Genomic DNA, 72,089 nt, shown 5'->3' on the forward strand with positions numbered 1-72,089 from the left:
AAGGCAATGCTTAATGAAAAGAATTTGCCAAATGCTTATTGGGTTGAAGCAGTGGTTACTGCAGTTTATGTGCTAAACCGAACACCTACAGCTGGGGTTCATGATTTGACTTCGTATGAGAAACTGTATGGATACAAGCCCGACATTAGTCACCTAAAAGTATTTGGTTGCATTGCCAATGTACATGTGCTTGATGAAAAGAAGAAAAAGTTATACCCAAAGGCTGTCAAAAGTGTTTTTCTTGGCTATGCACAAGAGAGAAAGGCTTACAAATGCTATGATCCAAACACTTGGGAAACCCTAATCAGTAGGGATGTAGTTTTTGATGAGTTGGCCTTATGGTATGGTAATATGAATGTAGTGGTCTTGGATGGACAGGTCAGCCCTAATTATGCTGAAAATTATCCTTCAACTAATACATCTATGAGTGGACCAACAGGTGATGGTTCATCTACTGTTAGGGACGGCTTCGTAGTCGTACTACTGCATCCACTGACACGGATATGTCAGTGAGGGGGAGATTGGATAAAGGCAAAGAAAAGATGGTTGACAAGGTGACTAGCCCACTTATATTTGGATATGAGTCACCTGGCAATGATAGTCTTGACAGTGAATTGAGCATACCATCAGTTATGATGCCTAGTGCAAGGCAAAGCAAGTATGTGATGCCTCATGAGAGGCAAGCCCAAAGTGCACGGTACTTGAGGAGGTTTGAAAGGGTCAAAAAACTAGTTTTGATAGGCTGACATACTGTGGGTATTTAGCCAGACATTATACATATATGACTAAAGTGTCAGGCTACAGAGAATCTACAAAGTTCAGTGAGGCAATTACATATGAAAATTGGTGTGCTGCCATGGATGAAGAATACACAGCATTTGCTGAAAATGAGACATGGGAATTGGTATGTTTGCCTGAAGGAAAAGTACCCATTGGATGCAAGTGGGTTTATAGAATGACATGAAATTTAGATGGTTCATTGAAAAGGTATAAAGCCCGACTAGTTGCAAAGGGATATGCATAGTAGTACGGCCTAGATTATGAGGAGACTTTCAGCCCGGTTGCCAAGATGGCAATGGTGAGAACAGTTATTGCATTAGCAGCTTCTAAGGGCTAGAAATTATGGGAGATGGATGTCAAAAATGCATTCTTGAATGATGACTTTCTTAAAGAGGTGTGTATGGAGTAGCCTAAGGGTTATGTACACCCTGACTATCCGACATATGTGTGTAGGTTGAAAAAGGCCTTGTATGGGTTGAAATAGGCACCACGAGCATGGAATGCTCACATAAGCACTTATTTGTAGTAGCTTGGTTTTCAAATAGGTCATGCAAATCACAGCCTATTTACAAAGAAGACAAAGCATGGTTATGTTTTTTTGGTGATTTATGTCGATGATTTGATCATCACTGGAGATGATGATCATGGGATTGTTGAAATTAAAGCAATGTTACATGCTGAATTCAAAGTCAAGGATCTTGGTGAGCTGAAGTACTTTCTCGGGATTGAGGTTTTGTCTAAATCTCAAGGTATATGGCTATCACAAAAATAGTATGCTGGTGATATGTTGCTGAAATATGGCATGATGGAGTGTAAATCCATGGAAACACCATTGAATCAGAATGTCCAGTTGATGTTGGGACTAAGATCGAGAATGTCACTATGTACAGACAAATGGTGGGTAACCTAAATTACCTTACTATTACGTGTCTTGACTTGAGTTATGCAGTGGGGATAATTAGCCAGTTTATGTAGAAACCTTGTAAGCCACACTTAGATGCAGTTAGGAGGATTATGCGGTACGTGAAGGGTCCTATTGATTATGGCCTCTTTTATGAGCATGGGAAATCATTCGACTTGACAAGTTATACAGATGCTGATTGGGTTGGTTGACTTAACTAGTGGTTATGCTTTCAGTTTGGGAAATAGTATGATTAGTTGGAGTAGTAAGAAGCAACCAACCGTTGATTTATCTAGTACAGAGGTAGAATACAGGGGTGCAGCCTTAGTGGCATGCAATGCAGTTTGCCTTGTGAAACTGCTACATGACTTGGGTATACAGTTAGACATGAAAGTCATATTGCATTGTGACAATCTCAGTAGTGTGATGCTGGCTAGCAACCCCGTATATCATGCTAGATATAAACACATAAAGGTTCATAACCATTTTATTAGGGGGATGGTACTTGCTGGAAAGATTGATCTACTCCATGTGAAGACAGAAGACCAAGTAGCAGATATCTTTACCAAAACACTTGGTAAAGAGAAGTTTGTGCATTTTAGGGAGCTACTTGGAGTACAACAGTTAGCTTGAGCTTGAGGGAGAGTGTTGAGAATCAAGCTCATGATCAGTATCACCGACATGACCGACCTTATCTAGATAGCTATTGTCTTAGCTGTCACTCTACATGTGTGTTGTAATAACTGAGTTGGTCAGACTCAACTATAGTTAGTAGTATAATCAGTTAGTGACCTAGTGTGTTTATCAGTCATGTGTGATTAGACTTTAGTAAGCATTATGAATAATGAGAAGAAGAGAACAATGAGAGTTCACTACTCTTTGTTATAGCTCTATGCTTTGTCTCTCTCTCTCTCTCTCCCTTTGAATCTTCAATAGCTCGATGTGGTGGTATCTTCCAGTTATTGGTGAAACGTGACTCCTAATTAGTGATCAACCAGTTGAATGGGACCTATAGTGTGTGAGATCCCATCCTATGGATGTACCATTGTGTAGCCTTAGATATGTTGCATATTTTTGAGACCGTGACTTGTCAACTAATTCATGGATAGTCGAATTGCTTTGCAGATTCCTTGGCCAATTATACTTTTGTTGAAGATGTATTTTTCAATTGAAGCCAAAAGGAGCTCTTACAATTACCTTTTAACGTTAGCTCAAGACTATTTGGGGTCTTCTTGCTAACACCTCCAATTTTTGCTGTCGATGGTTGGCTAGTTTGGGTTATGAGTTAAGTAGCAATTGAGTACCTTCATGTTCTGTCATGGACACATAGGATTTTTTATCGTCATATTCATCAAACACCCCTTGCTATTTATGCAAGGGATTAGCCAATAATTTGATGCACTTAGTGTAAGGCCTAAGGAGCCCTTATCCTTGGTCAGTCTTGTGCTTCAGTGGAGTTACATCAGAACTAAGGGTTTGTTTTAGCAATACGCTGCTGAATGGTTGTTTCATGGATTATCTGGTTAGGCCAAGAGGGCCAGTCATTCTATAGTTAAATGTCACATTTCATTAGGCCAAGAGGGCCATGTGTCTATTTAGTGTGGGTGCACTTAATGGGTTTTGTTTTAGTGTTGTGCTAGACGAATTTAGCAGAACCTGGAGAGAGCCTCTTGCTATGTAGAAGCTTCTTATGGCCCACTCCAAGCGATGTTCTTCCTTAATGAGTACTTTCCTTTTATGCTATATGTGTTTATATACTTGGGGAGAATGATTCTTTTGTTAAAGACCAGCAATCAAGGCATGAAGTCCCACGTCTAGGTTAGGTATATCTGGGGAGGTTTGAGTAGTTGTCTACCTCCTATAAAGACATTGTCAAGCATTGAAAGTCTTGTTTTTAAAAGGCAGTCCTAGTGACCCTATTTTGCTAGCCTGCTAGGCAGTTATTCTAGGAGTCCCTGCTTCTAGCGTGAGGCAGTTTGGAGAAGCCTGCTGAAATAAAAAGAAGAGACAAGTATGAATATACATGAAATATACAAATATAGAGGTGTGTAAAAAGGGATTCTATCCCCTAAAATAGAAAAAGGAAAATCGTTAGAGTAGTTGTTCATTGCCTTGCAAAGGCTTGCTAGGTTCCTGGGGATGAGTCGCAACCCAAGGCCGATGACTCATCTTCCTAGGGGTGGCATCTAGCTAGAAAAATACTAAGGAAGGTTGGGGTAAACATAAAAGTGAGTGCAAAGAAAAGATTTAAATGTCACCTTGCGAGAGCATGGTAGGTTCTTGGGTACCGAGTAAGGACTTGAGGCAGATGTCCTGTTCTCCTTAGGTCACTATGCTCAACTCCCTCCTTTTTACATGCCTGAGTATGAAAAACTTGAAAGAAAAGTGTGTTAAAAGAAAATACATATTGACATGACTATAGGAGTCCTCGCCTAGCAGGAGTTCCTAGTCTAGTTGACCTAAGTTGGGGTAGGTAGTTCACGCCACCACCTAGGATGACTCCTTTGATGGTTCTTTTTAGCCAATTTGTGTTGGAATAGTTGGTTAGCAATCGAGTTCCTCACACCCATTGATATAATTCTCACTGCCACTTGTGCACAAGCTATATGCCTTGTGCACAATTGATGGTGCAACAATGCATCCTGTGCCCTATGCTAGCATACGATGCAAGAAGGAAGACCAAGGAGCCTTATAGTACCATGCACAGGAAAAAATCATCCATTGTGCATTGAGAAGCCCAACCTATGCATGCAACACTCCATTCACACATCTCACCTCTCTTTTGAAATTAAAGGATAAAGACTAGTCACTCACCTAACTTTCTATCTCACACTTGCATGATAAATACAGAGAGCAACCCATACTCACATTTCCATCATGTTAAAATGAAAGCTCACGTCACTTGAGGGATTGTTGATGAAGATTAGCTTCATCTAGTTGATGATGTCCAATAGATTCAACCAATGAAGAGGTGTACCCAAGGAGGTTGCCAACAAATTTGGAACTTCAATTGTAGTAGGTGAGAGATGTCTGTTGTAGGAGTCAAATGCAATGATGGAGTTGCAAGATATAGTGCACCAAGGGAGGCAGCTTCAGAGAACTTTAGAGAACTACCTAATCATGAATCATAGGCTAGGACTAAGTCACCTTCCTTAAACTCCCTGTGCTTGATTAAGTTGTCATGATAGGCCTTTCGTCGAGCCTGGATAGCTTCCATACACTATACAGCCATCTTGTGAGTCTTGTCCAGACATTCCAAGTGTAGGAGATGGCACTGCTTGTAGTAATCTTCCCTGTTAGGATTGAACAAAGGATGCAATTGATAACTTCGACAGTCGTTGGCTCTAGGGTAGTAGAGTGTGGACTTGCGATGCCATATCTTGTAAAGCTCTGTCAGTTCTTCCATAATCTTGTTGAGAAAGTGAGTATCTCTATCACACTTAGTAGCTCTAGGGGACTGCTAAAACGTGAGATAATGTTCTTATACAGAAACAGGGCCACATTGTTGCCATCATCCCACTTCAAAGCTTTGGCTTCACACCACTTTGTGACATAATCGGTATGGACCAAGATATATCTATTCTGCTTCCTTCTTGTTAGCAGATCGATTGTCCCTATGAAGTCAATGCCCCACTTCTCAAATGATTTTAGGGGAAGGATGGGCTTTAGTAGCATATAGTGTTGGTTTTGGTGGGTTTTCCCATCTGTTGACAAGCATCACAATGTTTGCAATAGTCATAGGTATCCTTGTGGAGGGTCCGCCACTAGTACCCTGTGAGCAGAGCCTTTTTGGATATTGCTTCGCTTGTAAAGTGTTCTCCACAAGGCTCATCATGGCATGCTTTCATAACTATCCCAAATCTAATCTCCTACAACACATCTTCTCAGTACTTTATCTTTGCCCTTCTTGTAGAGTGAATCGCTGTTTAATAAGATGTAAGGAGTTGACTCCAATAGAAGCTTCTTCTTCTCACGGTCAGAGACACTAGGAGGATACTGTTGTATTGCCAAAAGGTTGGCTATATCTGCATACCATGGGGTTGCAATCTCAATTAGAAAGAGAGTAGCATTAGGAAGGTCTAGATCATCTTGCTCCTCTTTTTCAATCTGAGGGATACATGAGAAATGATCTAATGCTTCCATTGGCTCCAAAATGGGGGGTAAAGTACCATAGCACTTGGCTAGAATTTTGCCAAATCACTCCTTGATCTCCCAGTTTGGAGTGTTGTTCACTGCCTGAAAACTACAATCGTGTGTCGCGCGATTTTGGCAATCCTTCTCCTTACATAAAATCCTCCCAAAATGGTTGAAAGCGACCTGCTTTCTTTTACATGTCATCCTATTCTAGAAGCTATTTACAGTTTTTGAATTTTCTACAAGAGACAATATCTAAAATATCAACAACTGGCTAAACTTGTCCAAAAAATATGTTTTTTTGAACCATCCATACTACGGCCACTAACATTAATGACTACTATGGCATTGGCTCTCTAGATCAATAAGAAAGTCGAATGATGATGCACTCTAGAGTTTTTCACATTGTGTGTGCATAGCAGCACGACAACGCATATGCCAAGAAGACCCTAGGTCTTTGACTATGGGAGTAATAAGAGTAGTAATGAATGGATAGATGTATATGATGTTAGAGAGGTTCTTAAGCAAGGATTAATAGGAGTAAGAGATTAGGCAATTTCTTGTATGAGAGCAAAGATGATAATAGAGATTACATAGAGTAGAGACCAAGGAGAGATAAAACAACACCCATGTAAGAGATCAGAGGTTCAAAGTATGCCAAAACCAATCCTTGATTAAGAAAACTTGTTTATAATGAGTCTCCCCTTCACCATGTCCGGTTTCACCCTATTATATCCAAAAACTTACACCAAACACTAGCTTCTACTCTACTACTCAAATAGCAAATTTTATGGTTCTATTGACTCCAAAAGGGGTGTAAAACCCTAGGAAGAACATTAAAAACCAGACTCCCTCAGCAGTGCTGCTCTGATACCATATCAAGAATCTCATGGTAGGGAGACTTGCTTGAGCTACTACACCAAACACGCATCATATACACAAGAGGAAGCTCACTCAAGAATATAAGAAGAGAGATGGAGACCAAAATCATTTTCTTGTTGGTTTCTTCTTCTTCTTCCACACACAATACAATGTACGCAAAGTATAGATAAGATACAACATAAAGAAAAGTGGCTTAGTAAGTCAAACTGTGCATAACTGACTATACTAATTGATTAGTGTGATAACTATGTCAGTTATAGATAGGTACAACAAACTAAATATAATAAGTGATAAGTCAATAGTCATATGAGGATCATAATAACCACCAATGTGTTAAGTGTGGACATGCAGACCCATCTAGCCAAATGGTCCATCATCAATATCCGCACATGTTGAGCTTGCTATCTCAACAAATCTAAGCTAATGCAATAGGAGAATACCCAAGAAAACTAAGGTTGGTAAAAGCTCAAAGGTGAATGGATAAGTTTATTCTTATGGTGTGCAATCTTGTAACCTCTCTTCTTACTTCTTGCATGCATCTTGCTTGTGTGAGAGAGGGAGAGATTGAGAGAGAAAGAGAGAGAGAGGGAGGGTAGAGGGAGGGAGATAAAGTGAAGGACTAGTGTGGAAAGCTTTTTCTTCTTCTTCTTCCTCCTCCTCCTCTTCTTATTCTTCTTCTTCTTGTTTTTGTTCTTCTTCTTCTTCTATGTGGAGCTTGCATAGTGATCAAAGCTATGGAGTTGGAGCTCACTTGAGATGTATCGCTTGGATTATGGAGACATAGACAACCCTTTTTGTGTATAGACTATAATGATAAGCTAAATCAATGAGTTCATTACATTTGTTTGAAGAGTTTACAATGGTTATGTAAGAGATAGCCATAGCTACATTGCTCAAAGTTCTTGAAATAATAAGCATCGATCTGACATGTGTGGCTTGTGAAAGCAATACATCTGCACATTCCTATGGATACTTTCCATGGTTTTAAAAAACCCATTATTTGGAAAAAATTTGATAAAATGTCAAAATTCCATGACTTTTGCAATAGTTCTACATTTTCTTGATTGTTAATAATATATAGAATATCTTTTATGGATGTGATCTACATGTTATTGGGTTTTGGAGGCTACATATGCATAGCCACCTATATTTACATTGTACTCAATGTCCCCTACTACAAGCAATGGTCACCCATCACTGCTATCTTCATTATTTATTCTTATTATGATGAAATAATAAAGGGAAGGTAAGTCACACATTGTGACTGTTGGAGTTCTCACACACTAGTCTTGCTCTCCCAAGAGGGAAATTCATCATTGCCAAGTGACCCATGTTAATCCACAACAATACACAAACCCCCAAGAATCAACCCATATTTTTTAATGCAAATTTGGGGGGTGTCTTGCCTATTTTTCCTTAGTCATTTGCCTTGAATACTTCTCCTGATTCTTGTTTAGACATTGAGAACTATTCTTAGATATTCTTCATATTGCCCACTCTTCAAGGTAGAAATGATCAACCATTGACTGTCATTTGTGAACAAACCTACTATTCATAGTTTAGGGTAGCAATAATTTGAATGTTTATGCTTCTTTGATGTTTATTCACTAGGATGATGTAATGATACATGGAGATGTTCTACAAATCAATTAGAGCTCATTTTGCTCAACCACCATTGGAAGGATCTTTGCTGTCATAAATAGTGGATAGCAAGCATAAGTCTTGAATATCAGTGAAATCTATGATTTTATGCCACTTGAGAATGCTTGTGGATCATGTATACACTTGCTACTATTGATTATGTTGGATATGCTCTTCTTTGAACTTTGAGCTTTGAGCTTTGACTTTAAACTCTTTTACATTCACATTTGGTAGAGGTTGCACTGGTTGGTGATTTACTAATTATGGGGTTGAATGCTTATGTTATCTATATGCTTCTAGTTGTGTTATTTGTATCTTTGGGCTTTCGAATGTTATGACCTACATGCATTGAGCTTGCTTTGATCTTGGATACTGTGATTTGCTTCCAACAATGGGAGTGCTTTCAGACTTTTTATTGTGGAGCTTGGTCTTTCAAAGACCACAGAATCTGCTTATATACTCATTAGTTTATGCAAACATTGTCCTTGTAGTTATTGATCATTATGGGCTGACCTTCATTTGATTTTTAGATACTTGGTACTTTCTCCTATTAGACAGGTTGTTAGTCACATGGATATATGCTTTGTTATGTGCTAAGCTTCATTGTTCATGAGCAGTGAGTTTATTGTAGCTTGGTAGATCTCTTATGCATAATTAGCTTATGTACATGGTTACCCCTTGGTTCAAGATACATTTATATACGTAACACTTTTGGTTCTATGACAGTATTTGGTACTTGGAGTTACATGCTCTTCATTGGACACCACTAATTGCTCTTCATTTGGCATTGCGAGCATTTTGTTTTGGATATTTACCCATAGTTGACCTCTCATTTACCGCAATTGTATGGACAACACTGTTGTAATTCAACTTTGAGCTATTTTCTTGAGGACAAACACTTGTCTTGGGCACTTTAGTGCTTTTATTTTGTTGACAACATTACATTGCCTTGTACTCCTTCTATTGATATACTTTTGGCTCAGCTTTGGGGCTATTTTACTAAAATTATAGCATCCCCTATCCTCTTTATTTTGCAATCATAATGGTTGGTGCTTCTAGTGTTGTTGGGGATAGTGCTACCTTCAACACTAACAAGTTGGACGGGAACAACTTTAACTAGTGAAAGACACCAATTTGACAAGTCTTGGTCCAAAAGAAGTAAATTAAGACATTGAAATGCAAAGGTATAAAGCTAGAAGACATGGATATTGATATTTGTTGGCTTGATGAGACGTGCAAGTCCACAATCATTTTGTGTTTATCTAAGCATGTATAGTTTAATGTCATTGAGGCTATTGGTGGTGCATGGCAGTTATGGGAAAAGATATGTGACCTTTATGATAAGCAAAGCCTGACTTCATAATTCTACTAGCTCAAGAAGCCTATGGACCTTTGTATGCAAGAAGACCCTCATATGTCTACTCATTTGAATGAGCTTCCCTCTATTTGTAGTTAACTTACATCACATGAGATTATCTTTGATGATAATATTAAGTTTGTGTTTTTGTGTGTCACTCTCCTTGAGTCATGGGATACATTTCATACTGCCATTGGCACCAATGCTCCTAAGGATGGTTTTAAATGCTCAATTGTAGAGGTAGCTTTACTCACTAAAGAGGTCAATAGGAAGAATGTTGATGCAACCTTGCCTCTCATACTCTCACAATGAGAGGCAAGAATGATGCTAGACGCAGTTATGACCATCGTGGTAAAGACCCATACCAAAATAGATATAAGTCTAGATCTAATGGGTAAGCTCACAGTAAATCATGCAGTCATAAGTCTTCTCTTATATGTCATTATTGCGGGTAGGAGGGATATATATGGCCATAGCGCCATAAGATTGCCACCGAGATAGGCAAAATAAAGGCATAGGGAAAGGGTAAGATAATACTAAGTTATCAGATGATCAATGCATCACTAACTCTAAATTAACAATGATCAATGCATCATTGAATCTACTATTAAGATTGAAGATATTAATGCATTGGAGTACAGTTTGGATGATAACATATTGGCTACTTCTTCAGTTGGTGCCACATAGTTGGTCGTCATTTTCTCAGTGTGTTTAATTGATTCAAAGTCTTCCTTTCATGTGACCCTCATGGTAGTTGGTTTTGTTACCTACCATACCATTTCTAGTTCAATACAACTAGGAGATGATCATCTAAGATATATTATTGGCATCAACGACATTCGATTGTTGTTTCCTATTGGTATTTCTTTTGTTTTACATGATATACATCATGTCCTAACTTTGATGAAAAGCCTTATCTCCACTAGATAGTTGGATGATGCTAATTAACATATTTTTTTCGATGATTCTACTTGGAAAATCATACTAGCAGCCTCATTTTTTATAGAGATGCAAAAATTAGTAGTCTTTATGCTTTGTTTATTTCTGGATCACCGACCATGTATTGGACATCTCATTGATCTTCCTCATGTATCTATGTGGCATCATCACCCTAGGCACATGTCACTTAAAGAATCGAAATTTTTGACTAATTTGCAATATCTCATGTCCCTGCACTACTCTTGTTTTGATTCTTGTGATCATTGTTTATATGGTGCAGGTAGACTCATAATACTCATAAGAAGTCTAGTACTATGCGTATGGCTAAGCCCTTGGCTCTTGGTAATAATAATGTTTGCACTTCCATGCTCTGTTAGTCTTTTGTGTGGTTCTAAGCATTGTATCACATTTGTTGATGACTTTCCACATGGGCCTATCCCATAAAGAAAAAATTAGAGGTCTTAACATAGGCCGAGATGCCTAAGATCAAATGATGGGGTGAATATGTATCATGCTCCTTTATTCACATACCTTTGATCAAGGCATTAAGCATAAGTTCATCGCCCCTTACACCCTACCTAGAATGATATTGCAAAGTGCATGAATACAACCATTCATGAGGGGGTTTATAGTATGCTCAATCATGCAAGCTTACCACATACATTTTAGGTTAATATAACTACTATTGTAATTCATTTAATTAAAAGATACATAAGAAACCTGAGCAAGTGATTGAGGTGCACATGGTGATCTTTTAGGAGGAACCTATTATTACTATATACATGTAGACTTTCAATGCTCTACTAGAGCCTCACATCCTCTTATTGCTATGAGCTCTCTATGAATTATGTCATGGTGATGACATGCTCTAATGAGCACCTCACTTATGAGTAGGCTATACATAGAGGTTACAATTCTTCATAAGAGAGGGCCATGCAATCTACGTTTGACTCACTACAGACTCCAGAGGAACCATACTTGGGATTTGGTTTTCTTTGCCTAGTGGAAAACATGCATTGCCATGCAAGTGGGTGTATAAGTTGAAGAGCACACTCTTAGTTGCCGGGTTTTAAATAGGAAAAGGGAGTTGACTTTGATGGGAAATTCTCTCATGTGGTCAAAATTACTACACTGCTTGGTATTGATCTTGGTTGCACAATTAGATCTAGACTTGTATCAAATGGATTTTGAGACGGCTTTTCTACATGGGACCTACATGAGAACATCTATATATAGTAGCCTAAGGGCTTTGTAAAAGGGGAGGGAACATGTTGAGGAAGGGTGTATGAACTTCAACAAGCACCTAGGGAATGGTATCATAAGTTTGATGCATTTATGTGTTCACAATCTTACTCCTACAATACTATATCCATGTCTCTACACAAACAAGGCCCGTGATGGTAGCCTTATTATTTTGGTACTCTATGTTCATGATATGCTAATTGTTGGGAGTTCTCATGATAAACTAGATGCTTTAAAGACTCAGTTCAAGTTTAGCTTTGAGATGAAAGACATAGGGTATGCTTCTCATATACTTGGTATGTGTATTATGCATACTTGTTGGAAGGGACTCCTCTACTTGTCATACAAGTATATTCACATGATACTTGAGTAGTTCCATATGCAGGGCGGTAAGTCCATTGGAACCCCTTTACCTTCGCATGTGAAGGTCAATCAGGCAATTGTCCCTAGTCTCAGTCCCTAGTCAAATGATGAGAGGGATGAGCTGGCCAAGATTTTGTATGATTCATAGTGGGCAACTTAATGTATGCCATGAAAGCCACTAGACCTGACACAATATTTGTATTGGAAGTTGTGGCTCATTACGTGGCAACACCTGCTAGAAACAATGGGATGCCATGAAGGCTATCATAGATACCTTAAGAGTGTTGCCAACTTGTACCTTTACTATGGCAACTAGGATACTAGAGTCACGGGCTACACTAACTCAGATTATATAGAACACATAGATAGTAGTAAGTCCATCTCTAGATATGTCTTTACCTTTTCTAGAGGTGTAGTTTCTTGGATGTCTTGTTGAGAATAGCAAATTATGTATGCCCATAGAGGCTGAATGTGTGCCCAAAAAAGGCTTGCCCATAAGTGGCTTTGTATGAGAGATATGACAAAGATGTATGCTCTAGAAACTCTAAGAAGAGATGTCCAAAATCCCATATGCACAATGAGGTACAGTGGTACTATCCAAAAAGCTATAAAGGCATGTACTTGACACTCATTTCAATGCAATGACACTATCAGTTTGAGTCACTCAAAACTGTCTTTATGAGTCCAAGCTAATCTATCTTGGAACTTAATTCATTTGAGTTACAATCTCTCACTCTGATAATGTATCGTGTGTTTGACTTGCGTCCACCATAGCCAACTAGCTTTAGATTCATGTTTCTCAACATGGTATTAGAGCCATGGCTGAGCTAGGAAGCTAGTAGGTGGAATCTCTTCTTTTGTGCATGCTCTAGGATTTTCCCTCCTTCATTCTTATCCTTTTACAAGCTCATTCCAATCCCAATCTTTCAAACCATCCAACATCCATTGTGTGTACGAGGAGAAGAAGCTTAAGGAAGGAGGTGCTACCAAAGGAGCTCAAGGAAGAAAGTGCTGCTACTCAAGAAGATCAGTTTAGAGTTTATATTGAAGGTCTTGCTATTTCCATTTCTCAAGTTATCGTTTGGAAGAAGAAGAAGAAAGCTCCAACCATTGAAGGCCAGCCTCAAGATCAAATCATTTGATATTATCCTCAGCTTATTACCTGGAGCAAAGGGCTTGCTTACTCCATAAAGCACAGGGGCTATTTTTTCAAACAGAGAAATAGAGAGGAAGGAAGAGAGCTCAAGTTGAGAAGACTTGGTGTTTGGGTTGTTAGGTGGAGAGTCTGGAACTACCTCAGAGGCATAAGAAATGCTAGAACCGCCTGCGAGGAACTGGATAGAATGTTTGGTACCCAAGCAAAGAATTCAAAGGTAAAACTTCTCATGCAATTTTATAAACTGGATATCAAAGACAGTGCTTCTATGACCATATACATTAATAAGTTTAAGAGTTTAAAAACTTAGCTTGCAACTCTTAAAAAGAATATTGATGAAGATGAAGCAATAGTCGTACTACTTGCAAGTGTAAAAAAGGATCCATATGAGAACCTTGTGTCCACTCTAAGTAATGTTCCGAGTCTCTTGCTCAAAGATATTGAGCACTCACTGCTTGATGGAGAAAGCAAATTTAAAAGCAAAGATGTAAAAGAGACCAGCTCAAGGGAAAACCTCTAAAACACTAGAGGAGCTACTGGACCCAAGGGAAGAGGTCGAGGATTCAACACCGACAACAGGAATTGGATGACATGTCATTATTGTGGTAAAACTGGCCATATTGCCAGTGAATGCTTCCACAAGAAAAGAGCACAACAGATGCAGAATAACCACCACCAAAATCAATTCATGAATGAAGAAGAAGAAAATGATACTTCCGGTACCATCAACAACTATGATAAACTGTTTTAAGGAATTTGTTCCCATAGTGGATATTGTAAAAACCCTACCAAAGATGTAAAGTTTCAAGCCTTAACTTAACTAGGCTGCCAAAGAGCTAGTCTCCTGGTCCATGTCTACATGTAGGGGGGGCAAAAGGCAGCAAGGGTAGAGACTCATCATTTGAGGGGGGGGTGTTGAGAATAGCAAATGATGTATGCCCATAGAGGCTGAATGTGTGTCCAAAAGAGGCTTGTCCATAAGTGGCTTTGTATGAGAGATATGACAAAGATGTATGCTCTAGAAGCTATAAGAAGAGATGTCCAAAATCCCATATGCACAGTGAGGTACAATGGTACTATCCAAAAAGCTATAAAGGCATGTACTTGACACTCATTTTAATGCAATGACACTATCAGTTTGAGTCACTCAAAACTATCTTTATGAGGCCAAGCTAATCTATCTTGGAACCTAATTCATTTGAGTTACAATCTCTCACTCTGATAATGTATCGTGTGTTTGACTTGCATCCACCATAGCCAACTAGCTTTAGATTCGTGTTTCTCAACATGTCTAGTGTGCATAAGTACACTTCCTTATCTACTATTGAGGTTGAGTACATTACGTCTATACCATTGAGGCTTACAAGGAGGCCCTATGGTTGTAAATCTTAGTATTATTTCTATAACTCCTACCTTACATTCAGATTCTATGAGTGCCATAATCAGATCTTTCATGCAAACACCAAGCATATTGAGAAGTGCTATCACTCCATCAAAGGTGTGAATGAGAAGAAGCACATAGAATTTGTTAAAATCTCTGTAGATGAAAATCCTAATGACATGCTCACTGAAATTCTCCCAATGGAATATTATGCCTTCCTCAGAAAGATGATGGGTGTAGCATGAGATGATATATTTCCTCATTTTGTTGTACTCATATGTACATATTGCACTTTTCTCCTCACTCCCAGCACATTTGTCTTGAGTGGGCGATTGTTAGGGATTAACGATTATCTCTACCTAGCCTCTCTATGAAAGAATAATAAAGAGAAGGTAGGTCACACATCATGGTTGCTGGAGTTCCCACACATTGGTATTAGTCTCTTGAGTTCAAACATCTATAGCCACTGCTCTTGCTTCTATTTGTGCTCTTCTCACTCTCACTCCTACTCACCCTTTCACAGGTTGTGGTCAATATAGATTTTATGATCTACTCGTATTATGAAAAGTCGTAATGTGGAAAGAAAGGAAAGCATCACCTATGAACACACAGGGGTGCATTCTTGAACCCTCCATGTGAAAATGCTCTAATCAACAAGCAAGTTTCATGTCAACATATTAGATATTGGAAAAATTTAGGGATGATGTGTGTATGGCATGGCCTTAATAAGAGCCATGTTGCACCATGGTGTAGTGGGGGTAGTGCAGTACCACTCTCCCCACTACACTGTGGTCACACTAGATGGGGTTGGGGGGAGAAAGGTTAACAGAACCCTCACTTAGACTTGCAATCACTTGTGAAAATGTGGTTACTAATGGGAGGTTATTCAGGTTATCAATGCCAATTGGTTGTGGGCTCGAGCAAATGGGCAAAAAGCTAGTGCAACAACAAGCCTTCTATGAATCAAACGCTTCTAGATCACCTTCTTTGACACATTGCTAAGAAGCCTTCCTTCTCCTCACCCCATGCATGACATCTTGGTGAAAATTTTTCATCCAAAATGTCACCATCCTTGCATGCACTAGATGCAAGTTGAGACATGGCCCTAAGAGAGACTTTCCGTGTTTATCCAATGCCCATAGAAAGAATCTTGTGGATCCAACAAACAAAAATTGCCTTCACATGATAGGGTCAAATATTATGGTGAGAGTATCTTCTACTATTATTATTAGAAGGTTTTGGTGCCTACCATGTGTTCTACAAATATAAAACTCTTGGTGCCACTATGTGTCATTCAAATACAAAACTCTTGAAGCTACAATGGAAAACACATAAAAGAAAACACCAAAGAAATATGTTAAACAAAAAAACACATCAAAGTAAAACTTTTGGTTAATGAGTGTCAAACAAAAAACATTTCACTCACTTCTGTAAACTCTCATGTTGTTCGAGAACCCATTAAGCATACAAAAGTGGAAATTTGGTACTCTTTCCTTCTTCACCCTTCTTCATCAACCTCTTCTCCCTCCTGCCCTAATAAAATCCATGTATTCCCTCCCTTCTCCACCCCTCCATACTCTCTCCTCTATCCATCACCCCCTTTCACCCTCCTCACTGTTGAGAATCAAGCTTGTGATCAGTATCACCAACATGACCCACCTTATCTAGACAGATGTCGTCTTAGCTATCACTCTACATGTGTGTTGTAATAACTGAGTCGGTCAAACTCAACCACAGTTAGTGGTATAGTCAGTTAGTGACCTAGTGTGTCTATCAATTATGTGTGATTAGACTTTAGTAAGCATTATGGAATAATGAGAAGAAGAGAACAATGAGAGTTCACTACTCTCTCTTACAACTCCATGTCTTTGTCTCTCTCTCTCTCTCCCTTTGAATCTTGAACATGGTATCAGAGCCTGAAGCTTGAAGGCTTGGCAATGGCCATTTGACATCAAAGACATCAAATCTGAAAAAACATCAACAAAGAAGATTGTACTTGCAGCTTGTTTTTTTTTGCAAAAGCCATATCTTGCTACATAAATGGATTTTGGAGAAACTGCATTTTGATCTTGACCATTTCGACATGGTCTACAACTTTGCAAAAGAAAGTTTTTTCAAATTCTTCACAGATTTTGAGATATTTAGCACAGACTTGTGCAGGCTGGTTGATTATTGCAGTAAACAACAAGTGGTTCCGAGGCACTAGTGACTTTCATCCTAACAATGAATATACCCTTATTCTCATGCATTTGAGCATGGTTCATGAGTGTTAAATGCTCAGTTTTGGAGCTTATTTGCAGGCTGGAAATAGTGAACTGGTTGTTGTCCTGAATTTGGTAATAGTATACCTACAGGGTTGAAGTATCTGTCACGCTTATTTGCTACTAACAAATGCTTGGATCATACCACTTGAGTGGTAGATGCTTTTTGGGATGCCGTGAGTGCTGAAAGTCCAAAGTTTGGACTGATTTGTTGTTGATTATATGAGGGTATTGACTAGATATCGTCTATAAGAAGGATATCTATCATCTTCACTTGATATACATGCAATATATTATGACCGGTTGGACATGTATAAACTCCTGCATAGAGTGGCAACTGTATGAGATGTTTTGGGACTATTTTGAGGTATGAATACTCTTGTTTTAGCATTGCATATAGTACAAATATTGATGCTTGTTTGGTCATATATTGAATCCCTAATGTATCGAGACATGTCTATGGTGGTGTAAGGATATTTTTGAGCTAAGAATACCCTCATTATTGCAGAGTTTATATTGCTGGTCATAACATGCTGCTTGCATGTCATAAACTGTGGGAAAGTCTAGTGAATGTTAGCATCAATTCTATGCATCTATTAATGCTTGTATGGACATACTTTGTTGCTGGGATATTTTGCCACTACTATAGAATGTTTTGAGTTGATTTTAGCTTAGTTTATGCTCAGTTGACTGTGTTTTTTTAATTGCTAGAATACAGCTTACAACAAGCAGGTTGTCAAGAACCTCTACTTGAAGAACTGCAAGAAACTGGCCATGAATTGTAGGAAACTATTCTTGAACTGTAAGAAGACTGTTTCTGAACTGCAGAAAGTTTGTTCCTGAATTGTAGGAAAACTGTTCCTGAACTGCAGAAAGTTTGTTCCTGAATTGTAGGAAAACTATTCCTGAACTGCAGAAAGCCTATTCCTAAACTGTAGGGAGTCAAGCACTTACAGATTGCATATAGCATTGAATACCTTAGTTGTAAATATGGCAAATGCTCAAGGCACAAACAATATCACTCAAATTGTGGGAGAGAAGCTTGATAACAAAAACTTTGCTCTACGGAAGTTCATGATGCAAAATTTCTTGATTGGCAAAGGCTATTGGGATTTATGTATGGGGGATGAAGTTGAACCTGAATTGCTTGAACGAAATCCTACACAAGAATAACGCAAAGCTCACTGATAGTGATTGGAAAGAGCTACTAAAGTACTACATTGGTTTTCTTTATGCATTTATGATGCGATGGCTATGCAGATTACCAGTTACTATTCCCCAAAGGATGCTTGGGATGCACTCATGAAGAATTATAGTAATGTCACACATACAAGGAAGATACAACTGAAGCAACAATTCAACAACATGTCTAGGAATGGCATGAGCATTCAAGCATACATGACAAAAATAAAGACCATAGTTGACCAGCTGGCTACTATTGGATCTTGTGTTTCAGAGGATGATATGATTGCAGTGACGTTGAATGGGGTAGGCAAGGAGTATAAGGCATTTGATACGTCCATTTCTATGAGAACAAAACTCCCTAATTGGGATGAGTTACTTGCACTATTGCTACATGAAGAAGTAAAGCTTGGCTTAAATACAGGTTCAAGCACATCTTAGGGTAGAGACATAGTCTTTTGCTCTAGTCATTGAGCTAGAGGTGGTAGAGCTCTTGGAGCTTTTTGCGGTCGAAGAGACACTCGAAACACACATGGAAAACAGCAACAAAATGCATGGTATAACTCAAATACGCAAGGACAACAAGGATCTGGAGCCTTTAGAGATAGGGGGAGATCACCCAGAAGCAAAGATGGCTCCTGGCAGTCGCATGAGCAGTCTAACAAAGATAAAGATTGTCATTATTGTGGAAGATATGGGCATATTGCAAAGGATTGCCATAAAAAGCAAGCTGATATGAAGGCAAAAGGCAAGCAACATGGACATCATGCATCTTCCAGTGGTACTTAGTATGACCAGGGAGATAGACTATTTGCTATGTAGCATGTATCAAAGAATACGCCTAAGCAAGGCAAATATGAGAAATTGTAAATAGACTCAAGAGCATCCAATCATATGACTCCTCATGGTGAATGGTTTGATGAGTTAATAGCAGGGTCTCATGGATTCGTATGTACTGGTGATGATACACAGCATAATATTCAGCATATAGGTGCGGTTCTATTGCTCATGCTTAATAGCAAAAGGAAGAGCCTACATGATGTACTACATGTACCTTCTATTACCAAGAATTTACTATCAGTTGGACAAATAGCATAACAAAATCTGCAAGTCAGATTCAACAAAGATAGTTGTTTTATTGAAGAATATGGCAATGATTGTAAATTGATTGCTAAAGGCAAGAGAGATGGAAGAATGTTTACTTTGGATGCATGTATCCCAGAATTGAAGGCAGCTATGTTTACCCATGACAATGGAGTAGTTCAGGATGTAGAAATGTGCCACAAATGCATCAGTCATGCTAATGTACAGAAGTTGAAAAATATACAACAAAAAAGAGGTTATACTTGGCTTGCCGAAGTTCAAGTACACTGATCTTGGACATGTATGCTCTGCTTGTCAATTTGGGAAACAAGTGAGATTCCCGTTCATGAGACATGTTAGAAACAGTCCTCGACCTTTGCAGTTGATACATTTAGACGTATGGGGTCTTGCCCATAATGCATCTTTTGGTGGTGCCATGTATTATATATCATTCATTGATGATTTCAACTGCTGATACACATGGCTATACATTCTGAAGCACAAGGATGAGGTGCTAGATGTCTTTAAGGACTTTAAGAAGCATGCCAAAAATGAACTTGGCTGATATATTTCATGTGACGTGGAGAATATGTATCTAGATAGTTTGGCAAATACCTTGCTAAATATGGCATAAAAAGAAAGCTCACATGCAGTTCCACACCTCAATAAAACGGTGTGACAAAGAGAAAAAATCGGATGCTTATGGAAGCTGCTAGGGCAATGCTTAATGAAAAGAATTTGCCAAATGCTTATATGGGTTGAAGCAGTGGTTACTACAATTTATGTGCTAAAACAAACACCTAGAGCTAGGGTTCATGATTTGACTCCGTATGAGAAACTGTATGGACACAAGATCGACATTAGTTACCTAAAATTATTTGGCTGCTTTGCCTACGTACATGTGCCTGATGAAAAGAGGAAGAAGTTAGACCCAAAGACTATCAAAAGTGTTTTCCTTGTCTATGCATAGGAGAGAAAGGCTTACAAATGCTATGATCCATCCACTCGGGAAACCCTGATCAGCAGGGATGTAGTTTTTGATGAGCTAGCCTCATGATATGGTAATCCGAATGCAATGGTCTCTGATGGACTAACCGGCCCTCCTTATGCTGAAAATTATCCTTCAGCTAGTACATCTATGAGTGGGTTGACATGTGATGGTTCATCTACTGTTAGTCCTTAGACAGGACGACGCCGCAGTCATGCTACTACATCCACTAACACGAATATGTTAGTGAGGGGGAGATTAGATAAAGGCAAAGAAAAGATGTGATGTGATTGGCCCACTTATATCTAGATATGAGTCACCTGGCAATGATAGTTTTGACACTAAATTGGGTATACCATAAGTTATGATGCCTGGTGCAAGCAAAGCAAGTATGTGCCGCCTCATGAGAGGTAAGCCTAGAGTGCACAATAGTTGAGGAGGTCTGAAAGGGTGAGAAAACTAGTTGATAGACTGACATACAGTGGGCATTCAGCCAGACATTATGCATATATGACTAAAGTGTTAGGCTACAAAGAGCCTACGAAGTTTAATGAGGTAGTTACAGATGAGAATTGGTGTGCTGCCATGGATGATATATACACAGCATTGGCTGAAAATGAGACATGGGAATTGGTCTGTTTGCTTGAAGGCAATGTTCCCATTGACTGCAAATGGGTTTATAAAGTGAAATGCAAGTCAGATGGTTCATTGGAAAGGTATAAAGGCCAATTCGTTGCAAAGGGATATGCATAGTAGTACGATCTAGATTATGAGGAGACTTTCAACCCGGTTGCCAAGTTGGCAACTATGAGAACAATTTTTGCATTAGCGGCTTCTAAGGGTTGACATCATGGCAAATGGATGTCAAAAATTCATTCTTGAATGATGATTTGCTTGAAGAGGTGTATATGGAGCAGCCAAAGGGTTATGTACACCTTGATTATTCGACATATGTGTCTAAGTTGAAAAAGGCCTTGTATGGGCTGAAATAGGCACCAAGAGCATGGAATGCTTGCATAAGCACTTATTTGCAACAACTTGGTTTTTAGATAGGTCATACAGATCACATCCTATTTACAAAGAAGACAGAGCATGGTTATGTTTTTTTGGTGATTTATGTCGAAGATTTGATCATCACTGGAGATTATGATCATGGGATTGCTAAAATTAAAGCAATGTTACATGTTGAATTCAAAGTCAAGGATCTTGGTGAGCTGAAGTACTTTCTCGGGATCGAGGTTGTGTCTACACCTCAAGGTATATGGCTATTACAAAAACAGTATGCTCATGATACGTTGTTGAAATATGGCATGATGGAGTGTAAAGCCATGGAAACACCATTATATTAGAATGTCAAACTTGCAGTTGATGTTAGGACTGAGATCGAGAATGCCACTATGTACAAACTGATGGTGGGTAACCTAATTTACCTTACTATTACCCATTGGATCAGAATGTCAAACTTGCAGTTGATGTTAGGATTGAGATTGAGAATGCCACTATGTACAAACAGATGGTGGGTAGCCTAATTTACCTTACTATTACCTGCCGTCCTGACTTGAGTTATGCAATGGGACTGATTAGCCAGTTTATACAGAAACCTTGTAAGCCATACTTAGATGCAATCGGGAGGATTATGCAGTACGTGAAGGGTACTACTGATTATGGGCTATTTTATGAGCATGGAAAATCATTCAACTTGACAGGTTATATTGATGCTGATTGGGCTTATTGTCTCTGTGACACTTCAACTAGTGGTTATGCTTTCAGTTTGGGCAACAGTATGATCAGTTGGAGTAGTAAGAAGTAGCCGACGATTGCTTTATCTAGTATAGAGGCAAAATACAAGGGTGCAGCCTTAGCGGCATGTGAAGTAGTTTGGCTTGTGAAACTGCTACATGACTTGGGTATATAGTTAGACAAGAAGGTCACATTGCATTGTGATAATCTCAATAGTGTGATGTTGGCTAGCAACCTCGTCTATCATGCTAGATCTAGACACATAGAAGTTCATTACCATTTTATCATGGAGATGGTACTTGCTAGAAAGATTGATGTACTCCATGTGAAGATAGAAGACTAGGTAGCATATATCTTTACCAAATCACTTGGTAAAGAGAAATTTGTGCATTTCAGGGAGCTACTTGGAGTACACTAGTTAGCTTAAGCTTGAGGGGGAGTGTTAAGAATCAAGCTCATGATTAGTATCACTGACATGACCGACCTTATCTAGATAGATGTCGTCGTAGCTATCACTCTACATATGTGTTGTAATAACTGAGTCAGTCAGACTCAACCACAGATAGTGGTACGGTCAGTTAGTGACCTAGTCTGTTTATCAATTATGTGTGATCAGACTTTAATAAGCATTATGGAATAATGAGAAGAAGAGAACAATGAGAGTTCACTACTCTCTGTTACAACTCCATGTCTGTCTGTCTGTCTCCCTCTGAATCTTGAACACTCACTCCTCTTAACTCCCCCCTCCTATGTGCCTTCAGACCCTCTTTTCTTAGCACCTCCCTCCCTTGTGGTGACTTATGATTCGGTTTATGAAAAATGCATGTGATGGACAAGTTTGGGTGGGGGAGATTTCCCGTTCGAGGAGCAAAACCTTACCCAAATGGAATAAGGACAAGCATTTCCATTCAAAAAGGTATATGGCAGTTGCTAAGCTTCGAGCTTTATTCCAATCAACACGTAGTCCAAAGGTCTAATACTTAAGATGAGTGCTCTTTTCTGATGCATTTATATGTGCGCTATGTGTAAACAAAACCAAAGACAGTTTTGACGCATCTATCTACGCGCTGTGTACACCAGAGACAGCTTGGCAGGAGCTTGCATCCCGGGCGTGTGATGTGTAACCGGCCATAGATAGATAGTATCGGAGTATAGTAGATTATTGTTCGATAATGTCAAGATGGACGCACCCTTGCGGCAAGCAACTCGAAGATGGACGCACTCTTGCGGACTACAACATCCAAAAGGAGAGCACTCTTCATCTTGTCCTGAGGCTGCGTGGTGGAATGCAGATTTTTGTCAAAACGCTCACGGGCAAGACCATCACTCTGGAAGTTGAGAGCTCAGACACAATCGACAACGTTAAAGCCAAGATCCAGGACAAGGAGGGTATCCCCCCAGATCAGCAGAGGCTTATCTTTGCCGGCAAGCAGCTGGAAGACGGACGCACCCTTGCAGATTACAACATCCAGAAGGAAGGTACCCTTCATCTGGTGCTGCGCTTGCGTGGAGGGCAGTGAATTGCAAGGAGTGGTGCCTGTGGGTCTTTTGTTATGGCAGTGTTGTTCGGAATAATAGGCTGAGATTGCTCCGCCTGTCAGGATTCTAAATAAGAAACACTGTTGCGCCTTGCAGTGGTTCCTCTAGCGTCTGTCAGTGGTCGTGGAAGCCCTTCCTGCATCAGTTGTCCCTGATTTGTCTGTACGCATCAGTTGTCCCTGATTTGTCCACGAATACAAGAAAAGAAGTCTGCTTTTGTGTACAACATCTTCACATCTGCCTTTTACTCGGTGTTGGTTTGCTAATTTCTTTGGATGGGTTTTGTGAGTACAGAGATTGAGAGGTTAAGTCGGCCGGAGTTTTAGATGAAATATTTGAGTATTAAGGAAGCTTTTCCATTTGCCTCTGCATAATTTGGTTGGGAATGGTTGCCTTACTTGTTTGTCATGGCTTTTGGGGCAGAGTTTATTGGTCTTCCTGTGGAATTTTCTCGTATGCCCTCCTCTGCAGTGCCAAAGTTCTCAAATGTATGTATGTTTACTTTTGAAAATTCTCATATATGTGTTCTCGTTATTTTCAATGATCTGACCTTAATCTGTGATTGCCTGTGAGGTGGTGAAAGTTTTCAATAGCAATTGACTGTAGCTGTGTGATTATAGGGGGCAGTTGCCTTGCTTGGATGTGGATGCTTGTGTGCCTAAAATTGTCCATCGGGGTGTAGATGTTTTATCTGCAGGACTTAGACAATGCGCATGTACTTTGCTTGATTTGACTCGTCTTTGAGGGTTCTTGTGTGCTTTTTATTTGGCTTTTGCTCTACGCTACATGGTGGTGATGTGTGTCAAAATATGCAACCTTAGCTGTACCACAAGCTGTGGAAGGACGACAGTTTTTCTCGTCATAGGCCATTGTTTTTGCCTTTTTAATGTTTTTATCTTCAGGCATTTTACGTACATATCTGGTCAGTGTGTTACATGAGCGCTTTCAAGCAAAGGAGGATGCTGCAGTCCATGCTATGTGCCTATTGCGAACTTGGTTTATTTCATTCTCTCTCTGGGTGAGGCTGTCTGTATGCTGGGCTGCTGTAATGGTATGGAACACCTCAATAAAATGGTATGGTTGAGAGAAAAGAACAAGATGTTGATAGAAAATGCTAGATTGATTTTCAAAGAGAGATTTTCCTAGTATGGTATGGTCCAAAGGTGCCCATGCAACCTATTATCCAATGAACAAGTTTTTCCATGAAACCTCAAAAAACGTAACTTATTTTGAATTCTTCACTAGTCAAAATTCCAGTAGTATGTAGTTTGGAGTTCTTTAGGATCATTAGTCAAACTCATGCAACTATTAAATATAGGAAGGAATTGGATTATAGTACTTCAATGTGCTCTTACGGGTTACATTATTATTAGCAAAGCATACCAATTGTAAGATTCTAATGATAGAAGTGTATTTGTATCCAAAGGTATCATTTGTATCCATAATGATCCCTTTGTATGGAAAGGCATCGTTGTGGATGAATATGAACCCAATAAGGATTTTAATACAACAAAGGATTTAAATGCAAAAGAGACCTTATTTATAGATTTCATGCCTATGTGAAGTGTCCATATAGAAGAAATACAAGGATGATCTATCCTAGATAATAAGGATGCAATTGAAGAAGCAAATGGCTACCACTCGAATGAGCTCTATGAGCTAGAGGAATGAACCTCAAAGGCTAACATATCAGAGAATAGGCAATTCATTCTCTCATATTGAAGAAACGAATTTTGCACTTTTCACAGTTATAATGTGGCCAAATGAGCCTACTTTATATAAAACTCTAGGGATGGACCTAAAAAACAGTAACCATACCACATATTATCAATAGTAGAGTTATTTTTATTTGATGGATTTAGATAAATTTACATGATTATAGTTATGAAAGGGAAATTTTCTATTACAACTTGGAAAAAAGAACCAAGATTCCTTAAGTAAAAGGAGATGTTTAGCTTACAAGATGTAACATGTCTAATTTTTAAAAAGCCAATGGCATGTGACTATTCCTCATTGTCACTACCTCATGTGTAACATGAGTTCTTCATGTTTACCTATGTTTATATATCCTCGTATAAGCTCAAAATAATTTATTTTGCACAATTTTCTAATCAATTGGCCTAAAATATTTTATTACGATTTATTCGTAAATTTATAATTATAATTATTTTATTTATCTTTTTTTTAAAATTACTTTGGTTTTACTTTAATGATTATGATTTATCTCAAATTTTTCTTAGTGAATTATCAAAATTTTTAATTTTAAAATTATTTAATATTTTTAATTTATTTTTATTATCTCAAATTATTAATAATTTTTATAGCTTACTCTAATTTATTACTAATTTTTATGATTTATAAAAAATTATTCATAAAAAATCTTAAAAAGTAACCAAAAGTATTGTAGAATTTATTATGTTATAAATATTCCATGAATATCTCAAATTCAATTTTTATTTATCTCAAAATTTTCTTGATTCTTAATATCAAATTTTGTAATTTATATTATTTAATTAGATATAAATAAAACTATAATAACAAGAAATATTGATGTATAAATAATTATAAAATAAAATAAATCAATTGAGTAGAAAGTTGAATAAAATAAACCATTTTGAGATTATACAAGGGTATACAAATATTGGAAACATGAAGAACTCATGTTACGCATGCGAGGCGGTGAGAATGAGGGATCGTGAAATGGGGTTGGTGAAAAAGAAGTTGGTTATGTTACACAAAATGTGAATAAAGGGGTTCTTTTAATACCCTTTGAATGCATGTGATATGACGATTTATGTAGAAGGAACATAAGGGGGAATTGTAATTTACCCATTTTTTCTTAAGGAAAAAGAGGAACGAGTTTCTCATTCTCAACTCTTGTCTTGACTTTGATGTTAAGAATCAGAGACAAAGACAAGGGTTGAAGCCAACAATGTAGAGCTGTGTGCTCTCACACACATCCATTATCCATACTCACACATAACTCAAATGATTGTTAACAACCTAAGGTCTCAAGGACCATTCACAACAAAGACAACTAAGTCCTAACCATCGAATTATTCAATGTCAGCATGTGGTATAGCTGGACATCCTAAGTGTCGGGTACAGTCATACCAAAGATAGAAGATCGAGCTTGAAGTCTTAACACTCCCCCTCAAGCTCAAGATAGTATCTAAACACCAAGCAGTTGTCTGAAAACACTGAACTTATCTTTACCCAAAGACTTGGTAAAGATATCTGCAACCTGTTCATCAGTCTTCACATGCATAAGATCTACTCTCCCTGCAAGAACCATCTCTCTAATAAAATGGTAGTGTACCTCTATGTGTTTTGTCCTGGCATGGTATACTGGATTCGTTGCCAGGAGTACACTACTGAGATTGTCACATAATAAGGTCACTGGAGCATCCACCTAAATATCCAAATCAGCCATAAGCTTGAGCAACCATGAAATCTCACATGTTGCCAATGCAGCACCCATGTACTCTGCCTCAGTACTAGACAATGCAACCGTTGGTTGCTTCTTGTTGCTCCAGCTGATCATGCCACTTCCAAAGCCAAAAGCATAACCATTCGTAGTTCTGCGATCATATGAGCATCCTACCCAATTCGCATCTGTGTATCCAACCAGTTTCAAGGGCTTATCTATCATATAGAACAGCCCATAATCTACAGTGGACTTAACATATCTCATAATCCGCCTAACAGCATCCAAATGTGGCTTCTTGGGCTTCTGCATAAATTGACTTATGAGCCCAAGTGCATAACTCAAATCTGGCCTAGTGATGGTCAAGTAGATCAGACTTCCAACCATCTGCCTGTACATAGTCACATCCTGAATTTCAGCTCCAGTGCTAATGTCCAACTTGACATTCTGATCAAGGGGTGTATCCAATGGTTTGCATTCAGCCATGCCATACTTTTCAGCATTTCCATGGCATAATGTTTCTGCAGCAGCCATAAACCATTTTCAGCCTTAATTACCTCAATACCCAAAAAATACTTCAATTCACCTAGATCTTTCATTTCCAATTTTAGATTTTAGCATCTTTATTACATGCTGTATACCCAAGTCATCATTACTAGTGATTATCGAATCATCAACATATATGACTAGCACTACCAAGCCACTATCAGTCTTCTTTGTAAATAGGATGTGATCAGCCCTACCAACAATAAATTCCAACCTCTGCAAGTAGTTACTGATCCTAGCATGCCAAGCTTCGGAGCCTGCTTCAGCCCGTACAGTGCCTTTTTCAGCTTGCATACATAATGCTGAAAATCAAGGTGAACATACCCTTCTGGCTGAACCATATAGACATCCTTTGCTAAGTCACCATTAAGAAAGGCATTCTTCATATCCATCTACTGTAATTTTCCAGCCTCTAGCAGCAGCCAAAGCAATCACAGTGCGTATAGTTGCCATCTTGGCAACAGGGCTAAATGTTTCCTCATAATCAAGTCCATACTGTTGGGCATACCCCTTAGCAACTAGCCTGGCTTTGTACCTTTCCACACTGCCATCCGACTTGCATTTGATTTTGTAGACCCATTTGCAGCCAATGGTCTTTTTTCCTTTAGGCAGTGGCACAAGATCCCATGTCTTATTTTCAGCCAAGGCATTCATTTCTTCATCCATGGCTGCACACTAGTTTTCATCTTCCACTGCTTCAGCATATGTACCTGGTTCTTTGATCTCCATCACTTTTGTCATGTAAGCATAATGCTTTGCAGTGTAGCCACTATATGTCAATCTGTCAACAGGGTATCTGACCCTCTGTGAGCGTCTAGGTTGTGGTGCACTGCTCGATTCCCCTCTCTCATGAGGCGGAATGTACCTGCTCTGCCTTGCGCCAGGCGTATAGACAGTTGGAATACCAAGTTCACTGTCTAAAGTGTCAGCAAACTCATATCCAGAAGTCATTCTACCAGGTGTCATCATCCCAAATACATCCTCAGTAACTTTCTCTTTTCCTTTGTTGTCCACGACATCATATCACCCCCTCACTGACATACTGGTGTCAGTGGACGGTGAGCTTCTCAATCTCCCTGTCCATGGGGATACTGTCTGACTACAGGGTCCTGTCATAGCTGTGCTCTGCTGCATATCAACTATAGATACATGAATAGAAGGCATATTTGATGGCACTGTAGCTGGTGATACATACCGAGAACCCATCTCATAAAAAATAACATCCCTACTCACCAAGGTCTCCCTGGTAGAGGGATCATAGCATTTGTATGCCTTCTTCTCTTGCGAATATCCAATGAAAACACACTTATGATATACATGGCTGCCATAACACCCTCAGCCCAATAATAGAGTGGTATCTTCTTCTCATTCATCATGGCACGAGCAGCTTCCATCAAGACCCTGTTCTTTCTTTTAGCTACCCCATTCTGTTGAGGAGTGTAGCTGTAGGTAAGCTGTCTACGTATGCCATTTTCAGCCAGTAAGTTGTCAAACTCATTTGACACATACTCCCCACCGCTATCTGATCTCAAGCAAGAGATATAGCAGTCAAATTCCTTTTCAATTTGCTTTTTAAACTGCTGAAAAACAACAAACACCTCATCCTTTGTCTTCAGAATGTAAACCCAAGTATATTGACTGTAATCATCAATGAATGTCACATAATACTTCGAGCCTCCCATGGATGCATTATGGGCTGGCCCCCAAACATCAGAGTGCACTAACTGCAATGGACGTGTACTCTGCCTTACATGCCTGACAAATGGCAACCTTGACTGCTTACCAAACTGGCAAGCATTGCATACATGACCAATATCTGAATATTGGAACTTGGGTAAACCTGTAACAAGCTATTTTTTTTGCATAATTTGCAGCCTTTGCAAATTTGCATGCCCCACTCTCTTGTGCCAAATTTCCAAATCTCTGATAGGGCTAGAACCATGGGCAAACATAGCTAAATTCAGCTCTGGCAAGGTAGCATCAAGAGTAAACATTCTGCCATTCCTGTGGCCATGAGCTATCAACTTGCATCCATTGCCAAACTCTTCAATAAAGCAACTATGCTTGTTGAATCTAACCTGCAAGTTCTGCTCTGTCATCTGACCAACATACAGTAAGTTCTTCGTAATCGAAGAAACATGCAATACATCATGCAAATTTTTCTTTCTGCCATCATGAACCACAAGAGGCACTTTGCCTTTATGCTCAATGCTATGTTGCGTGTCATCACCTATACAGACATAGCCATGTTTTTCAGCCACCATATCAGTGAACCAATCACCGTGAGGAGTCATGTGGTTCGATGCCCCTGAATCAATGTACCAAATTGCATCATCATTGCATTTTTCAGCAACTCTGTCTTTTACATACTGCATGGCAAACAATCTATTTCCTGAAGTATCATCTGCCTGACTAGATGTAGCAAAATGTCCATGTTGTTTGCCTTTCTGATTGCCCTGCTTCTTCCAGCAGTCCTTGGCAATATGCCCATACTTCCCGCAATAATGACAATCCTTATCCTTGTTCGGATTGTCAGATGGATGCTACTATTGCCAGGAGCCTCTACCTCTAGGGCTAGATCTCCCCCTGCCTCTAAAGTTTCCACCACCTCTTGCATTCAATACCTGCTGGTTGTTATTGCCATAGGATGCATTTTGTTGGCCTCCTCTGCCAGATCCATAGCCTCTACCACGGTTTCCATGGCCGCGTTGATTGGAATAGAAAACTGCATCCTTGTTTTTAGAACTGCTAGATCCTGTAGCCAAGCCAAGCTTAACCTGTTCATGGATAAGCAATGCAACCAGCTCATTGAAATCAAGCATTTCAGCCCGCACAGACACAGAAGTGTCAAAAGAATTATACTCAGGCCCCAAGCCATTCAAAGTCACATCAACCATTTCTTCATCTTTAACCTGTGAACCAACAAATGCCAACTGATCCACAATGGTCTTAACCTCCGTGACATAATCCTGTATAGATCTGCTCTTCCTCTCCATGTTGTTGAACTTCTGCTTCAACTGTATCTTCCTGGCACTTGTGGTTGTGCCATAATACTTGACCAAAATGTCCCATGCATTCTTAGGAGAGCTGCAGCTCATTATCTGCATTACCATAGCATCTGAGATACATAAAGAGAGCTAGTGCAAGACTCTACGAGCTCTTTCTATCCAAGCTCGGTGTAATCATCTCTGATCAGCCGTAGGTCGATCTGGGAGCTCAGGTTTAGCTTCCGCTTCAGTCACCAACTTCCAATAGCCTTTCCCTGTTAAGAAGTTCTCCATGTGGAACTTCCATATGGCATAATTGTTACTGTCAAGCTTTTCCCCCACTATCTGGGTTATGTTGACTGTCCTTTCTGCATTTTCCATGTTCTAGACTTTTCCTGACTACCTGCAAGCCAAAGTCTTCCAAACAATTCAGTTTCAGCCTGCAACTTTTTATGATAGTTTCCAGCACTCTGTAAGCTCAGACAATCAGTTCTTTAGCCTGAAAATAGCAGTACAATCACCTCTTGATAGTTGGCAATCACTTAGGTATTGCAACTTGCATATATGGACTGCATTCGATGCAAAACCAGCATGTATTTGAGCAACCAGTTCATGTGCAGACAAGCAGTCTGTAGGCTGAAAATGACAGTAAATAGCAGCTCCTTTTTGAGCTCAACATAGAGGGTACATGTCCCAAAAACACTTATAGCAGTTCAGAGATCTATCCCTGCATATGGGGTTCCAAGCATGTCAATCTGACACTGAATACATCATGTACTGCAAGTACAAGTGCAGAGTATTCTATCTGCAAATTTTAGTCAGCGAAGAATAGGCCAAAGACAATGTATTTTAGTCCACAATACCCTCAAGGTACCATATCCATATGCTACAACAAATGGAAGCCAATGCATAACCCTGCCAATACCCAAGAGTATCCTGTCTTCAGGAGTAAGTGGCATACAAAGTATTCACCATTTATAAAGATATACCATGTCATGAAGTACATAACCCTTCAGGGCCAAGGTAGTGGACCAAGTAGTGCTTGCTGTCCACAAATTCTTGACAGTTTCCAGCCAAGATAAATGCTTTAGATCTGAGTATACTTGATCAATAATCTTCAGCTTACAAGCAAAACATCCAAGACATATGTCTGCATTAGCATGTATGTACTTCAGTAGACCCTTTTTGGGCATGTCTATGAGCTCAAGGCTCTTTCCAAAGTCATGTACCTGCTGAATACTTTCTGTCTATAGCAGTTTGGGACAGATTTCAGATCTGCAGTCAACTCTCACAGCTCATATCTCATTCCCAGTCAAGCATTAGCATGCCACAAGTCTTTAGCAACCTTGCCAAGGCTTGTTTATAAGCCATAGATCAGTTTGTGACCAAGCATTAGCATGAAGTACAACCAATGCATTCAGCCTGCATACAGACGCAGTTCACATAGCCTGTCAGGCTCTTCCAGCAGCACGTGGTGAAGATAATGATGATTATCAAGCACTCAAATGTGCTCAATGAAGCCTATCCAATGTGTCAACCAAGTCACAGATCCCTCTTCAAGCAATGGCAAGTCACAATGGTAATGCCTACCTTGTAGCATAGACAATGAAGGAAAATGATAGTCAGTCCTTTGTTCTCTTCAACCTTGGTAGTTCATTCTTCAGGTCTTCTTCCCGCATGCACTCCACAGAGCCCAGTCATGGGTGCTCTGATACCATGTTAAGAATTAGAGACAGAGACAAGGGTTGAAGCCAATAGTGTAGAGTTGTGTGCTCTCACACACATCCATTATCCATACTCACACATAACTCAAATGACTGTTAACAACCTAAGGTCTCAAGGACCATTCACAACAAAGACAGCTAAGTCCTAACCACAGACTTATTCAATGTCAGCATGCGGTACAACTGGACATCCTAAGTGTCGAGTACAGTCATAGCAAAGATAGAAGATCAAGCTTGAAGTCTTAACATTTGAAAGTGTGATGTTATACTTAGGATTCATGAAAAACATTAAACCATCGCATCTCAATAATATAATTAAAGCATAATGTTTGAACCTTAGCCTTAGAAAGTGATTTGACATTGTGGTTTTCAAGTTGAGAGATCTACGATGATAATGCAAGACAAGAACTATATAACTATAGTTACGATATGAGTAACATTGACAATGATTATCCATAATAACTACCGTCAACTATACCATGATAATAGCTATGGTAGCATTAGTTATAACAAAAATCATGTTACTATACTTTGGTAGTGATGTGTATGAACACATGGAGGACTATCGGGGTACTTTCCCCCTGGCCTTGTACATATGCCTATTCACTTTTAGGACATATTTGGTATTGTAACTCTTCTCTATTGATATCTCTCAGTACACTTTTAGTTATACTCTCAAAAGCTTTTTTTTCTCAAATCTGTGTACTTGCATTTGTGAAACCCTAAACCCATCAATTGGTATTAGAGTGGGCTTTGACCTTTTGGGCAAAGTTAACATCCTCCACTTGATTTCCTTAGATTCTTGTAGATTCTTGGTATGAAGAGTGGGAATAATCATTAATACATGTACTTATAGATTCTTGGTATGGAGAGTAGGAGTGTGTGAGCTAGTGCACAAGCATCATGCTCTTGATTCTCATGGTGGATTTCTTTTCTCAATCTCATATTGTGCATCATCTATTTAATAAATTTTGTGCGTTTCATTATTCCCATGCTTATTTTGCTCTTCTAATAGTAAATACCCTTGTAATGTAGCACAATTCTAGGTATGTGAGACCTAAGCATGACTTTGAACTAATGTCTTTTATGACTATGGAAGGAGTGCAATCACATATGACCTAACTTGCAACCCTGGAAGATCCCATCCTAGGTGGGAGAGTTTCAGTCACTCTTGTGAGGGTGATGGTTTTGTAATAAATAATCTGATAAATATATTATTATTTTCCAAGGTGTTTGTTCATGTGTTAAAATGTTGTCTTAATAAACATTGTGTAATGGATTAATAAAATGAAGTTGCCTTATATATATTCACATATTGTGGTAGTATGCATGACTAATTAGATAACTAAAATAAACCCATTAAGGAAAGTGGGAGACCTTGGTATCGATGATTGGGCGCTTATAGTAGCTGAGTGGACTTAATTAATGGGTAACTTTCCTAATACTAGATAGAGCTACTAGAATGTGACCACTCCTAATTACGATTGGATAGAACCTACTTAATACCATTTTAGGGAGAATGGAGTACTGATATGAATGGCCATAGAATTTTAAAAGGCAACTCCTCTCTCTATGAATCGTGTGGTGTTACCTCCTCACTCTCACATTTGATTGGTTGCAAAGCTTCTTAGGTGGGAGTTAGGGGTAATTTCCCCATAGCCCCTGATGACGTAGAATGAAAACCCATGCCTAACTAAGTCTGTCGTTTCCCTAGAGAAGTCTGCATAGTGTTGTGTGCGGACATAGGGTTTTGGTTGACTAGTAGAGGACTCCACTAGGCTATAGAGGAGCCACCTAACAATAAACAAATATCATATGTACTTGATTTAAAACAAAAATATTCAATACAAATCAAGTAAGAAAACTAAGCCTACATGAGAAAATTTTTTAGGCAATGACCTTTTTAGAAGGTGGTCTTGCATATGTGATATGTTAAGATCTAACCATTAATATTATTTGATGTAGAAATATGAAATGTTCCTCCGAGTGTGTGAACTAAATTGGAGTGTTCTAGATTCAACTTAAAAACCATTATATAAAGCCTACATTATGGCCGATTAAAGATTTTGAGATATCTAATATGAACTCCAACTTGACCATTGGAATCTTGCAAATTTAACTTAAATCCCTTGATGTTATGCTTGCATTATGGCTACATAATTTCATGAAATCTGAGCCATAACTACTCATAGTCATTGGAGAACTTCTAAGCATACAATTTTTTGGATGAGAATGGTAGCTTTAATGAAGTTGTTCTACACATGGAGATTTAATTTGAAGGCAATAGAGATTTCATAAAGGATAAGAAGAGAGATGATAAGTTGATCTCAAAAGGAAGGAAGCAAGTAAGGCTATTCAAATTGTACACATACATTAGTTGCGATCAACAAAAGCATCCCAAAAAAATGATTCCTTCTTTAACAAATCTCTCAAAGGTGCTGTAATGGTGGCATAATGCTTGGTGAAATATCGATAAAATGAAGAGAGACCAAGGAAATGACCTAATGAGGTAGTGCTGGATGGTGTGGCTAGTCCTTAACACATTGCACCTTTTTGGGGTCAGTTTGTATGCCATTTTTACTAACAATGTGACCCAAGTATTCCATTGAGGTTTGCATGAACATGCACTTACTTTCCTTAGAAAATAGCCTATTCCCTCTCAAGACATCAAACTCCTGTTTGATATGTGCCAAGTGCTCCTCTTGTGATATGCTTTTGTAAATAAGAATTCCATCAAAGAATACAAGCACAAAATTGAAAAGGAAGGGGTGTAATATTTTATTCATGAGGCTCTAAAATGTGGCAAGGGCATTAGTCAATCTAAAAGGCATCACCAGAAAATGATACAACCCATGATCTCGTTTTGAAAGCTGTTTTGACCTCATCACCCTTCTGCATATGTATCTGATGATAGCCAGAGTGTAGATCAATCTTAGTGAAATACCGTACTCCTTTCAACTCATCCAACAAATCATCAAACCTTGGGATAGGATACCAATTCTTGATTGCGATCTTATTCAAGTCCCCATAGTCAATACACATGTGAAAATAACCATTTTTCTTCTTGACTAGCAGGACAAGAGATGCATAAGGTGAGGAAATCACTTCAATAAACCCCATCTCAAGTAACTATTTGGCTTGCTTTGCAACTTCTTCCTATTCACATTTGGAGAGTTTATAAAGTGGCTTGTACAATCACTTAGAATGGTGTTCTAGATCAAGTGGGTGGTCCACTAGCCTCTTAGAGGGAAGGGTTGTAGGCACTTGAAATAAATTGTCATGCTCCTTGAGTAAGGCTTTCAAAGCTAAATTCTTAAATACTTTTGAGGGATGATCTGAATTTTCCTTATTCAAGTGCAATACAAAAGATTTGTTAGCATTTTTAAAACTCTTTTTTGAGTTGCTTTGCTGTAATTAATTAAAACATCAACATTATCACAAATTCCCTCTAAGTGAATGAGCTGTCCTTGAATCATAAACTCCATGCAGAGCTAAGAGAAGTCCATAGAAAATTTATCCAAGTGTTTTAGCTAGTCACAACCCAAGACAACATCAATGGGACCCATGTCTAATGCAATTAGATCAATTGATGCCATATAGTTTTCAGTTAAGCATAGGAAAACCTTGGAGCATATGTGTGTATTGATTTATTCTTCATTGTTTGCTACTTGAACTTTTAGGGGGTATTGTAACTCCATAGGGATGCATTTTAATTGATCAATGATCGATTTATTAACAAAATTGTATGTATTACCACTATCCATTAGGATAAATATAAGCTTTCTATTAATGCTTTCTTGAATGTGCAGGAGGGTGCTAGGACTCCTAGGTCCAGTCCATGCATTCATGGAGATGGAGAAAAGGGATGTGGTAGAAAATGCTTGAACCATATTCATCTTACAGTCTTCTCAATCAATAAGCTAATGGTTCTCATGGTTGATGTAGTGCCACCATGTGTGGGCAAATCCCTCTAGATGGAGAGAGGGAAAGAGAAATTTTTGATCATCAATGCACGGATAAATATCAAAGTATGGCTATAATTTAGAGGTACGTTCTTCTAAGTCTAAAGGGGATGGTGATTGCCCATTTTACTTGGTAACAATGATCTTGTTGTTGCGGAGATCATTGGGGCCTTGCTGCCCATGATAGCCTTGTTGCCCATACATAACATGCTGTCCATACATGCCATGTTGTGCATTTACTTTGTGCTACCCATGATAACCATGCTACTCAAGGGTGCCATGTGGGCCATCACTACCATGTTGGCCATTAATACCATGATGCCCAATAATGGGTTGAGCCATACAAGTGCCATTGGGGCTCCTAGGGAGAGTGGGGGAGCTTCTGCCAATGGTGGATGGGGGTCTCATGGGGGGGTTGGCTGCATGAATGATGGGGGAGCTCAAGAGAGGCTCTTTGTTAACATGAGAGGGCTCTCCAACATCATATGTGGTAGTAGGGGGAATGCCCTTAGTGCTAAGAATAACATGTGGTCCATGAAGTGTTTCCAGGTGGTGGAGGGCATCATGATTTACTCTTGGACTTATTTTCCCTATCTTGTGCTGAGGTAGTAGCTAACTAGGCTATAAGAGTGGTGATTTGCTAGTCATTTTCTCAATCACAAGATCAAATTTTGATATCATTTGATGGTGGTTGGCAACTATGTCATTGTGCCTTTCCATGTGATGGTGGAGCTCATGCTGACAAAGGGTGTGATTGAGCATACTATAGGGGTCCATATCGGGCACCTCCTCGTGCATGTCACCATTATAATATTATGCCAAGGTGGGTTCCTCATTCATTGAGGCCCTGAAGTCTCTAATCTCCCTATGGACCTCATCATGGGCCTTGCTCTTACCTTTATGCCTTGCCATATGAGTGTAGTCCACAAGTCCCATTGTTAGTAAAACGAGTATAACTTCTAGTAGGTAACTTCCATTGAGGAGATTTTTGATTTAAATAAAATGGGGCAAAGCCCTCTTTGAGATGAGCTATTAAACCTTGTGATAGGAAATGATCAAATAATTTTGTAATTGAATCTCTATAGCTATCTTGGAGTAGTTTGCACAGTGAATCTCTATAGCTGTCCACAATGACCTTAGTGCACAAAAATGACCATATCTTTTATATGATAACTTGATTGGGGAGATTTTTGATTCAAATCAAAGGGGGTAGGGCCTTCTTTAAGATGAGCTATAGGGTTTCTTCCCAAATTCAATAAATAATTTACTACAATAAGTTTTCTCTGATTGTTCCTAAATTTCTATAGCTAAAACATTGCATGTCAAATCCTCCATTAGTTTAGCCTAGGGAAGCAAGACACCTTCAATGGGTTGGAATCTTCAAGTAATTGATGCATGCTCTCCCATGCTTGATCCCGTGCTTGCTCTTCAAGACTTGAAAGCTTTATGTGGAGATTTCATGGCTGCCCATGAGAAATCCCTACATTTGGGTTCCATGTATTCAATATTGATTTTAGTGTGGCCAAGAGTGGTTGAAGGAGCTCATGGGGAAAAATATTGAAGAAAATTTGAAGGATCAGGGAGTTGGGCTAAGATTTAATGGCTATCTAAAGTAGTGTACAACAAGGTTTGCCTATCTTAGGAGGGGCAAATAGCAAGAGGGTGAAAGAGGGACTCAAGGCTAGCCATGGGGGGGTTTCTTTAGCCTAGGAGATCAAGAATTAAAGCTTTCTCAACTAGAAGACAGATTGGATTGAGGAGAAGGTAGTAGGGTCATTATAGCACAAAATGCAGCACATTTTATGGGATGTTCACTACTGTCCACATGGCTTTGTTTTGGGCACAAATCATGTTTGATAGGATCCAAATCAAGTAAGAAACAATGTGGGAAACTTGGGAGTGAGATTGGAGAGTGCTTGCAACAGGAGAAGAGATCTAGTGGTAGTTCACCATGGGAGCTTGAAGAGAGAGCTTGTAGGAAGAAGAGATAGAAACTTGGAACAGAAATTAGATGGAGTTTCACTCATCCTCTAACTCTCGAGTCTCCAAGTCTATATTGTAATATCTAAAACTTGCATAGGAGAGAGTGATGACCTGCTAATTTAACCGTTTGATCTCTAGATATGTCAAAAGCTCCAACCATAGCTCTCACTTGTCTTTAAGAAAGCTGCCACTAACTATAGTCCTCCTTGCTATACTTGTACCAGTTGTTTGAGTAATTAGGTTTTCCAAATTTGAAAAGGAAGCTAGATTAGGAAAAGGGAAAGGGAGAAATGACCAAAACTTGATGCTCTAATACCAATTTTAAAGAAGAGAAGTTAAGGAGAGAGAATGAGCAAAAGAGAGAAAGAAAAGAAGAAGAAAGAGAAAGTCTAGAGAGGATAGAGAAAGATAAGAAAGAAGACAAAGGGGGAGAGAGCCATGGAAGGTAAAGGAGAAGGTGAAGAGCTAGTTCTTGATTATACCTGGATTTCCTAGATTGGCTCTCTTACACCTTTTATACCTTGGTTAGTGTGACAGGGTATCTAGCCCCTAGTTTTTGTAGGTCTTGCTTGTTACAACATGTGAGGTGGTGAGTATGAGAGACGGTCACACGTGGTTGTTCTAAAAAAAGTTGGGTATGTTATACAACATGTGAAAAAGGGGTCCTTTTAATACCCTTTGAATGGATGTGATATGAAGATCTATGTAGAAGAAACATGAGGAGAAATTGTAATTTACCCATTTTTTCTTAGGAAAAGAAATACAAGTTTCTCATTCTCAACTCTTGTCTTGACTTTGAAAGTGTGATGTTAAGCCTATGATTCATGAAAAGATTAGATCCTCACATTTGAATACTAGAATTGAAGCATAATGTTTGAACCTTAGACTTAGAAAGTAATTCGACATTGTGCTTCCCAAGTTGAGAGATCTATGATGATAATGCAAGACAAGAACTACACAATTATACCTACAATATGAGAGACATTGACAATGATTATCCATAATAACTATTATCAATGACACCATGACAATAACTATGGTAACATTAGTTACGATGAAAATCATGTTATTGTATTTTGATAGTGATGTGTGTGAACACAATTAGGACTGTTGATGCACTTTTTTCCCTCTTTAAGAGTTTTTTTCCCCCCGACTTTGTAAATACGTCTATTCACTTGAGGACATACTTAGTCTTGTGATGCTTCTCTATTGATATCTCTCAATACACTTTGCACTATACTCTTTCAATCTTCTTTTTCTCAAAGTTATGTAACTCTATACCTTTGAAAGTCACAAGACAAGAAAAAAGAAGATGCAAATGATATGTAGGATCAAGAAATATTGGCTATTCTTCATGTGATCAAGAAGTGGCATCACTATCTTTATGTCAACCAGTCTAGAGTGAAGAGAGATCATAGAGTCCTCAAATACTTCCTCTCATAGTCTAATCTCATTGCTAAGTAATGAATATGGGTGGCTACATTGCAAAACTATGACTTTGATATCACTCATACTAGGGGGCGAAGATAATATTGTAGACGACTCTATTTCAAGAATGTGGACATGCAATATATTATCCTTAACCAAGCTTCATAGTGATTGGAGGAAAACTCACAATTTTAGCTCAAGAATGGTCCCATTTGGTTTCATGGCAAGATTGTAATCTCATATACTTCTTACTTCAAGCAAAGGATAATAGAGGAGATGCATTGTTTGCCTACAACTGGTCATTTAGGTAGCTTTAAAACCTATGATAAAATCTCCAAGAGTTTTTATTAGAAAGGCATATGGAAGGCTATCAAAGAATTTGTTTCAAGATGTTTGCCATGTTAGCAAAATAAGGATTAAGTTAAGTTATTTATTACAACCATTATCTATCTTTGAGGGAAAATGGATACATATTATAATGGATTTCATCATTGGCTTACCTACAACCAAGAGGGATGGAAAAAAATTATGTGATGGTGGATAGACTCACAAAAGTAGCTCATTTGATTACATGAAGATTTAGTTTTTTATGTCTCAAATAGGCAACCAATTTATGAAGAATGTATTTAAGTTGCATGGGCTACCACAAGTCATAGTTCATGATTGGGATACCAACTTTATAAGCAATTTTTGGTAAGTGGTTTTTAACTTAGTAGGGATAAAATTGGCTCCATGTATAGTATATTGTCAAGAATCACATTGTATGGAGACTTCTTGAGTTGGGGCGCCAAACGCACACCATACACATAAGAGGAATCTCACTCAAGAACACAAGAAGAGAGATGGAAGCCAAAACGTTTTCTTGCTGGTTTCTTCTTCTTTTTCCAAACACAATTTAATATACACAAAGTATAAATAAGATGCAACATAACGGAAAGTGGCCTACTAAGTACAACAATGCATAATTGACTATACTAATTGAATGATGCTATAATTATGCCAACTCTAGGTAGGTGCAACAAACTAAATATAATAAGTGATAAGTCAGTGGTCATGTGAGGATCGTAATGACCACTGACATGCTAAGTATAGACATGTGGACCTATCTAACTAGGTGATCCATCATCAATGTCCACACATGTTGAGCTTGCCATCTCAATACTTCCCCTTAAGCTCAATTGTACCTCTACAACTCCAAGTAAGCTTTGGAATTTTCAAAGCTTCTTTGCTTGTATCTATCAACAAAGCGAGAGAGGGGGGACTGAGTGTGATTGATTTTTCCTTTCATAAATGAGAGGTGAGGATTGGGGGATGTTGCCACAATTGGCGTCAGGTATGTTTTCATTTTTCTATGCACACATGTGACACGCCTCCACTATCACTACACACACATCACTCAACACTGCACTACAAGGCTCCATGTCCTTCCTTCTTGCATCTATGCCAGATGGGTTGGGATGCATTGATGCACCATCAACTATGCGTGATGGCATACTCCTTCTAAACCATCACTCTTATTGATTTCTAAACCGGGTGTGAGATACGAGTTCCAATCATTCTCCTCAAGTGATGTGAGCTATGGAGTGAGTCCTTGATCTATCATCCTCCCACAAGCGACTGTTAAGTTGAGTGTTGTATTCTTCGTCCTTGATCCTGCCCGATGACTTCAACACCTCACACGTAAAAAATGGTTCACCTTGAATATCAACTAAATGGGCCAAGTATTTCTAACCTTACCTCTTGCATTCATTTCTATGTATGTCATGTCTTAAGTGTGGAAACACAAGGGTACAGGTCATAGTCAAGTGTTAGCCCCCTATTGATTAATCAACCTAATCTGTTCACGTTTTAAGTGTGGGAATGTGTCTCTACATGTCTTATTTGCATACACCCATGAGTATCGTGCTAATTGATCCTTACACGATATCTTGTTTTCTTCATGCCTTGTTGTGGTCCCTTCCTCCCGCACTGGGCTTATTTTACCCCATTCCCATGGTCTTCTCTTGCCCTTTTGGTTGTTTCATCCTTTGGCTTATTCTTCATGTGAATGTATTCTACGTCCACTGAAATTGCACTCTGACCCTACTGGCCTATTCCTCCTTTGAACTCGCCACTTTTTCTTTTTACGGCTCTCAGTTCCGAGTGACGATTCATCAGTTATTAATTTATGAAGAATTTTTTACAAATCGAATGTGTTTTCATGGGAATGCACATTTTTCATGTCGGAACTGTAGTTTGGTATTATATAGCCTTGCTCTTTCTCTTTTCCCAAATATTTTTCTTTTTACACCCATCTTTTTGCATGTTTGTGGGCTTATTTTTACACAATTTTTGTATCTTTTCCATGAGAACACACTCTTTTCTTGTCAGAATGGCATTATGTTTGGACACCCTCAAGCTATTAGTCCCCTAGGATATTTTTTCTTTTTTATCCCCCTCATTTCGACCTTTTAATTTATTATTATTAATTATTAATTGTGTTTTTCTCCTTGTTTTTGCCCCTTTTTCCATGTAAATGCACCCTTCTTCCACCAAAAGCGCATTTTGACATGCTAGCATTGTTAAACACTTTTACCTTGACATTTTTTTTTTCCTTTTTTTCCGATGCATGAATTTTCTTAAATTAATTTTTGACCCTGTTCACGCCCCATTATTCTCGAAAACTGTGTTTTCACTTATCGATCCTATCTGACACTTTGCTGCAGACATTTTTTGTTTTCACTCCTCTTGGTTTCACCTGTTGGATTTTATCGAATAAATTTCTATTTCTATTTTTGATTGTATTTTTGTGTTTCTTCCACGCAAACGTATCCTTTTCTTGTCGAAACTGCATTTGGACATGACCAACCTGTCTGACACCTCATCTTAGAAATTTTATCTTCTTTTTGCACTTCGTTTTGACTGATCTATTTTTCTAAATTAATTTTTGGGTGTCTTCTCATGCCCAATTTTGGACATTTTTCCATGTGAATATGTGTTTTATCAACAGACGTGTCAAAGTTGGGTTCCGATTCCTTCCCCATATTACCTTGCCCAATTTTATTTTTTTATTGCATGTTCATTTGATGTTTGGATATTCCAGAATTAATTTTGTTGTGAATTTTGTCTTTTTGTTGCCCTCGCATGCCATGTTAATAGTTGGTTTTCGTCTCGGGTTGTGTGCTAGTACATCCTTTGCATTGCGTTTGACACACCCTCATGCTTTTTCTGCTTTTGTCTGATCTCGTCACGGTAAATTTTTTTACCCCTACTCGTCCTGTGTTGGTGTGACCCATTTATTTTTTATGCTAAAAGAAAAAACAAAATTCAAAAATAAAAACACCAAACCTTTATTTAGAAAATGAAATAAAATAAAATTAAAGATAAAATAATTACCCCCCAACCATCCCGCCTACCCGCATCTCAACATCTTAAGGAACAATCGGCTCAGTCCCGTTTTGCTTCATAGAGTCCTTTTGTGTAGCCAGTTCCTTCCTTATCCCTACAGATTTAGCTGTTCTTCAAAGAAATGCGACATTATGTCCTTTATTCCAAGCTAAGGCGGAAAGGCTTTAGTGAAGAATATACTTGTTATGGACTTGTTTTGAGCAATTCCAAGAATTTATTTCTCTATATCACTCCTTCTTTGTGCACTATCAGTAGCATAAGCCATCATTTTATATTAAGCTTTTCACGATGAATTTATCTCCTCCAAAGGACAACTAGAGTGGATCTTGGTCTTCTGATTTATTGACTAAGGTGGTAAGAATGGTTTTTGAAGATTTCTAGATACCATGTTTATGTGTTACATGTACTTGTGAGGTGATTTGTTGATCCCAAATGATGAAAATTTGTCTTGGTATGTCGGAGATGTGGTATTGTAAGCTATTTTATATGTTAGACATTTGGAGTTGCAGATAGATAATATGTTTTGGACATATTTTGCCAAAGTGGCTGATTTGCTTAAAACTTCTTGGCATACAATGATTGATTTTGTGATTTTAAATTAGCATAAAACCAAAGCCTCTGCTCATGTGTAAAAGACTAACCAATTGAGGGTGGATCTCTTAGCTCACCTTTCCAAAAAACCTTCATTTGATTCCTCTTTCTTTGATGCCTATCATTGCACATATGTGATAGGTCCATGACGGCCCATAGATATGAAGCCTACCTTTCTATTTATCAATCTAATCCATAGATTATTCTACCCCCTCTTTTTCAACCCCAAGATGCCCCTTAGATCCCTATTTTCACCCACTATTCTTTTATTGAGGATCATGTTCTTTCCCCTCTTTCTTCTTGTCCTTCCCCATCCACAACTGTTCTTTCCACTTTTCCAACATACTTGTTAACACCCTTTTTAGTTGATTCCCCTAAATTATCGAATTATCCTTCTTTAACCCATTCCTTCTTTTATGATTTTGCTTATCCATCACTTTACCCTCTCTTGCTTGTTTCTCTTCCATCTCCTACTACTTTTATCCCTCATCCCCCTCAATCAATTAGTGGTTACATAGACTTTGATATTAAGATCCTTAGACGTCAAGGATGGAATTCGGTAGATTCCCTAACAGGACGTCAAATAAATTGGCTGTTGATTCTAGGGAAATGGATAATTGCTAGCCAAGCTTTTTAGAATTATCTACCTTTTGCTCAAATGTATTCTCAATCTTCAGATCCTTCAATGAGATTGACTGCTCACTTTTCTTGTATCTTGCCTACATGCATTGGCATTTGCATAATGATCATAAGTCAATCCCAAAGTTACATATGAATGTGAGTGTGGATATTGATCCCTAATGATTGGATATTTTATACTTTCATGCCCTTTACTTGTAGCTGGTATCTTGTATTGGTGGAGAGTATGTGGTGCTTGCAAATTTTCCAAAATCCTTCCAAGACTTTTGTAGATGAATCTCGGTCCATGGATTGTTTTCAAAAAGACCAAGCTTTTAAGAGGGATTACCTTCATTGATATTCTTAGATGAATTTTAATGATATATAATGTTATATCTCTCTTTTGGAGGTGCCATTTAGATGGTTCTTTCATGTTTAATATCTGTATTGTGTGTATTATTTGTATGATGGGGTCATGATTGAATATTCAAACTGTTCGAGAAGATACCTTTTTGGAGATTCATGGTGATGATAGATGGATGGACATAGTTGAAGAAAATCTCATATCCTTTAAGAGTTTGTTAAATTTTGATTGGTTTAATTAAGTATTATTCATTATCTCTTATTTTAGGACTTTTCCTTGAATAATGGATTAGATACTGGGTTTCTTTTTTGGAGATGAAGCTAGAGCCCTTCTTGGTTGCTAATTGGATATTTGAAGATAAAGTGAAAAGCTATTATTTTGAAATTTTATTTTCTTTTTCTCAGGTCACAAGGACACTCCTTGATTAAGTGTGGGGATATGTTGAGAGTTGATACGATTGTGTTTTTATGGCTGCTTTTTGTTGGATTTTTGGGTGATTTTTGTATGATTTGAATGATGATTGATTATTTTGAAAGTATTTAAGAGAGTTTTGGATAAGGTTGAATAGGTTTGAGAAGCTCATGATGTGTTTCAATAGAGATATGATGTGCTAAAATATTCTATTGAGTGCTCTGATTGATAGGTTCTGATTGGTTTTTTTTAGTTTTTGTTTTATTCTGATTTCTTTTTGTATAAGAGGCTAGAATGATGATTGATGGAGTTTAGGAGTGTTTGGAAGCTTACTGAATGATTTTTAATGCTTTTGAATGGTTTTAGTTGACCTGAATGCTTTTTCATGACCTTCTATAAGGTACTATAGACCTTCTATTGAGCTTTTGTAGATCCTCTGTATGCCTCTATAAGTATTTTGTGGGATGAATGTGTAGATTGAGAAAGTTTTGTAATCTTAAGAAGAGATGAATACAAGTTCAAAATAGCTCAAAGAAGTAGAAGAAGTAGCTGCTAAAGACTGAAGTGATAGTGACATTATTGAGCTACGAAAGGACACTGTACTGGCTCTAGTGACCCTTCATATTAGACATACCTCTTCGGGGGGGGGGGGGGGGGGTGGGTGGGTATCCATGACCAAAAAAAGATTATGGAGGATTATTCTTCATTATTCCAATGTATTATTGAGAGAGAGCATATGTGTGAGAGATAGAGTATGAGATAGAACCAATTTTCTATGAGAAACATTATATCTACATGAGAGAGACTATGAAGATTATGAAGATGATAAAATATAAATACTATATGATGATTTACATTCAAAATTGATCTTTCTTTTGTGTCATTGTGGTTCTTTTTATTGTTTCTATGAAGAATATGAGAATGTTTTGAACTTTTGTTATAATAAATCCATGGGAGAGTTGCTATATGATGCTGCATGAAGATTTGAGAATATTGGTGTTATTTTTTTTCTTGTGGTTGATTAAACAATGAAGAATATGCTTGTTGGTGTGAAAAGATAGATTTTCTTGAAATAGATTTCATGTTTCCTTGGTATCTCCCTTGGGGCTCCAAGTTTTTAGACCAAACTAAAGAAGAACCACAATTAGTTCTAGCACAAATCTTCATCTTCATCTAAATGGCCATTGGATTGGGAAAGGAAATAACACACAAAAGAAAGATACACAACTAGGATGTTGAGCCTAGGTTAAAAACACTCTAAATAAAAACATACACTACTCAAAAGATAGGGCTTTCGACAACTTGGACACAAGGATGAGCATCACACTCAATACAAGTTGAAAGACAACCCCACCATAAAGCTCATGAAGAAAACCCGAAGAAGATGTATAATTGAAGTATACCCCTACAAAGGATATTGAATTAGAGTTCTTTCACATGGAAAAAATGTAACACCATATTGGGGAATATGGGAATTTTCCATAAGTTTGGGACACGCGGTCAAATATTTGGATTTGTCATAACTTGAACATTATAACTCCAAATTGAGCGCTCTATAGCTCAATAGCTTCCATTTTTCAAGCACTTTCCAATGATAGGTCACATCATATGGTTTTGAGAAACTTATGGCCATGCTATCCAAGTGCCACCTTTTTAGTATTCAGAAAATGGGAATTGGGAGATTCCCAAACTCACTAATATTTTGTTATGTGTTTCGAAAAAGAAAAGGAAAGTTGGTTTTATAGAAGATAAAACAAAAAAAAAGGAAAAGACTCTTATGTTTATTTTGGGGAAGGGTGATCTTGGTGTAAAGGTCATGTAAGAGAGGAGGATGCACATGAATGAGCTTTAGGAAATGTTTTCTTATTATGGGTTTGAAATATTTGCTTTGTGTGTTCAAGATCAAGAATATGTAAAATGACATTCAAAATGAAAGAAATTGTAGAATAGGATAAGGTCAAGAAGTTGCCATTATTATCGTGTGAAGATGAGAGGTTGAGAAAAGGGCATTACTACTGTGTGAAGGAGAAAGGAGGAGCTAGGGAAGGGTGAACTAGAGCTGATGATGATGATATCCCTAGAGGTAAACAATAGTAGGTGTAAGCATGTCACTGCAACTGTTATCCCTGCAATACACAATGAGAAACTGCTTAATCAGGGTAACGAATAGTGGGTGATAGGTAAGCCCTCACCGAACAACACATCATAGATGCAAGTGCACATCTTCGATGCAGCAGGCTCACCCATAGGCAACACTTCGTCATTAGAGGGATGGGCTGAGATGATATGGAAGAAGAACATGGCATTGGTGGTTCTTAGGGAGGAAGTAGGAGGAGGTAAGTATTATGGCAAGGTTGCAAGATGGAAAATGGTTGATGGATGGATGGATTGGTTGGTTCATCCAACTAGGGTAGGCAAAGGTGAAGAGAATGTGGTGCTCATGTGGTGCAACACTTCTTGATCTTCCCACTATCTACAAGCATTATTTCAATACTTTCCTCATTTTGAGCACGAGCATCCTTGAATGACTCTTTCTCCTTGAGTCTCTTTCAATCTATGAGCTCTATCAGATTTGAAATCACCATGGCCAAGAAAACAAGACTTCTTTCTTCAGGTTTTGTCGCCACCTCTTTTCCTAGCCGGTGCACCAAATGAACATCACCCTATCATGGCACCAAACAAACCACAAACCGACCAAGAGAGGTTGCAAGTATGCTTGTTGGCCACAAAAACTTGCAAGAAAACTCTCCTTCTCACCAAGAATCCATCCCTCAAAACACACAAGAGAGAAGGCATACAATAAATTGGAAAATTCTTCCATCCTCACCCTCTTTCTCTTCCTCACTCTCCATAGGATATTGCAATATAAGCACAAGAGAAAGAAACAAGAAGGCAAGTGTTGTACCCAAAATGAGAGAGAGAGAGATAAATGAAGCATGAAAGGAGAAGATAAAGTAAGAGAGAGGTTGTAACCACCTCAACCTTCCACCTCCCCAAATCACCTGACAAGCCTCCTTCTTTTCCATTTCTTGATATATAAAGTTGAGTTGTGTACATGGACTAAGGTTTAAAGACCCGTTATTTTTGGAATGGGACAAAAGGTGTCTGACCTTTCCTTTTCCTTCAACATTTTAAATTGTGAGCCTTGGTCCCACCTTGTTACATTGCTTCATATTTGATTTTTGAAAAAATGGTACAAAAGCAAAATGTATTTTTACAAAAGATGTTTCCATGTTGAGCACATTTTTGTGCCTTTATTTGCACATATTTCCTACTTATCATGTTCTTACAAAAGGCCAACCATGTTAGAACTAGCTACTAATATGTCTACCAATATAGGTGAAGATATCATCACATGCATTAAATATATTGACAACACCTTCACCTTGTTTGCTCACAGCTACAAAAGACTTGACCTAGGTCTCTTAGACGAAAATACAATTGATGCTATGAGATCTTTGCCCTCCTTGTGGGAGGAATTCAAATGTATATTCATTAAAAATCCATGAATCATTGAAGATCTCATTGCTACTCAAATATTGTGTGAAAAAGCTATCATAGGATGCCTCTTAACCTCCTTAAAGTGTAATTTCATTGAAACAATGCCCGAAGATCTTTGTTGACTTACATTATCTTGTGAAATTTGAGTCCATTGTTCACAAAAATGGTTCATCTTGTGTGCACATCAGTAGGGCTTGCCTAAAAATTTCCTTGAAACCACTCCCTCCAATGACATAATAAAGAAGAAATCAAGAAAGAAAATAACGTATTAAAATAATAAAATAAAAATAAAAAGAGAAGATATAGTGAGAATGCACCCACTATCACATTGCCTACCTTAATTTGAGCACACCTTTTGGCTTTGATAAGCATTATTTGCTCCTAAGCCCCTAGCTATTTCCCTGATACATGGACCCTATGCCCATCAAAGGTAGGAACTCCCTAAGATCACTCGATAGAGCCATCACCTTCAACAATGCAGCACACCACACCTCTTACCAATTGGGTCCTCTAGTGCGGGACAACAGTTTGAGTTTACTTGGAGGTAGACCCACCTCCTAGCTGCACCTTCATGAGAACAAACCTCCACAACACAATAAGATATACACACCCCTCGTCAAGAGTGTACAACTTTTAATTATAGGCTTGTAATGTGGTGATGATTGATGACATCTACGACAACAATAGCCCATCCAACATTGCCTTCGACATCTCCTCAATGATGACATCCACTTGGAGGACCAGCCCCCTTTTCTTCTACTAAGATGAGAAACAAAGAACCACTCCCATTTTCCACAACCCACTAACATTGGCCATACAATGCTACCCGTTAAGTTGTAGAGTGCCATGGGACTGGCACATGCCTAGGAGTGGGTAATGTTAACCCATTCTTGTGTCCACTATGGGCTCATTGACTCTCTCTCTCTCTCTCTCTCTCTCTCTCTCTCTCTCTCTCTCTCTCTCTCTCTCTCTCTCTCTCTCTCTCTCTCTCTCTCTCTCCATGCTCAAATATGCATGCTTGCTCCTTTGAAGCTCTCCATTGCGGCCATCTCCTTCTCCTTTGTGATTTTCTTGTCACTCCCTTTGGCCTTCTCTTAAAGCTTCTCCTTTAAGCTAGCTCTCTCTCTCTCTCTCTCTCTCTCTCTCTCTCTCTCTCTCTCTCTCTCTCTCTCTCTCTCTCTCTCTCTCTCTCTCTCTCTCTCTCTCTCTCTCTCTCTCTCTCTCTCTTTGTGTGTCTATGAAATGTTCACAATGTTTTGCTCTAAGTATTTTGGCCCTTTTTTTAACACTATAGTGCCATTATATATTGATGCTAGACACCGATAAAAATAATCACTAATGAGCATTGCAATAGCTTTGTTCCTTTATAGTTGTAGTTTCAAACATTTTGTTAATTTTTCATACTCATTGGGGAAAAATGGGTAGCATTTACTATAGCAACCTCAAATAGAGTCTAAGATATCCAAGGTGAAAAATGTAAAAGATGCAAGATCTAGAGCATGAAAGATGAAGATTAAGATCATGATGACATGGACAAAGACAAGGATTTGACCTGTTACACAAGTGAATTAGGTTCTAAGATTGAGACTTGAAATCATAAACACATTCTTGTGTATAAGACTGACAATGACATTGTATTCATCTCATATCAAAATTACAAGCAAGTACAATACTTTATAGGAAAATCTAGGTAGCACATTCTCCTTTTGTGCTTATGGGATTCTTGTCCTAGGCCCTCACTGCTCCTTCCAAAGAGACTAAAGTAGGTGTGATTGCAAACATCTCAACAAAAAAGGGGTTTCTAGCTATGCATTTCTTTCCAAATTGTTGTGGCACCATTGATACCACACATTTGAAGTTGTACTTGCCCCCTTGAAAATGATCACAATTGGCACAATTGCTATTGGACACTATAGCATGATTCTCCAAGTTATAGTGGATGTATGCTTGCATTTCGTAAATGTCAACATTGGATGGCTTGGTTCTACTTAGACACAAGAGTGTTGTGGAATTCCACATTCTTCAAGCCTTGCTTCAAGCTTTATCATGGTCAAAGAAGATTGATTGGTGCTCCATTTGAGTTTGATGGCATGCCTATCTAAGAATGCATTGTGGGGGATGGAGGATACCTATTTTTTCCCTGGCTAATAACACATTTCCAAGGGGATAAGTTGATTATCAATCATAGGTGAAACTGTAACTACATGCAATCCTTCACAAGGATTATGGTGGATAGAGCTTTTGGTCAACTTAAAAGATCATGGCTTTACATTGGTAAGACTATTCAAAACCTCAATTTGTGTTTGTTGCCTACGATTATGAATGCATGTTGTATTTTGTACAACAATATATTGATTTCCCATGTTGGAGAGGATATAGAGGTCAGTGAGCAAGTGGACATGAATAACCCTTTCATTCACAATCCACATCTATATTGTTTGATTGACACAATTAGATTTTTATGGACAACTAATGCAAGGAGGGAAAATTAGTTAGGAAAAAATAGATAGAAATGATAGTTTAAAAATCCCTTATTTTGAACCCATGTGATACATATATATATCCATAAGTGACCCCCCCGGAAGGAAACAACCTTATGGAGTATGCCAAAGAGGGATGATAATGGTCTTTAGAATTTTGGCAGAAAAGTGTACACATAGTGCAGGAAATAAGTAACCACAGACTCTTGACATTCTATAGTTTTTGTCTTTCCTTGAATTTTAATGTGTTGTCATTCATTTGTTGTGAATGCACAATGATTGTTTTCTTTCCTTTCCTTTCCTTTCCTAAATAGTTCGTTTACGTTTGGTGATGTTCATAATAGGAATGAACCAGTAATTTATTCCCATATGATACACAACTAGAATCTACTTATGTTTTCCATGTTCTGTCAATTGATTTTCTTTCTGTTATTCCTTATTTCCCCTTAGCAACGTCTCTTTAATATCATCGTCAGCTTCACATTACTTTTATTTCCCATTCCTGATTGTCCTATACATTCAAGAATCAACAAATTTTTGAAATAATTTATTGTGAAATAATTTTTTTTCTATTACTAAATAGTATAATGTTGGACTTTATCCACAATTCTATGTTGCGGCAAGAATCTTTGGAACATGTACAACTCTTGCATATGAAATTGTTGAGAGTGGAAAAAGATTGAATTTTTGACTGATTTTTGTGATTTTTGATGTCTGAATGATTGATTTTTGATGGATTTAGAGTGATGTATGGTTGTTAATGGAAGTGTTTGAGAGTGTTTTGGATGATATTGATTATGTTTTGGAAGTTCATGATGATTTTTAGTGGAAATACGAAGCTCTGTGATGTTCTGATAGGTTCTGTTGAGGTTCTGATTGGTTCTGTATACCTTCTGTATAGCTTCTGTTTTGTTCTGATTTTCTTCTGTATGAAGCATGGATTGATGATTGATGAAGATTTAGATCTTTTGAAAGATTATTGAATAGTTTTTGATAGTTTGGAATGGTTTTAGTATGAGTTATGAGGTTTTGATGACCTTTTGTAACCCTCTGTAAACCTTCTGTAGAGTCACTGTCTCTGCTTTGTCTTTGCTCTGTAACTGTTCTATATCTGCTCTGTACTGCACTGTACTATTTGGTAGACCTTCTGTAAGTGTTTTGTAGATTGTATGTGTGACTTTGAAAAAGTTTTCTAACTTTTGGAAAGGATGAGTCTAAGTTCAAAAGAGCTAAAACAAATGGAAGAAGCAGTTGTTGAAGACTGAAGAGAAGACTAGAGTGACAGTGATAGTAGTGAGCTGTGAAGAGATACTATAGTGGCTCTGGTGCCTCTTCACATCAGACATACCTCTTGGGAGGTGCATCCACGACCTAAGAAGGATTGTTGAGAGTCATTATGAGAGCATTGTAGTGAGGATAGGATGTACTATAAAGAGAGAGAGAGAGAGAGAGAGAGAGAGAGAGAGAGAGAGAGAGAGAGAGAGAGAGAGAATTCTATCAAAATAGTGTAACTGTATATGAGAGATTGAGAGAGAGAACTATGAAGACATTGAAGATGAATACTATGTGATTGATTTCCATTCAAATATGGTGTATTCTTTTGTGTTCTTTGTTATATCGATGGATTCTATGAGGGAGTTGAAGATTATGGTTGATTCTGTCAAATCTGTGGGAGATATCTATTATGATGCTGTGTGAAGAATTGCTGTTTTCGTCATCAAAAGAATGAAATAAAAGCTTGTTGATGTTACAAGATAGATTTTCTTGCAGTAGAATCCCCTTTTCCTTGGTGTTCCTCTTGGGGCTCCATGTTTTTGGTGCGCAGCCGGGGAAACTCGCCATCAACAAGCATTAGAAGAGGCTGAAAATGAAGGAAATGACATTGCCAAGAAGAGAAAAATTCAATGGATGCTTGCAAAGTTCCTTCTTCCACTGAAGAGTTGGAGATTCTTATCATCAAGCCACTTTCCACAAGAAGTTCATCCCACAATGGCAGAAACATATTACCATCATGATGCATGCTCCATGTGGTGGACTGTTTCCTCTTCCTGTTGAAGCAGCATAAACTTGCATCTTGGTGGAAAATTGTTTGGAAATAAACTGAAGAGTAGAAATAGAGAGAATGACCATCCATGGAAGATTTGGTATTCATTGAGAAGTTTCCAGACATCATCAAGTGGAAGATTGTGAAGAAGCTTCAGGAGTCGTGGTTAGTGGAGGTTCACGAAAACAAGAAGGAAAAGAGTTGGAATTTGTTTGTGGATGCTCGACAGCAAGATACATGGGATGCTTGGTGCATTGACAATCTTCTGTTTGTCCAATTAGCAACCCACTGGAAGTTGGTAGATAGAGTGTTTTTCACAACATACACTGTTGAAACCCTCAAAAGCTAGCATTTTTATAATGGCACAACAACTATCCTAAGAAGAATGAGTTTTGATACTTTCAGAATGGAATATCTCCCCCTCTGTAGTGGTTTGAAAGACGAATTCAAAGATGTTGAGAAGAAGGAAGTAGAAGAGATGTTGGCCAAAGAATCCCTCAGAGACTGAAGCCCTCTCTGATACTATCCTTTTGAGTACTGAACAATTGGTTGGAACCAACCCCCTGCTGAATGATGCAATTAAGAGGCAAGCGTTAGAATGAGTTTAGAGGTACGTGAGAAGAGAAAAGGCAAAAATCAAAGCTGAGAACAAGCTAGCAACAGAAGCCTCCTTTGACGCCCTAAAAGCACTCTTTATAGAAGTCCCCATGGCGACTCAAGGTCCCCTTCCTAGCCATATTCGTCCTGGAAATATTGATGACAGGCCAGCAAATGTAGTCCCATTGCCAGTTTTTAAGGGAGAGTACAATGAAGACCCTGATCTTCATGTAGCAGAATTTATGGTAGCATGTGTGGCTAACAATGCCAGAACCCTTGAGCATTGGTTAGCAATATTCCCTGCCACTTTCAAGGGCGTGGCATTTCAGTGGTATGAGAGATAAGCAGCAGGAACTTTTGGCACATGGGACGACTTGAAGTTGGCATTCCTCACTAAATTTAGGCATGAAGGTTTTGAAGAGCGGATGGGAGAGGAGTTCATGAACCTAAGTCAGTCCTCTAGAGAAAGAGTAAAAGCTTATGTCTTGCAAATGGAGTCCATCCTGAAGAGATGGTCTAACCATCATTTGGATGAAGGCATTCAGAAAGGAGTGTTTCTCAGAGGCCTACAACCAAAAGTTCGCAAGTTCGTGGAATTGAGAAAACTAGTCAATCTACAAGTTATAGTGGAAGGTACAAGATTGTATGACGAAGTTGAAGCAAGGATGTCAATGACTACAGGAAGAGGAGTCTTACCTCCTCCCATGCCAGGAATGGTATACCCACCAAATGCAGTCCCAGGGATAGTTCCCTACCCCTATTCCTAGATGCAAACAGTGCCGCAGTATAATGCACCTAATCCACTGTGGTCACCATAGACGACATTGCCTCAAATGATGGTTCAACCACAACAACAGTGGTCTCAAACAGTTCCTCCAATGGCAACTCAACAACAGCAGAACCCTACCAACTGGAATCAACAACCCCAAGTCTTAGAGCTATGAATCAAAACTAGAACAGAGGACCCTCTGGATCGACCCAACTAGTGTATGCAGTAATTACAGAAGCTTTCCAAAACCTTACTACAAGTACTTCAGGAGGTGAAAATATGAAGGACTACTTATCCAACTCAGTTGCAAGTATCAAGAAAGAGCTTATGGATGTGATTATAGAGCAGCTACAGACGCTAAAGGTGAATACCACCAATATATCCACCCCTACGGGAGATGGAAGAGATGTGATGTGCTCTAATACATGGTACAGAAAGTGTCATCAAGTGTGATATTTAGCCACTGAATGTACCCAAAAACCAACCATTCCTGGGGCCTTCTGTTCCTACTGTTTGTGGAAGAACCATATAGAGGATATTTGCTCTTTGAAAGAGATGCACGAACGAAGACAGAATGATGAAAATGCAAGATTCAACTTGCTGGAATCCAAAATGACAACATAGGATATTGGACCAAAGCCTAGGGAGTTTGGTCCTAATTTCTATCCAAGGAGGTTTCCCTCTCAAAATTACAGAGAACGACAGTCTGGTAGAGATCAGAGGTGGAATGTTATAGGTGTGGAGAAAAGGGTCATATCTCCCTAAATTGTCCAAACCCTAGACGATCTGTGGATTACAAGCCCTTATGCAGCCGATGCAAAGGAGAAGGACACACTGCAAGGACTGTCCAAGTCCAGCCCCTGTAAAGGCCAATTCCACTGATAACCAACAGAAGGTACAATAGCCTACCTCCAATTTGGTAGAGTTGGAAGTTTCCGCTGTCACGTGTGCCAAGAAGAAGGAACTAGTTGTTCAGAATGAAAATAATTCTCCTGCCAAGACTATGAAGTTCAACCTACCAACAGAGGGACAGAGCAGTACAGGACAGAACAGTGCAGTACAGAGCACTATAATGCCATAGAGAGTTACAGAGACAGTCCTAGAAACAGGACCACAGGTCTAGGAGATAGATGAGATAGAAGCACTTTCAGAAACAGAAGAAGTACCGATGCTGAAATTATTAGAAGAAAAAGGAAATATGAAAATGGGTGTAGCCCCATTCCCCAGCCGGTTGGAGAAGCCTGTGGATCCTATCAAAGATTATGACTTGGTCAGAGACCTAGACACTTTTAAACCTTCCGACATTTACTGATGCTATCTCCCAGCTGTCGAAAGAAATTCAAAAGCATCTTGACAAGAAGACATGGACTAAGGATCGCTCCTTCAACAACGACTAAGACCAATAAGGCCTTGGATCCTGTAAAGGAAGTAGATGTGGCTAATGCCTTCCTAGATCAATTCAGATGCATTGATTGATGGAGGCTCATCAATAAACATAATGACGGATGTGACAATGAAGGACTTAGGGTTGCAAGGGATTCAACCTACACAGTGGCTTATCAGATTGGCAGACCAAAGCAAAATCAAACCGTTGGGCATCCTCCCATACGTAAAAAAAACCCTTGCAGGAAGAGACTATTGGTTGACATATATGGTGGTCAAACCAAATTCTTATGGGACCTCATACCCTCTGCTGTTGGGAAGACCTTGGCTTTTTAAAGTGAGAGCCAGGATGGACTGGTTCAAAGGAACCTTGACCCTAGGTAGAGGACCCAACAAAGTGGTGTTAAAGTTGTATGGATCGTAAAAAGGCAATGGATCCACATCCATCAAAGTCATAACTGACTCCTCCAATGAGGTAACAGATGGTACATTAGGAGACGAAGAGACTGTTAAGCAGATATTTCCTAAGAAAACAGAGGCACAGTCCCTAACAGTGGGCATTGTAAGCCAACTACCAAGGGAAGAAAAATCCTTGTCCATGGGAGAATACCTCCTACCCCAACTAGAATTAACTTCTGAAATCACCTTTGATAGTGAAATAGAAGCATGGATGTACTGTTCTCCCTGTTACATGACAGTCGCAAAGACGGAACAGAGGTAGAACAAATACAGAGCAGTAACATATACAAGGATAGAGCAGATGCAAAACAAAGACAGAGCGGATATAGAGACAAATATAGAGACAGTAACAGACACAGAGCCAGAGACAGAGGCAAAAGCAGAGTCAGAGGTAGTGACAGAAGCAGAAGCAGAAGATTTGTTCTTCTCTTACAGAGCCTCTACAGAAGCAAAGACAGAGTCTCCAGAGGAAGAGGATGAAAATGATGAGGAAGAAAATGAAGCAAGTTATGAAAGTGCAGATGAAGAATTTCCTCTGATAGAGGATGATCTTGTTGATGTCCCTATGGAGACTTTAGAGGCCGAAGATCTTAGGGTGCTGGATGGAATGACCACGGTTCCATTTGGGTTGGCCAATGGACCACAAAGTATGCAGAATCTGTATAAGCAATGGATTAAAAGCATAAAAATTAAGTTCACAAATGGCTCCTGTTGCCCTGACCGTTCAGTCCAGAGAAAAGAAAATGATGATGCGCCCTGCCAACAGAAGCCAGAGCCATCAAAGCCTCGGCTTCTAGAAGGTCCGCGCTATGTGAAATTCTTTGACACATCCTCTGAAGATGAATCCCTAAGTCCAGAAGAAATCACCACTCACACAGAAGCAAACAAAGCTCTAATACCCTTCCAACAACCTCATAGACAAATGAGTCATCTGTTCAGAAGGAGGACATTGGTTCTAGCAGAATATCAAACGAGGATACTACTCTCTTGAAAGAGTCAGACCTCTATCCAGAAGCAATTTGTGGGACATTTATCCATGAAGTGGAAGGTGAAAGACAAGTAATGTTCTTGGATACTAACGGTATTGAACGTCACCTGAAAGTGGGCCTCAATCTTCCAGAAGAAGAACTAGTGGTCTTGCATGACTTATTAAAGGAGAACTTAGACATGTTTGCTTGGTTGTATAAAGATCTAAAGGGGATTGATCCCACAGTATGCCAGCATCACATTGACCTAGAGCCTGATGACAAATTTGTAAGGCAAAGATAAAGGCATATGAATCCTAATTATTCTGCACTGGTAAAGGCTGAATTATTGAAACTTCTTGAAGCAGAGTTCATTTATCCCATGGCTAACAGTGAATGGGTTTCGCCCATTGTGGTAGTACCCAGGAAGAATGGAAAACTTTGAATATGTGTCGACTTTCGAAAGCTCAATTCGAAGACGAAGAAGGATCATTTCCCTATCCCTTTTACACACCAACTGTTGGACACAGTGGTAGGACATGAGTTGTATTCCCTCTTGGATGGATTGGGCGGATATAACCAAGTCCAAATTGTAGAAGAGGACCAATCTAAAACAACCTTCACCACAGAATGGGGGACCTATGCCTATAGAGTGATGCCATTTGGGCTTTGTAATGCTCCTACCACCTTCCAACAAGTAATGATGGCTGCCTTCCAAAATCATCTTCATGATTTCATTTAGGTGTATCTTGATGACTTTTGTGTCTATAGCTTAATCCGTGAGCATTGGGGACACCTAGAGCAATGTTTTGACAGATGCCAAGAGTATGGGATTTCTCTCAACCTCGACAAATGTGTCTTTGGCGTCTCCTCTCACGAGTTCTTTTGGGCCATATTGTCTCGGCACAAGGGATTGCAACAGACCCGATGAAGATTGAGAAGATTGTCGCTTTAACAACACCAACAAACTTGAAGCAATTGAGAGGATTTCTTGGTCATGTGGGCTACAGAAGATTTATTGCACATTTTCCAACCAAGGAAGCCCCTCTGCACAAGCTCCCAAGGAAAGATGTAGATTTATTTTGGACTAATAATTGTGAAGAAGCCTTTAATACCCTAAAATAGTGCCTTATCCAAGCACCTATCTTGCAGCCTCATGACTGGACAAAAGAGTTCCATGTGCACACAGATGCATCAGTTGAAGGGATAGGTGCTGTCGTATGTCAAAAGGGCCCTTCTAAATTAGATCAACCAATATATTATGCAAGCCGAAAGGTCACTGATAGGGAGCAAAACTACACAGTGAGACATAGCTTGAGTGCTTGGCAATGGTATTTGCACTGGAGAAGTTTCGACACTATCTACTGTCAACACATTCAAGTTCTATGTGGATCATGAAGCCTTGTCCTTCCTAATGAACAAAGCATATGTTAAAGGATGACTAATGAAATGGCTACTCTTATTCCAAGAGTTTCATTTTGAGGTGGTCACTAAGCCTGGCCATTCCCATGTCCTAGCCGATCATTTGTCATGGATCCCTCAAACAGAAGGTGAGAAATAGGATGATCCAGACCTTGATGATGCTTCTTTTTTCTAGTTGAAACAATCACTCCCTAGTATGCAGACATAGCCAACCTCCTGGCAACTCAACAGTATCCTCCTGGCATCTCAAGTGTGAGAAGAAGAAGCTTCTGTTAGAATCAACCCCCTACACTTTGCTAGGCGGTGCACTGTACAAGAGAGGCAAAGATGAAGTGCTGCGAAGATGTGTTGTGAAAGTATGGAGACATATCCTATTGTTGATATTCATTCGATGTCTTCTTTGACATCCCTTAGGAATGCTTTTTCTCTATAATGCACATTCATCTACAGGTATTTCCACACATTAATTAGCCAAGATAGTGCAGTCATCTCGAGTCAATCCATCAACACCAAACTTCTTAGCTTGCCCTTGACTGTGGTCCAAGAGATAGGGCATTGTATTGTCATTAGATTTTAAGTGATAATTCATTCATTCTCTATGTTTCTAAGCACGCCCGCTCCTAGTGAATAAGTACATTTAGTTACCTCCACTATTAACCCTATGGTTCCTCTTCATGGTATCAGAGAAAAGGTGCTCCAAGGGCTAAACTTCCTTGTTCTTCATGAAGAACACATGTTGTGAGGAGCAACAAGCTCATCTCATCAACTCAGATTTCTTTATTCTATTCCACTACTACATTCATGAGGATTGTGTTTTTCTCTCTCTCATCCTCCCATTATATGTTTGCCACACTATTACTATGGATCCTTTCCCTCAAGGTGTAGCATAGACCAGTAGGCGAATCTATTGTAGCAAGACAATTTAGTTCTTATTTTCTTGTTATCATCAACCATCACTACCTAGACCACCAATATATGTCTCTTCCTAAAGGCACTCCTCCTTACGCCAACTTGTCCTTCTAGGTGACACAAATATTTTCACATCATTTATCAGAGTCAAATGCTCAAGGCAATAACATGCCTATGATATGCACTAAACACTTTTGAACACATGGAGGCCACGAGATCTCATGAGGCAATAAGCCATTTTGAGCACCTAGAGGCTATGAAAAATAAGCCCTCTTACAGATATAGCTACACCAAGATATAGAGGCTTCTCTCACCTATTTTCAAGGTTAGTGACCTCCACAACCCATGGCTTTGTAGTCTACTCCATTCGAAGAAAATGGTTGTTTCCAACCTTCATCTCCACAATCTAGTTCATCAAGAGATTGAGGATATAATCCACTTATGGCTCCATAGGAGTTAGAGTGCACACTATAAATGTTATCAAATAAACTACAATGAGTTGTAGACCACTAAGCTATCAAAATCAAACTACTAGTATACAGGCCTCGAGATCCCATCTCGAGTCACGTCGGCCTCTTGTGCAGGATCCGGAGGCAAGGAATTTATGGCTAGAGCCTCCCCTAGCACCCAAGTGTCCTCCTACTCCAAGTAGCACCCACAGAGAGACCTCTCGCAGTGGGTTCGGTCCACCCCCTTGGATAGGGTCAGGTAGACAGTCGGAGGTAACTAATACTGCCTCTCCCTCCAAGCTTTTAACTTGAAGCATTAGTTAATTTTTTTGGCATTAGTTCCTTGAGCAAAGAAGTACAAACAGTGCACCTAAATGTACAATCATGAGCATTCTAGTGGTCGTTCGTACGGCAAATTGCTAAGGTGTGACTCCTTCTCCCCGAATACTTCTAGCATTCAATCCGGGATCAATCGCGACTTGGCAAGATCCCAAGGGTCTCGTAAGCTGAGTTGCTTGTTTACCCTTTTTCCTTGGGTTAGGGTTTATACCCTGTTGACCCAAATTGTCACTATTTTAGGTTTTCTTAAATTATGGTCAATAAATCCTGGACAACCCCGTTGTCCTAACTTGGTTGGTCAAATTGCTTATTGGCAACTCACCACTACCCAAACTTGACAAGACAGTTCCCAGGGAAGCATTGTAGTAGGGTAACTACTCAATTCTCAGAGAAGCTAACTTGTAATTAGAACTTGCCAACCTTGGTCTAAGGTGTAGCGGTACTATTTTGTGATTTAGACACAAGAGCATACAACGTAGCAACTTGTAGCACGAGATAGGTGTCAGTATCTAACTTGTGGGATTATATCTTTCTTCGTACGGTCTTTCTTGATCAAGAACACCTTTGATCAAGATAAGGGCTTGGGAGTTCTTGCACGGGCAATTAGTTAATCCTAACATTTCGAGAATGTGGGTAGGATCTTTGGGATCGAAAATATTGAATCGGCATGCTAAGTGTGATACTAGGCAGAATTTTAACATAGCTTAACCCTCTTTAGAAGGAAAATGTTGGGGACATCCCCAGGACTCATTATTAGATCACTCTCTCACTCACTCTCTCTATTTTTTGTGTATTATTCATATCCTTCCCTCTAGCTCATGGTGGATATTGTCTTACTAGACCTATTGTTACCTACCTTGGAAACCACCTAGAGCTCCCACCCACTTAGCTTGAGCTTGCTACCCATGTTTGCTAGCTATTTTCCAATTGCCACCCAATGCGACACCCAATCAGAGACTTGTTGCCATGGGAAATTTGGAGAATTTCACCATTTGGAACCTACCATTCACTCAATCATGCTATGACCTACGTGTTGCAATGACCCACTCTTGATGTGAAGCCTATCATCATCACATACAATGAGTTACTATTGTACTTTATGCCGTTGGTATTTTTGCACCAATTTGTCTTTTAGAGGAATCACCACCTTCATAGAAGTCTTATTGTCCATAAATATTTTAGTTTTACTATTGCTACCCCTAGAAATCACTTCTTTACCATTGTCAGCTATAGAGAGGACTGCACTTTGCTCCCCTCATTGCTATCCACATTCATCTGATGTCTTCTTTGATATTTCCTTGCTTGGAGGATTGCACTTTTCCCCCTCCCCATTGTGCATATTTATTCTACAAGCGCTACCATATTGACGAGCTAGGATAATGCAATCATATGGAGCTATTCCATTAATACCAATACTTCTTAGCTCACCTCACATCCCTAGTCCTAGAGACACAAAACTCCTAAGGGCATTGTATTATAATGAACATTCATTTATTCTCTATTTTTTGAGTTTATAAACTACTATTGTTTAGTGTATACTCTATCATCTCAATTGCAAGCCCTATCATTCCTTTAAAGAAGTTAGGAGATGATTGTTCAAAATTTACTTAGCATACTAAGGGCTACTAATACATTTAGCTTGGGGACTTCCAAGATCATGTGTACTACTCACATGGAGATTTTATATCATGCAATGGATTCATAATAGTTGTCACTTCTTGAACATATTCATACTCTTGTAATAGTTTGATTAACTTTTTGAGTTAATATGATTTTGAAAGTTTCTCAAGATCGCTCTTGGCTGGGAAAGCTTTTATATACATATATATACATATATATAAATGTGTGGGACCATGTGCACACATGCGCACCGCACGCACGCACGCACGCACACACACACACACACAACTTTTGTTGGCTTACTAATGCTGCAAACTCAATTTATACTTTGAATTTGGGTGACATTTTGGGTGCTTGTTTAGAATTTGTGATGGAATTAGTAGGAAAACTCAATGAGCACGTTTTTTACTGGTCAAGGTATCAAGTCCTTTTGGTTAATCAACTTAGTTCAAGAAGCTTTTATGAATTTACCACAAATCATATTTAGTTGTTGTTCTATAGACATAATAACCAAGTGTTATGAAAACATCCCTCATCATGGGAAATTTAGGTTGGTTGAGGTATTACTTGGGCCTTTAGGTACTATAATGCCCGATTTTAAGACCTCAATAGTACCTCCAAGAAAGCTAGTTGGATATTAAAGAAAATGTCTAACCATATTGCTTTTTCACTCAATGAATATATCAAGATTAACTCTTGGATTATTCATAATACTTATATTATGCTTTCTAGCAACATCAAAAGACAATGCCATGGTATTCCTATGGGGTTCAGTTGCTCCTCATTATGGTGTAATTTGTATCTTTGCTTCTTTGAGTACTAATTTTGCAAAAATCTTGCTCATGCTAGAAGGTATGATATCTTGGAGCATTTTTCACATACCTTTCCCTTTTATGATGACCTTCTATTGGTTAACATCCTAAATCCTTTGATTTTCTTCTTCCAAAGTTCCTTTTCTATTTTCTCAATCTACCTAGCTATGTTGCTCCAATTTGATTTGGTAGATAGCACATTCTACTTCTTTGATTTTGGAAATTTTGTCCTAGTGCATACAAACTTTCTTATTATGTCGATCCATTGCCCATTTGATACATTAAGCATTGTTACTTTTGATAAGAGAGAGAAATTGCCCTTTCATTATATCAAGTATATCCATAGAAGTAATTCTCTCTTAGGTTGGACCTATCTTATATTCCAATAATTCAACCCTTAAAGCACACATTCAACTTCACATTTTTGTGCAAGAATTCACAAACAATGGTTTTGAAAAAGCATGTCTTTGGCAACTGGTATACAAGTACCTTAAATTGGATTTTCCCATGTTAAATTGGTATACCACCACTTGACCATACCCCCAATGGTATGGGTTGATTGGCGGGTTACATTGGTAGTGTAATTGATACTTGGCAATATTATGATGCAATAAAACTGCACTTATGACCTCCTACCCTTGCCCCACAATTGGAGTTATTTATTTCTTTTGGCAACAACTTTGCCTACTCAAAAGAATTTTTTAGCATGCATACAATAAGGTTTTGGTGAATCTAGCCATTGTCACATTGGACATTGTTTATTGAATCTAGGCATTTTCCATAATATTATGATGCAATAGATTGCACATGTGGCCTCTTACTCTTGCTCCATGATCTTATTTTTGTCTGGCCAAAACCTTTTTATTCTTTTCCCAATCTCCTTAATTCTAGCTATACTATCTGTTTGACCTTAATCTCTAAGGTATTCTTTAGCATGCATGCCTTGTCCAAGATTCCAATGATAAGGTTTTGGTGAATCATTACCCTTGCCACATTGGATATTGTCTATTGATTCTAGTCTACTTTCATAAATGTGTAAAAATAAATTGTATTGCTTTGAAGTTTAATCCTTGTTTTTCTATCTAAGGCATTTTGGTTTATCTCTAATTCTTGCATACAATTATTACCATGCACCATTTTAATTTCATGTAAAGTTAGTATTTATATTGCTCTACTCCTTGTATTGGTCCTCCATAAAATGCTCTACTCATTGTCTGCTCAGTGGAATTAGGTTTTGCCTAATACTAACATAGTCACAAACTTTTTTTAGCCCAACATTAGGTTTTACCTAATACTAATGTAGTCACAACCTTTGTTTAGCCATGATTTTTTGAATATATCCTTAGTTTGAGGGTCTATCTAATTCCCCCCTTTTTATGCTATGACCTAAACTTTGCTGCCTATTCTGCCATCATGCAGTGCACCTTGCATGTGATAGATCTGGGCTCTCTTGGTCATTTGATTGCTTCAACTTTTGCCTCCTCCTCGTGGCTTATTAATGTTGCTTGACAACCATCGATGATCTGATATGCAGTGGGTGCCACCATGGTCTTATCTCCTCTTTCATTATATATAATTTTAGCATTCCTAAAAATCTTGTAGCCTTACATCTCAGTTTCTTTGCATTTAGAATTGTTGGGTATCTCAACCTTTAACACTCATTTATGAATTTCTAATTGGTTGGGAATCCCCCATTTGTAATTATAATTTTTATTTGGGGCAATGGTAGTACCTCTATGATTATCCTCTTGGTCACTATACTTAGCCCTTCTATTAAATTTAAAAAAACATTCTTACTTGGGTATAATTAAGGCCTTTCAATAGTTATTGCATTTAATCTTTAATGCTACAATTTATTTTTCAGTAGTGCATTGGTATCAACATTATTTTTATTTTGGAATTTTCTTAATTAAGTAGGGAACTTTACTTGGCCCTTCTATAAGCCTCTTTAATTTCTTAGATGTTCTAAACCATTATGTGGTTATTCCTTTGTCTTTATCGCCACAATTTTCAACTTTACATTTGTATCAAACATTCTTTTTATGATGAACCATTTGCTATTTATAAGTAGTATATTCCTTCTAAATATGGTGTTAATAACAACTTTTATGTACTCAATTTATAATACAATTGGCAATGCTTGTAGTTTGCTCGTCCTTTCCTAGGTCACTCTACTTAGCCCCTTAGTCACTATGGCTGGTAATGGGTAAGATCATGGTTTTTGTGATTTACTAACTAAATTTTAATAAAGTAGTTAACTAAATCCCACCTTTTCTTTAAAGCTACTTTTTGGCAAAATGATTTGTTGCTATTATATACTTTTAGTGCTTATGACCTTGCTCTTATCCTTCCCTTTTACCCCTTATCTATGTTACCTACATGATAACCTTTGTATCATGGGTATAGCTTGATATTTGTTCAAAGTTTTGAACTAATTGGATCCTTTAGTTGGCCCTTAAGGTTTTAGTCCACAAGGCCTAATTGGAAAAGGGAGTTACTTGGTTTCTCTAGTAACCATTTCTCCTTTGGGATTGACCCCTTGGAATACTAAAAGTTTCCTAATACCTCTCTAGTTGGAGGATTTTGAAATAAGAATTTCATTTACTTTAGTCCTTAACCCAAGGCCTTTATATATATGTGCTTCTTAGTTGCTAAGACATATTATTGGTTTTGTTTTACTTCTGCATTGCTATGTAGCTTCTATAACAATTGTTGATCTATACTTCTCAAGCTCTAGTTTAACCCCCTTGGAATATCTCCATGGACATGAACACGGTAAATCTATTTCATGTCACTAATAATCTTCTTATTTGGCTTGTAGGTAATAGGCGATACCTCTCCTTCGTGAATGGTTTTCCTAGTTATGCTTTGAATATTCCTTGAAAATGTCGGTTTTAATATTGCTAGTTTTAGCTTATTGTACATTGATAATGAAATTGTCTATTTATTCTAGCTTGATACCTTGCTATGATTTGAGTTACTGTCAATGCATTAGCTTTTTAGCTTTGCTTTGATCTCACACACACACACACACACACACACACACACACACAATAATGGAATGGAAGCAAATATGCAGAGAGATGCCATGCAAAAGCAAGTGCATTTAACTTAGAAGGAGAGGGGGGGGGGGGGGGGGTGCGGCTTCATCGAAGATGTTGAGGTGCTTATGCTTCTACCACTGATCATGGGAGATTTCTTAAGGCAAAGAGAATCCTCTTTTTTTTTTGGGTGGAAAAATCTAAGGTTTGGCTCTCAATCGATTCCTTTTCTTTATATAGAGCTACTTTGTTGTTTGTTATTGAATATTGTCAATTTTGGTATTGAAGCATTGCAAAGATGCGTGATTGAAAATTTGTGTATTTATAGCTACACTTGTTTTTGAATGAGATTGTTAACTTATCTTTAAGTGCCATTTTGAATGAGATGTTTAGCATATGTTCAAATCCCATTTTGAATGCCTTATTTCATCCATTCTCAAATGTTTTGTTTTACTCATAATTGGAGATCTATTTAGCATTATTTTTCACACAGGTTTAAATGCAATGATAATGAGGTATCCCAAACAACGAGCAATGAGCAATGAGAAAAATCAAGGACTTCATGACACCAAAGAATAAACAAAAGCCCAAAGGCATACTAAAAGTAGCAAAACAAGTTTAAGAAAATGACTCCAGAGTAAGGAAGTTTTAAAAAAGTTAACTTTATAAGAAAATATGAAAATTTATTTTTTTCTTTGTACAATGTTATGGGTATCTTCAACACCAATCTAGATAATATCATTGCCCCAAACATCCTTTGTTTGTTGGTCGTAACATGGATCTTGAGCCATAATTCTCGATATAGTCCCTACTTACTCTGGCAAAATACTTACACAAATGCAATAGAAAGGTATTCACATTTGCGCCAATGCAATGTCAAACAAACAATCTAGGAGCAAATAAGTCTAATTTAATTGCCTCTACTCACTCCTTTCAAAGAGACCCAAATACTAAATAAAAAGGCCACATCATGTTATATTGCCATCTAAATGAGACTAAAAAAGAGAGAGACTTTGTGAAGGTCAATATATGGTATCGTATGCCCAATTCTATCACTATATTCTTGAGACAACTCCTCTATCTCTTTTACTTTCAATTTTTGAAATTCAGTGGGTGCCATAGAAGAACTTAAAGGGTCTAGCTTCTAGAGGTCATTGTTTGTGCACACTGAAGGAGAAGAAGCAAGAATTCAAGCAAGCAAGCAATGGATAATAAGCTCTCCCATTCTTCCATGCTTTCTCTTGGATAGTGCCTATGGAGGCATAAGAAGCAAGGCATAGTAAATCTCATAGTGCTATGAGATTTGGTATACAAGCAAAGCATTGTATATTCTGTAGATAAGCCCTTTAGTGTTTTTTGCACATTTTTTGGCCATCTAAGGCTGTTTTCAGCCCCTTTTATGACGTGCAAGGTTGCGTACAACAGTTTCAGGGCATACTCTAATTTTAATTGTGTTAGTTGAAAGTGGATGCATACGTTATAGATTTCAAATTTGTGATTTTTGAGGTTTTGCTAGGAAGCAAATATAAGTTTTTTCTACAAATGCAATCTCATAGATATTGAAACATGGCATAAACATATTGGACATGCAAATGTTCAAATGCTAAAATTAATGCAATCCAAAGGATTAGTTACAGGGTTACCTGCTTTTAGAGTTGCAGAATTTCATAAAGTGTTTGAAGCATGTCAGTTTGGTAAGTAGGCATGACAACCTTTTTTGCATGATAAAGGTGTGAGTAGAAACATACTTGATGCTACATATATAGACATTTTGGGGCCTACACAAAATGTATCTCTTGGTGGAAATAAATATTTTGTTACATTCATTGATGGTTATTCAAGGAAGCTATGGATATATTTCATGAATAAAAAGAGTGATTTATTTGAGCCCTTCAAATATTTCAAGGCTACTATTGAAGCAGAAATAGGCTTGAAAGTTAAGTATTTGAGATCATATGGAGGGGAAGAGTATCTCTCTAACGAGTTTAGTGTCTTCTTAAGGTGTCATGGGAGAAAGAGATAGTTTACTTGCAAGTATACCCCACAATAAAATAGGGTTGTAGAAAGAAAAAATAGGCATATTGTAGAAGTTACACATGCATTAATGACTAAAAAGAATCTGCCAAAACATTTTTGGTTTGAAGCTATTCATATTGCTGTCTATATGATGAATGAAAATCCTAGAATTACAGTTCATGAGATGATCCTCGAAGAATGCTTTACAATCAAGAAGCCTAATCTGTCACACTTGAAAGTGTTTGGCTGTATCGCATATGTTCATGTGCCAAATGAGCTGCAAGAAAGAAGCTTGATCCAAAGGGTAACAAATATATATTTATTAGATACTCTTTAGAGCAAAAAGTGTATCATTATTATAACCTTGTGTCACAAGTGAGTTCAGAGTGAGAGTGGATTTTATTTTTGATGAGATGAGCAGTTGGTATCCATCTAGTGGTGATGCATTAGATGACGATGATGATCATGATAGTAAGAAAAGCAAGAATCACAAAGCCTTAGTGAAGTAAAAATATCATTTGGTACTACATCTATAGTTAGTAGCCCTTGGTCCAGGAGACTAAGGAGTAGTCCCATATCTTCAAGTGGATCTGCAAGTGTTGTAGGTAAAGACAAAGGAAAGAAGAAAGTGTTGGATGGTAATGATACATCTACTAGTCATTTGGGATTTGATGGAGATTCTAGTGGTTTAGATAGTTTGGATGATGAGCTTGGTATCCCTTTAATCAAGATACCAAGTGTACAGAGAGCACATGGTAATGTAAAGGCTACATTAACTGATCTAGTGATACATAGGTCTAGCAAGATCATATACCCTATTAAAAGATTTGGTTTTTAAGGTTATGTAGCTCACCGTTATCCTTATATGGTAAAGGTATTTGAGGATGTTGAGCCCACTTATTTTAAGAATGTTGTTGGTCATGCTCATTGGCATGCAACCAATGGATGAGGAGATGGCTACATTAGAAGCCAATAAGACTTGGGATTTGGTACCCTTACCCAAGGGTAAGAAAGATATTGGTTGTAAGTGGGTTTACAAAATCAAGCATAATGTAGATGGTTTGGTTAGCAGGTATAAGGCTAGGCTAGCTGCAAAAGGCTATGCTCAAACATATGGCATGGATCATGAAGAGACATTCATCTCAGTTGCTAGGATGTGAACATTCTCTTTTATGTTTCTAATGCCAACTACTCACTTTATGTGAAAAAGGGAGATGCAAGCTTGGTCATCATAGTCATCTATGTGGATGACTTGATTATTATAGGTGATAGTGATAGTGGGATTGCTGAAGTTAATGATTTTTTAAAGAAGAAGTTTGAGATGAAGGATTTGGGTGAGCTGAGGTACTTTGTTGGTATTGAGGTGATCGTATGTGATGATGGTATACAACTATCCCAAAGGTGACTGATGCTGATGTTGGGGATGAGATAGAAGACCCCACTATGTTTAGGAAGATAGTAGGAAGTTTGATTTACATGACTATCAAAATGCCAGACTCGAGCTATGTTGTTAGTATTGTCAGTTAGTTTATGAAGATGCCTAGAAATCCTCATTTGGATGCAATTAGATGCATATTGAGGTATGCGAAGTCCACTTTACACTATGGACTTTTATGAGGCAGGTAAGGATATACAGATATTTGGATACACAAATGAAAATTGGGATGGTAGCATGTTAGACATAAGATCTACAAGCATACCTCCATTGAATCTGCAAGGCAAGGAGCAGTGGAGACAATCTATCTATTTCAGAAATACCTACCCACGAGCATGGTCATGATAAAACTCACCTCCTAGGTTATTTCGTGGAAGAATTAGAGATTGTAAGACTTGTCTATACTTGATGGATGTTATTCTTGGAGCACTTTATGAAAACCCTAAAGAGCTTTTTGTGACAATGAGCTTGTCTAGAGGGCAACATGGTTGAGGTTTGGCTAGTGTTGTGGAGGCATGTGTGCATATTTCGGAGTGGTCGTTGATGGTGAATTTAGATAATAGGATATTGTGGATGCTAAAGGATGATGATAGACTGACATGAGATGTGGTAGTCGAAGATGGAACAGAAACAAGGATGGGTGGTGCCATGGAGGAGAAAGTGAATTGTTTTTGTATGTTATACCATGCATCCATGGAGACGTGGCTTGATAGGCACGAGCAGGCCAAAAAGAAACGAGAGGCAGCGTGATCAAATTTTCAGTGTAGCATACGCCATTGACTGGTTTGATATCTGAAGAGCATGGAGGAGTTGCCACAATTCATGCCTACGAGGTGGTTGCATGATGCCTTGATTGTAGCTTCATGTGAAGGGGTAGAAGCCTCTAAGAAAAAGTGGAAATACTCGAGGGGATGCAATTTGAAGGTGATCACATGCTTTCTTTGTTGTTGTATTTAGATTTTGCATGTGATAACTAACCTAGCTATTTTGATGTACAATATAAAATCTGCAGCGTACTTGGTTACGTGGGTTATATTTTTTGAGTTGAGTGTGTCAACATAATGCGCTCCGCAATAGGCTATGGTATCATGGTGAAGTTTGAGCAAGAGAGTCAATGGCAGGCCATAGATCCAAATACTATAATAGATGAGATGGAGTATTTTGGAAACTTGGAAAGTGTTATTTCAATAGATTAATGTAGCTTCTCCATTATCATATTCTATGTATAGTGGTTTAAAGTGGCATTGGAAGGAGCAAGGACAACTATCGACAAGGACTGTTTGGATTCCTAGATGTAGATTTTGAGAAAAGGTGGAATGATCTGCATAACACATTTGTGTTGCTAGGACATTGTGAATAGGTGTATGCCATTTTTTGTGAATTTTGTCATAGCACAAAACAATCACAAATGTTGTTTCATTCTTTGCAGCACCCTTATATGTAATATTGAGCATGTAATCTTCTATCCAAACCCTCGAAAACCTTGTTGGTGGTATATTATACTATCAACACCTCGGATCACTCGAGTATATGATGAAAGAAATGTCCCTAGCATGGACAATGAGATTGTGCAAGTAGAGGAATTAATGTTGTGGGGGGTGGAGGATGTGAAGGGATTGGAGCATGTAGAGGAGGCACGCACATGCAATGTAGATGAAGAGACAAAGTACAATAATTTTTTGAGAATGAAGTGGACTCCTTGTTATACAGAGACCTATACATAGAACTTCAACTATACATTGAGCTATGCCAAGAGCTTGACATGGAGTTGCAGGACTGGTCATATTTGCATTTACTTGTCAAATTTGTTGATAATTCGCTTTTATTGGTACTTTAGTACATGCTTTTTAACTAACATTATTTTTTCCAAAGTTATGTTATCATGCTTTACCTTCACCCTTATATTGATTATTATGCCAATATTGTTTTTTGGATATGCACATTACTATTGATAATCCAGAGAGCACAATGAGTTGAGGGATGATATATGAGGATCTATAGGAGATCTTCACGTGTATGTTTCCAGATCAAATGGCATGCTTCAAAGATATGACAAACCAAGAGTTGTCTCAGTTGTCATCTAGGTGTTATGTGTGTTCTACCTCAATATGCTTCGATGCATTGATCTCTAGTAGCTGGAGTTGATGCTCTAGACTACTCATGGAGGGAGGCTCAGGGATGTCTCGCTCCATCAACGAAGAGGGTGGCTGTGGTGGATGTCTCGAAGAGCCACAAACTTCCTCTCCTCATCATTCTAGGGGTGGTTTGGGGGGTGCTATGAAGATATAGATATTGTGATCCCGTGGTCGATTACTACTCCTCGCTCTTGTATCGGTTCTAAAGAGGGTGGATCAGGTGGATGTTGTGGAAACATCAATGAAGTGTCCCAATCTCGACCATCGAGTGGACACTTATCACCTCCAAGGTTTGATACACGTGTAGGAACATCTACTCCCTTGAATCCATATTTTTCCCAGCCATCCGTAGAGGTGGCACCCCTATGGGTGCTACTCCAAGAGATACCACCCCTATAGGGTTGCAAGATGGACAAGGTCTCCTAGTTATGCCCAGGAGCATAGTCATAGGTGGAAGAGGGCACATGTTAGACATACCTCACCAGGGTACTGATACTTAATGGATGAGAAAATCAATTTTGTGCTCATGAATGATGGGGGGTTGAGGGTGATGACATGCACAAGGGAGTTGTGTCAACAAGTATTTAGGCACAATATTCTAGACCATTGAAAAGATACACTAGAGGGGAGCAAGGACCATGTGATAGCATCCTTGCATGAGGAGTTCCCGATACCTATAGTAGTGGACTGGTTTTCCACAATATGGATAATGGATT

The 72,089-nt window shown here is 38.5% G+C and overlaps 1 protein-coding gene across 1 annotated transcript; it reads left to right on the top strand.

Moving 5' to 3' along the window:
• Nucleotides 1-23,066: 23,066 nt before the first annotated feature.
• LOC148031314 (polyubiquitin) lies at nt 23,067-23,795 on the top strand. The gene has a single exon (XM_087685725.1). The coding sequence runs from the start codon at nt 23,203-23,205 to the stop codon at nt 23,548-23,550; it is 348 nt and encodes a 115-aa protein (XP_087541851.1). The 5' UTR covers nt 23,067-23,202; the 3' UTR covers nt 23,551-23,795.
• Nucleotides 23,796-72,089: the final 48,294 nt, after the last annotated feature.

The sequence above is a fragment of the Lygodium microphyllum genome, chromosome 9, assembly GCF_053477565.2.
Source record: "Lygodium microphyllum isolate KBCC chromosome 9, Lygodium_microphyllum_v1.1.10, whole genome shotgun sequence".
NCBI lineage: Eukaryota > Viridiplantae > Streptophyta > Polypodiopsida > Schizaeales > Lygodiaceae > Lygodium > Lygodium microphyllum.

Coding starts and splice junctions, on each gene's coding strand:
- LOC148031314 (XM_087685725.1), top strand. CDS start 23,203: ATGTCAAGATGGACGCACCCTTGCGGCAAGCAACTCGAAGATGGACGC.